Source organism: Dipteris shenzhenensis, chromosome 25 (assembly GCF_047967505.1).
Source record: "Dipteris shenzhenensis isolate YYH24624 ecotype China chromosome 25, Dip_SZ_1.0, whole genome shotgun sequence".
Classification (NCBI taxonomy): domain Eukaryota; kingdom Viridiplantae; phylum Streptophyta; class Polypodiopsida; order Gleicheniales; family Dipteridaceae; genus Dipteris; species Dipteris shenzhenensis.
In genome coordinates this window covers 19,567,349-19,639,437 of record NC_141620.1, presented here as the reverse complement: position 1 = coordinate 19,639,437, position 72,089 = coordinate 19,567,349, and the positions used below count along the sequence as shown (strand labels likewise).

At 38.8% G+C, this 72,089-nt stretch overlaps 1 protein-coding gene and 1 long non-coding RNA gene across 3 annotated transcripts; both read right to left on the bottom strand.

Annotated features, from left to right (window-relative positions):
- Nucleotides 1–16,654: 16,654 nt before the first annotated feature.
- Nucleotides 16,655–52,432, bottom strand: LOC147885563 (uncharacterized). Of its 2 annotated transcripts, XR_015543492.1 has the most exons (4): nucleotides 52,348–52,432; nucleotides 52,062–52,220; nucleotides 17,532–17,696; nucleotides 16,655–16,881 (listed from the first exon to the last, which is right to left on the bottom strand). It is a non-coding gene; the product is annotated as an uncharacterized LOC147885563 (long non-coding RNA). The 2 variants fall into 2 exon arrangements; XR_015543491.1 differs by lacking the exons at nucleotides 52,062–52,220; nucleotides 52,348–52,432 and adding an exon at nucleotides 17,830–17,959 and having other exon boundaries at nucleotides 16,664–16,881.
- LOC147885564 (uncharacterized) lies at nucleotides 34,776–35,860 on the bottom strand. The gene is made up of 3 exons (XM_087396976.1): nucleotides 35,671–35,860; nucleotides 35,493–35,558; nucleotides 34,776–34,960 (listed from the first exon to the last, which is right to left on the bottom strand). Exons 1-3 carry the CDS (start codon nucleotides 35,858–35,860, stop codon nucleotides 34,776–34,778), a joined length of 441 nt encoding a protein of 146 aa, XP_087253102.1.
- Nucleotides 52,433–72,089: the final 19,657 nt, after the last annotated feature.

Genomic DNA, 72,089 nt, shown 5'->3' with positions numbered 1-72,089 from the left:
TTATTCATCACGTTTTTTAATTTTATTTATAATTTCACAAAGATAATAAGGTATTTTATTTTATTTATAATTTCACAAGAAGAAGAAGGTATAACCTTCTTTAGTGTGCTTGTGAGCTAGCTACTCACAATGCCCACCAACCCTTTGTGAAGGAGCACATAGGCTAGGTGGATTACAAGGCCATAAGTTAATTTAATTGAAACCATGTGATCCATGACTATACTAGGCAAATAGGCAATAGACAAATTGTAGAACAACAATCCTCTGCCAATAATGTTGCATGTAGGGGCACTTTCTGCACACATTATCATGATATAATCCACTGTAAGTGAAGAGTTATGAATTGGAATAAATATTTAAGAAATCAAACCCATATCAATGAATTGAATAAAAATATGTGCACAATAAAGAAAGCCTTCCCACTCTAAAAAGATCATTAGTAACAACTAGCAAATATAGATACCTTTTAAAGAAACATAATTCTTGGTGATTACCTTAATGGACACTACTAAAGATTACATAAATTTTATAAGAAGAAAAATTATGAGATGAAATCACAAGTTACACACTTTTGTGTATACCTTTCAAATTAAAGCTTGATGCTTCATCTGACACCAATGATTGCTTACGATTTAGTGGACCAGTGCACACCAATAGAAGGCAAGTTTCACTACAACATTTGTTACTATTGGCACAAATAGCACCGATGGATTTGCATGTAGGAATGGATTCTGTAAGAATGCCACAAATATGTATCATAATCAATAAGGTTAGTGATGCCAAAAGCTTTTAGGTAATCAAATCATCATACCTGTGAATGTAGCAAGGTCGTTGGTCATTAATGGTTTCTTTGATGCTAAGGGCTGCTCATACTTAAGTGGAAGAGCACACACTAGTAAAAGGCAGCTCTCACTACAACATTCATGGTTGCTTGCACAAATGGCGCCAATGGTTTTGCATGCAAGGGCTGATTCTGTAACAATGACAATTGGGCTCAAGTGAGTAATACTTTTATTGGTGGAAATTATCATAATTCTCTAATGACGTCAAGGACTCATCATCCTTAATTGGAAGAGCACATAGGAAATTTAGGGATCAAATTTTACCATAGCCAATGCTAGTTCATTCTTGTAAATCATGCTTAAGAGGGATAGAACACAATAATAAAAGACAATTTTCACTATAGCATTTATGGCTAGATCACTTGTTGATGCAACCTTTGATACCAATGACTCCTCATGCTTAAGAGGAAGAGCACACACTAATAAGAGACAATTGTCGCTACAACATTCATGGCTAGCTGCACAAATAGCACCGATGGCTTTACATGTAGTGGCCACTTCTCCTTCTGCTTGAATGCCACAAAGATGAACGATGATCATTGTCACTATACATAGATGGCTATCATTGTACAATCATGACTATCACTACTCACGCAAAACAACATCGATGATGGAAATCTTTTAGCCATCAAATTTTACCTGCCAGTGCTAGTCCATTGTGTGTTCATGAAACCTTTGATGCCAATGACTCCTCACGCTTAAGAGGAAGAGCACACACTAATAAGAGACAGTTTTCACTGCAACATTCATGGCTAGATGCACATATAGCACCGATGGCTTTGCATGTAGCGGTTGATTTTTCTTCAATATCACAAACACACATGAAGATCATTAACACTATACATATATACTATCACTGTAAATAGATGGCTATTGCTCATAGAAACAACACCTATAGGGGAAAGTTTTATGGAATCTAACTTTACCTGTCAATGCTATTCCATTGTTTGTTGATGTAACCTTTGATACCAATGACGTCTCATGCTTAAGAAGAAGAGCACACACTAATAAGAGACAATTGTCACTACAACATTCATGGCTAGCTGCACAAATAGCACCGATGGCTTTACATGTAGTGGCCACTTTTGCTTTTACTTCTGCTTCAATGCCACAAACATGCATGAGGATCATTAGCACTATACATAGATGGCTAGCATTGTACAATCATGATTATCACTACTCACACAAAACATTGATGAAAGTTTTTTAGATATCAAATTTTACCTGTTAGTGCTAGTCCATCGCTTGTTCATGAAACCTTTGATGCCAATGACTCCTCACGCTTAAGAGGAAGAGCACACACTAATGAGAGACAGTTTTCACTACAACATTCATGGCTAGATGCACATATAGCACCGATGGCTTTGCATCTAGTGGTTGATTCTGCTTCAATATCACAAATACACATGAAGATCATTAATACTATACATATATACTATCACTGTAAATAGATGGCTATTGCTCATAGAAACAATACCTATATGGTAAAGTTTTATGGGATCTAACTTTACCTGTCAATGCTATTCCATTGCTTCTTGATGCAACCTTTGATACCAATGACTTCTCATGCTTAAGAGGAAGAGCACACACTAATAAGAGACAACTATCACTACAACATTCATGGCTAGCTGCACAGATAGCACGATGGCTTTACATGTAGTGGCCACTTCTGCTTCTGCTTCAATGGCACAAACATGCATGCAGATCATTAGCACTATACATAGGTGGCTAGCATTGTACAATCATGATTATCACTAACACAAAACAACATTGATGAAAGTTTTTTAGACATCAAATTTTACCTGTTAGTGCTAGTCCATTGCTTGTTGATGAAACCTTTGATGCCAATGACTCCTCACGCTTAAGAGGAAGAGCACACACCAATAAGAGACAGTTTTCACTACAACATTCATGGCTAGACGCACATATAGCACCGATGGCTTTGCATCTAGCGGTTGATTCTGCTTCAATATCACAAATACACATGAAGATCATTAATACTATACATATATACTATCACTGTAAATAGATGGCTATTGCTCATAGAAACAACACCTATATGGGATAGTTTTATGGGATCTAACTTCACCTGTCAATGCTATTCCATTGCTTGTTGATGCAACCTTTGATACCAATGACTTCTCATTCTTAAGAGGAAGAGCACACACTAATAAGAGACAATTGTCACTACAACATTCATGGCTAGCTGCACAAATAGCACCGATGGCTTTACATGTAGTGGCCACTTTTTCTTTTACTTCTGCTTCAATGCCACAAACATGCATGAGGATCATTAGCACTATACAGAGATGGCTAGCATTGTATTATCACTACTCACACAAAACAACATTGATGATGAAAGTTTTTTAGACATCAAATTTTACCTATTAGTGCTAGTTCATTGCTTGTTGATGAAACCTTTGATGCCAATGACTCCTCACGCTTAAGTGGAAGAGCACACACTAATAAGAGACAGTTTTCAGTGCAACATTCATGGCTAGATGCACATATAGCACCGATGGCTTTGCATGTAGCAATAGATTCTGCTTCAGATGCCACTGTCACATATGCATGGGGATAATTAGCACTACACAAAGGTCATCAATATCATAGCTAACTTAAACGCCATAGAAGAGGGATGTCTTTAAAGGATCAAATTTTAACTATGAGTGCTAGTCCATTTCTTGTTGAGGCAACGTTTGATGCCACTGATTGCTCGTGTTTAAGAGGAAGAGCACACACTAATAAGAGGCAATTTTCACGACAACATTCATCGGTAGCCGCACAAATAGCACCCATGAAAGGAAGCCGATGAAGGAGCTAAAGAACAGAGCGGAGTACCGATGGCCATGAGAACTTGACCTTTCAAATTGGACGGCTAAAGATACATGAGGATCATTAACACTCTAAAGAACAGAGCTAAATAGAGAACAGGAAGCCGATGAGGATCACTAACACTCTATGCAGATGACTACAACCGTAACCAAAAGTTGACGGAGCGAAGATACATGAGCATCCTTTGACACTCTACACAGATGACTATCGCTGTAAGCAAAGTTGACGGAATCCCTATGGCGCTAAGAATTTCACCTTTCAAAGGAAGTGCGGGGAGGAGGTGATCGCTGCTGGATTCCGTTAATATGGGGGCTGCCATTGCTGCATGCCAATCCACAAAGTTCAATATCAGCCGCAATAGATTTACAAGGAAAGCTTTCATTCGTAATACGCAAAAGAAGAGACTCGGTTGGATGAGCAGGGCTTTTCCGACCAGCAGTTGAGGCGCCATGCATGAACGGTAACCCTCCGCGAGAGGCAGAAGCGGGCGGGAGAGGCAAGCACATGCACAGCAGCAGCGCCCAAGCGAGGAAGGCGACGACGTCGAGGGTGGAAGGGCTGGTCTTCATGGTGCTGCAGGAGACCACGAAAAAGATTTTGAGATCCTGAAATGCCATAGCCATGCATCTGCTTAAATAGACAGATATGCTGACGAGCAACCCGTTGATCGATCACGTTGACCAACAAGAGCAACCCGTTTCCTTTCCTCTGAGCAACCCGTGATCCTCTCCTCTGAGCAAAGGTGACAGACGGGTGATACGTTCTCGAGTCGGTGCTGGATGCGTTTTGCCTCGATTCTAGCTGGGTCCTATCGCGGATGCATTTTGCCTTGTGTTGCCCGCGCAAAATGCACCCAAATACGGGTTGCTTGAGTTGGCGGTCTCCCTGGCGCTCATAGAGACCTCCCACTGCCCATTGTCATCATGAGTACTGCTTTCTAGGAATTGTCAAGGGGGCGCACTGTTAATCAACCTGGAAACTGTTAATCCTCGTCTCTCGCATTTCCTCTCCACCCAAAACCAGTCTAATTTTTACGCAGCGCCATGGTTTAAGCTTAGAGTCCTTTTCTTCTAGTTTTTTATCTCCTGAACATAACTACCCTTTTCACGAACATTTCTCTCGTGAACAAATGAGACAGATGGTCATACAGTGAGAGGCTAGTCTCTGGTTTGAAAATGAGGAAAGTGACACTACAGCTTAATGCGCGGCCGAAGAGCAAAAACTGGTGCTTATAAATGTGTACATATAGAAATAAATTAGTAAATCAAACAAAAAAATGTATATAAAGAAGAATGAAGTTAGAAACTTTGAATTGATAAGAAGTTGGTGTGTATTATAGATCCAAAACAAATAAACCACGTATTGGTCCCAAAGATAGATTGATAACTCATTGACATGGATTATCGACTCCACATTGAGAGTGATCCTCAATCTTTCATAAAGTAACAATATTCCCACCTTAGCATTCCATACCAACATTAATTGTTGTTTGTATTGTTAATTGAAATGTAGACAAAGTACTTGATAGAAATAGTGGCCGGTGTGATCAAATCACATTTGTCCTTGGAATGAAAATTCTTCTACACACATGGGTGCCGATGAGAATCATTACTTCAAGTTCTCTTCTATTAAAATTGTTGCATATCAATCTTATTCCATTTTGGAGCCCTTGATAAATTTTCTATAGCATTTACTTATGAGGTGGAAATGAATTCTCTGAATTTTATGGTGCAAATGAACTCACGTGGAAACTTTTCATCTAGTGTTGGCACCTTTTTTTGAACGATACTTTGAAGAGGATTTTTATAACTTTCTTCAAGTCCATTAGTCTTCATGGTTCACCCACTATTGCATGTTAAGCATTGGTATTTTTGATCCTTTTGAGTGCATATCCTTCAAAAAAAATCCAAAATAGCCAAAATGACTTTCTAATGGTGGCGTTTGGTATACACTAAAATCTGATCAACATTATCCAAGATATGTTTGAAATTGCTATGAATGGAGTATCAACTAATGCATTAGATTCCATGAACATTGATGGCAAAAAAAATTAGGCTGAAAAGGATGTGGCTAGGAGAAGAGGCTTCTGCTCATGATCGCTCGCTCAAGTGGTGCAAAGCCCTCTCTATGCTTTTTGAATTTGTTGCTGACTAATCGCATAAGAGTTCGCATGATGCAAGATCGAAGGAGTCTCTAGCCTCACGTGCGTTGGATGAGATCTGAGGTGATGTCTAATGTCCACCTCACTCTCTATTTCATGCTATATGATGACCTAGATCGATGAGGTGAGAACTAGTACTTGCCCAACACTTCCTACTTTAAATGCAAGAATAAGGCCCCTATTTCCTCTAGCCAATGTTCCTTCCCTTCTCATCTCCGTGCTAGCAAGGAATCATCTCTCACATGCAAGAACTACGCCATGAAAGACCTATCTTCACAGCAAGGTCACCCCAATTATGAAAGAATCCTCGAGACAATCTAGTATTTCTTCAAGGAACCAAATGGCAAGAAAGGACCACCATCTATGCTGAGTTCTTGCCATAGATTAGAACCTTGTTAGGAATTTTCAATGTAGGGGAATATTCTCCTAGGAAAGAATAGTATATGTTAGACTAGGTGGTACAATACATGGAAACAAGGTGAATGGTAATAAATCATTCATAATTCCTACTCGAGATCTAAAACAATAAAAATAGTGAAAAATAAGAGGAAGCGGATGTGCTACATGGAAAAGAGGGCAGAGATTGCAAGAGCTAATGAATTGAATCTATAAGAGAGAGTGAGAGGGAGGGAGGGAGAGAGATTGTTTGAGGGGGGGTTCCTACCACTTTTGAAAGTGTTACCAAAGGCCTAAGGCCACTGGTGACTATTGAGAGGAAGAGGAAGAGGAGAGAGATAGACGCAAGAGTTGTATTGACAGGAGGAGAAAGAGGAGAGAGACACACACAAGAGTTGCTCCTATTCTATTCATAGATCATAGGCACATATATAGTTGAGGACTAGGCTGAGATAGGGCAAGCTATATATAGCTCTAACACCCCCACTCAAACTAGGCTCTCTAACTACGGATGAAAAAAACCCTTGGGAAGTACAAGGGAAAAACCCAAGCCACTATATATATCTATGTGAAAATGTATATACAAAGGATGGCCATATGCCAATTTGAATGATACAGTGCAAATTGCATGTGGATAGTACAAGGGCATAAGACAAGCACTTGTCCATAGTACAGTGCAAAGTATGTGTGAAAAATAGAAAAATCTTCCTGGAAATCTCAACTTGTTTGACATAGTGATGATGCATAATCAAGGCTTGAGATCTTCAAGTTCAATGTTTGAGCTCTTCATCTGAATAGTAGAGCTTGTTATCTCTAAGTTCATTCTGGTAAAACCTCCTCAAACCTTTATAATCATGCCTTCATGTTTTGCACAATTCATCCACATAAAATGACCAATTTCATGAAGTGTATATGAACACAACAAATATTCAAGTGTCCGTTTCTATTGTACCAAGGATGAATGTATGAGAAAATTGCTTCGGTCATGAGTATGGAGGGGTGATTTGAGATGTCCACAAGGCTAGGGTTGAAATGTCTCTTGGGTAGTGTAAGAAAGCCATAGCAACACAATAGGAAGGCCCATAAAGTTTCTACAAGTCGAGAACCAATAATTCAAAAACACAACGAGCATTCCGCCATCCAGAAGTACTGAACAATTGAGCATCCCAAAAGCACCAAACAATTGGGCAGCCGAAAATAGCGAACAACCGGAAATACAAACAATTGGGCATCCCAGAAGTACCAAACAATTGGGTAGCCGGAAGTACCGAACAACTAAAAATACAATGAGCATAATCCAGGCACATATGACAAGAGGCAAGCTTGTGTGGATTAGACATAGGTTACATAATCATAGTGGGAATGAAATAAGGACCTCTTCGCATCCGAAAGTACCGAACAACTGGGAAGACGAGCATCCGAGATTACAAAGAACATCTAGAACTAACCAAGAAAATGGGCATCCGAGAACAGTGATCATGTCCAAACAAGTACTCAATAGTAATGAATATGTGCCATGTCCAAACGAGTACTTAATAAATAATCCATATGTGCCATGTCCAAACAAGTACTCAAGAAGTAATCCATATGTGTTCATTTGAAAGACGTTGAACCTTGCCACATGCAAATGGGTACACAATATGACCATGTCCAAATGAGTATTCAATAAGTAATCCATATGTGTCCATTGTGAAAGCTAGATAAATATGTGTCACATCCAAATGAGGACTTAGTAATAATCCATGTACCATGTCTAGATGAGTAAATATGTGTCACATCCAAACGGGGAGTCAGTATAATAATCCATGTACCACGTTCAGACGAGTACTCAAGTAGTTAGCCATATGCCACATCCAAATGAGTACTCAAGCAATCAGCCATATGTGTTCATAAATATTGTCACCTAAAAGATGTTGAACTTTGTCATGTTAAAACGAGTATGCAATAAGTAATCCATAGATGCCATGGAAAAATGAGTACTCAATAAGTCAGCCATAGATGTTCATCGTGAAAGACATATAAGTATACCTCACCACTTAAAGGGCGAAATAAAAGTATGCCTTGCTTGAACCAATAAGTAAATACATACCATAAATCATCAATAAGTTAATCAACAAAGAAGGAACAAATCGTTGGTCTAGCAAGACCTTGCATGCACTCGTAAATATAGATGAGTATGAAAAATGAAGTAGATGTACTCATCCTATAGGTATCGAATGTGCATTTAGTCTGTTGGAATGTATCTAGGCATCTGTGCAAACCTACATGTACTCAGAGAAACAACTGAGTGTGATGAAAGCGAACATATGAGCTCACCTTGGAAATAAACGAGTGCCTTGAAAACAACAACAAAACATGTGAGAAGTACCTTTGCATATGTGAAGTAGCGTACCCAAGAAGTAATGATAGCAAAGCTAAATAGAAAAGAAACATTGAAAGAAAACATGTTAGAATATTAACAACGTAAAACATTCGACAAGTCCTTTTCTTTCATAATATGGACCAACTTATGAAAGTGAAGCTTGAATATGAGCAAGTTAAGCAATATGTTAGCATATAAGAGAGAAAGAAACATTAGATTGACATTTTCTTTTGCATATCAAGTACACCTACCTGATATTTAGAATACTCCAGATCAAATACAATGGATGGCCTATAGGCATGCTTGAATAACAAAGATGAAAGAGAACCTGCTTTCAAAATCATAACATAATCGAAAGTAACTCTCACCTTCAAAATAACATAGAACATTTAGGAAATCAAAAGTAAATGATAAAATAATCGAAGAAAACAGTGTTTCATAAAAACAACCCTCACCGTGGCTGCCTTGTTGTCTTCTCCACCTCGGCTGCTCTCTGTCCCATTTTTTTAACCTCGAAGCTCTCTCGCAATTCCTGCATCACCTTTTTGGTTTTTGCATTCTCCCTTTTTAGCTCCTCCATCTTCTGGTCTTTTTCAATGTTCAATGATTGATCCATGTTGCAGAGCCATTTGTAAAGACCCGCCTTTTTGAATCTCTGATCTTCAAGGTCCTTTTGCATCTATTCTGGCTCCTTGTCCACCATGTCCCCATCATTTCTCACTTCTTTGAGCCTATCTCAAAGCTCCTTCATGCGCTTCTTTGCTTCTTCTCTTCTATGCCTTTCCATGTCAACCAATTTCATGGAGCTTGCTCTTGTGCCTGAAAGGCCCTTGCTTGTGCCTCCTATACCTTGGCTTTTGCACCTATCTTGAGAACTTTTCTCAAGTTGCATTGCCTTTGCTGCATCGGTGGCTTTCTCTTGTAGAAAAGTCACCTTCTAAGATATTTGCTTCTCATATTGCTAAATAATCCCTTCATCTCCATCTTCATCTCCTCCACTTTTTGCTCACTCTATGCAATAGCAGCATCAGAATCCCTCAGCAACTTCTACTCTAGTTTAGAAATCTCGTAGGGCGACTGACTACTTTTCATAACTATCAAAAGCCACGACAAGCTTGTGCAAACATCTATCATGATCTTCTTGTAGGGTATTGTAGCTTGCTCTTTAGACTTCCAACACTGTTTCATAAAAACAACCCTCACCATGGCCGCTGCAAATTTCTCCACCGCGGTGGCTGGAACTTGCTCCACCATGGTGGCTGCCCTCTGCATCCTTCCTAGTCTAGGGAGCTACCTCGTTGTCTTCCCCACCGTGGCTTCTCTCTGCCCCATCCTTCTTGGCCTCAAAGCTCTCTTGCAGTTCTTGCATCACCTTTCTAGTTTCTGCATTCTCCCTTTTCAGCTCCTCAATCATCTGGTTTCTTTCAATGTAAAGACCCTCCTTTTCGGCTATCTGATCTTCAAGGTCCTTTCGCATCTTTTCTAGCTCCTTGTCCCCATGTCCCCATAATTTCTCACTTCTTCAAGCCTATCTCAAAGCTCCTTCATGCACTTCTCTTCTTCTTCTCTTCTATGCCTTTCCATGTCAACCACTTTTGTGGCAGCCTCAACTTGCTCTTGTGCCTGCATGGCCCTCGCTTGTGCCTCCTCTACCTTGGCTTCTACACCTTCCCTGAGGCTTTTCTCAAGTTGTGCTACCTTTGCTGCATTGGTGGCTTTCTCTTGTAGAAAAGTCACTTTCTAAGACATCTGCTTCTCGTATTGCTCCAAAATCCCTTTGAGGGTGCATGCCATTAGGTGCATATTGCAACTCTAGTGGACTGAGATGACAATTGGGATTTGCCATCCATGCAATTCTTTAGGTTGGTTAACACGCTCTTGGAGATTGCCCTTGAGAAAGATACATCACATCCTTTCACTTGCTCTACTGCTGCTTGAACTTGCCAGAACTTGTAGGTTCCTCTCGTATCAAGAAAGAAGTGAATTGAATTCTTCAATACATCTTGGAGGTTTGATGGCAAGCTTGAAATCTTGACTCCACCATCTTTACTAATCTGAGCATATGGGCATACGTCTAGAATATCCTGTCTCTTTCACTCTTTCTCAAAAAAGTGTGCTTGCATATTGCCTCCACAAATTCCTAAATCCTTTTTAATCACTCTTTTATTGATGGTAATCTTATGACCTTGACAGACTAGTTGCCCCTCCTTCACATTCATGTCTTGCACCATCTTGATGAAGTTTTGGAGAGCATCCAAATTGGGATTTTGAATAGTGAGAGAGGAATTCCCATATGTCACAATTTTAGGATGTGGGGATCTGGCACTATGCTGCAAAGGGGTAGGAAAGATTGTGTGACGAGCTCCTGGACTGTGCAAGGTCCATTACGAGAGGGGATAGAAGTTGCAGGAAGAGTGCAAGGAAGAAAAAATTGGTCAAGAGGGATAGAAGATGAAACAGTGAAGGAAATGGAATAGTGGAGGCTTGAGATTACAAGGGAGAACGAAACATTCGAGAGGGATATAAGAGGAATCGGTTAAGGGAATGGAATAGCTAACCTCACTATCCAGGTGAGAGCCATCACGGTGGTTGGCCCGAATTTTGAATAATTCAAGGTGGCAGTACTGACTTGCATGGTAATGAATGATTAGAAGTGGTGGCATCTAAGATTCCCAACCATGTCTGTGATGGCGTCTAAGATCCACTGGGTTGTCAGCAAAAATGTATGCTATGTGTATCACCCACCCTAGAACCATGTTATTCTTGTGAGCCTAACAATGAGGCCACATATGGAATCATTACTTTACCAACAACTCATGCTATCGATGCACGGGAGGAATTATTTGCAAACTATGACTTTTAATTTAAAAAATTTTTCACCGATTTTCTCAAGAGGGATCATTTCCTACAATTCATCCATGTTATAAAGAGGAGACCAATGCTTGCAACAATGTTGTCATAGAAAACTATTCTAATGTGATATCAAAAGGCATGAATTGTGAGTGTATTTGAATTTATTTTAAACACCGATCACAATTATGTAGCCCAGCAAAGATTTTATTTGGCCACGCAGTGTAGTTTTCACTCACATGCAACAGTAAATCCAATACTTTTTTGCATTAACTTCACAAGATGTGCACAATTTCTCAATACATTGTGGAAAGATATTGATCATTGTATTGCTTTAGTTTATGTTTTGTATCTTCTATATGAGAAAAATCTATATTGGGGAATTTGGGAATTCTAAAGTGGGACTTGGGAGATTCCCAAATTCTGCAATACAATGTTTTTTTTGTTCTTGCATTGATTTAAGCATACTCTGGTCAATCATTGCTGATAGATTTGTGTTTGTTTTTTCTACATGTTACAATAATGCCATGAAAAGGTTCAAGAAAGAGGGTTCTAAAACTAGAGGGTGAAAGCATGTTTAGGTGGTACACTATTATGGTCTATTAGGACATCTAAATGTCCACTATTAAGGCATTTCCAATGGTATTCATAAAAATCTAAAGGCTCTTATACCACCAGTTAAACTACAAAGATCTTAAAAGCACATCATTTGTTTCAATTTTTGTCCAATTGTCACATAATAGCATGAATAATAGTGGTGTCCGAGACACCACTAATTGTACCACCTTAACATGCATAGACCCTAGACCTAATCTTAAGGAGCCAAATGTTCATCGTCATGCTGAGGAAAGGGGGAAGCAAGTTGTTGTTGGCTCAAGTCTCGCTCAAGTGTTCAACCTCCTAATATCCTGGTAAATGAGGAGAAAGAAATGTCTAAGGAATATTTAGACACAAGGGTTGGGCATTCAGGTGAAGCAAAAGAAGAGGATGAATTGCTGAGATGGACATGGAGATAATAAGTGGTGATTGGGAAGGCAAGACTTCTTGGGTTTGATGAATGTCCTAGGATCCCCCTTTGCATGTTGATTCCTTATGCTTCAATTAGGGGCTTGCATGAAAGAGTGCTTTCCAGAATGACGATTACTTGCCTGAGCTGGGGGCATTGATTGCATCCTTGTGCAAGTGTGATGGAGATGAGAGTCTTGTTACAAGTGCAATTGTGAATACATGGTCACAAGTATGGAAGGAGGTGGATAGTGAATTTGAGGAGGAGGTTGCAAGAAAATATAGCAAGTGGAATTTTATGTCTAAGAAGATGTTCTATGTATGCGAGAGAAATCAGAGGACAACTATGCATGGATGGAGCTAATTGTTGCTAAGGCTTATATGGAGACAAGGTCTAGACACATAAGAGTGATGTGCACATTGATAGATTGAGTCTAATTATTACGAAAAGAACCAATGCGCTGGTCTCTCTAAGCCAACCTTCAATTTTAATGATCTGCATGGGTGCGTGCCCAGTGATAAGTGGCAAAGTTGCACCAAAAGGCTGCACGATAATAAGTGATCAGGTGGCATAGGCCAGAGAATGCGCTGCATAAAGCAATGTAGAGATGCCATGTGTCGAGCTACATGGTGTTTTGATCAAATAGATTACGTCTCATTATTACGCCAGTGCACCTTCATGATTGGGAAAATTTTCAACGAAAGCACGGGTTCACACAAAATTCAAATATTCACCCAGAAGCGCATCGCATTATAGCCTCAAAATGGCTCTAAAAAGAGTTTCGCGATTGGCTACACCCAAGCTAACATTGAACCTCTTGCATTGATTTAAGTATACTCTGATGAATCATTGCTGATAGATTTGTGTTCATTTTTTCTATACATGTTGTAGTAATGCCACGAAAAGGTTCAAGCAAGAGGGTTCTAAAACTAGACCTAATCTTAAGGAGCCAGATGTTCATCCTCATGTTGAGGAAAGGGGGAAGCAGGTTATGGGCTCAAGTATCACTCAAGTGTTCAACTTCCTAATATCCTAGTAAATGAGGAGAAAGAAGTGTCTAAGGAACATTCAGACACAAGGGTTGGGCATTCAGGTGCAACAAAAGAAGATGAGGATGAATTTGTTGAGATGGACATGGAGATAATAAGTGGTGATTGGGAAGACAAGACTTCTTGGCTTTGATGAATGTCCCAGGATCCCCCTTTGCATGTTGATTCATTATGCTTGGATTAGGGGCTTGCATGAACAAACCAATAAATTGGAAGCCCATTCTTTTAGGGATGTAGAGTCAAGCATGAAGTGTGGGTAAAAGTCAGAGCACATGCAATATAATACATATGGGCTTCCAGAAATAATATGTAGTTTAAAAATGTTCTCTTCAATTCCCAGGAGGATTATGTGATCTGGTTTCCTAGGAATGGTAGCTCATTTAGTAGGCTATTTGGAAGGTATCTTTGTTTCTATGAGCTATAATCACGCCTACTAGTCAAACATCTTGCTCTCATATGACACTATAATAGGCTCAAAAGTAGTTGGAGTAGGGCATTTTGAATTTCAACCAAGTTGGTGATTAGTTACAAAAAAAGAGCGAAGATCATGACAAGATCTTTGGCTAGTGTAAGATTTCTCAAGAAAATCTATAGACTGAAGGGTAACAGTCCCTTAAGTTTCTTTCATGTCAAAGATGAAGGACTGTATTTACTAGGATTATGTTACTAAATATTTCTTGTATGCCTAGAGCACATATTCTTGTTTCACAAGTAATTTTGATTAATATATGAGAAAAGAAATTAATTTTTAAATTAGAAACGATCTTGCATAATGGATAATTTATGAATTAGAAAATTACCTTCTTATCAAAAAACTTTGAAAAATGATATATACTAGTTATAATTCATGGGATACTAGATCAACCAAAACAAGTAGCGGAGTATGTTTATGTGAAAAAGGAGTGGTAGATAACTTATAATTTTCTCATAGTTTTTAAAATATATACTTTATTAGTAGATAAAAAGTATTGTGTGTCTTAGTGAAGAACCATATGTTTCTAGATTCAATGTTTTTAGTATAGACTTCGAATTTCTTAAAGAAATTGTAAATGTGAAAATATTAAATACTACCATGCCAAAGATTATGAGCATATTACTTTATTAAGTTTTATTCTGCACAAAAATTAGCATTGTTAAAAGTAGTTCAAGAAGGAAGTAATTGACATTTTTATTTTTATTTTTTTATAATATAGTAATTTTTAACTTTTTAATAGCACATAGGTGAGGGAACTAGCTACAATTGTTTGGGTTCAAAATAGGTTTATATAAATCATAATAGGCCTTCCCGCAATCCATGCTAGAAAGGAAACATTGATGAAATCTTTGTAATTTTACAAGATTTCATTTGTTTAACTATTGTTTTTATGAATATTGGCTATTGCCTATGGCTGGATGACATTAAGTATAGTGATTAATTGGCTAGAACTTGAATATATTATTTTGTAATAAATCGACAAGATTGCATTATCTCTATGCCTAGGGCATCGAATCTTTTCTCAAAAGTAAATTTGATCAATCTATGAGAAACTCAATTCATTTTCAAATTGTAAATGATCTTGCATGATAGATAAATTATGTGAATAAAATAAGATCCTATCAGAAAACTCTAAAAAAAGGTAGAGAACAACATTCCATGGGATGCTAGATCAACCAAAATAGGTAGTGGACTATTGTTATGTGAGAAATTCTTTGAAGAGGAGTGGTAGAATAAAATTTATTATTTTCTCATAGTTTTCAAAATATGAACTGGATCACATCTAAATTCAACATTTGTAATACAATCTTCACATTTCTTGAAGTAATTGTAAATGTGCAAATATTAAATACTACCTTGTCAAAGATTGTGAACATATTACTTTCTTAAAGTTCATTTTGCATAAAAATTAGCATTAGTTGAAAGTAATCTTATATGTCCATAGATGTAGTATAGAAGGTTGTCCAGACAATCTTTGCTATTAAGTACGAATATAATAGTTCAAAGGATTAACATATGTATTTCATTTTGGAAGTTTTTTTAAAAGTATCTCATCAAACAAAGGAGTATGTAAATTGATTTCCATGCATGAATATTTGTTAAATTTTATAATCCAACTATCCATCCTAAATGTATGGAAGCCTTTAAAAAATTGATATCCATGCATTACATTTTTTAGTCAAAGTCTCCATCCTAAATTCCATGGAAACCGTATCTCTGGTTTTGATTCAAATGGATCCAGAATAACTTGCAATTAATCTCACTCCTTATAATAGAAACATGTGTGAAATTTCAAATCAAAAAATTGGTACTCATATAAAAACTACAAATGGTATGTCTAATGCCTCACATGATCTGATTTATTAAAGGCATTCTTATTTTGTGTTATTTAAAATTCATGAAAGAATATTTTTTGACATTATTCATCACGTTTTTTAATTTTATTTATAATTTCACAAAGATAATAAGGTATTTTATTTTATTTATAATTTCACAAGAAGAAGAAGGGATAACCTTCTTTAGTGTGCTTGTGAGCTAGCTACTCACAATGCCCACCAACCCTTTGTGAAGGAGCACATAGGCTAGGTGGATTACAAGGCCATAAGGTAATTTAATTGAAACCATGTGATCCATGACTATACTAGGCAAATAGGCAATAGACAAATTGTAGAACAACAATCCTCTGCCAATAATGTTGCATGTAGGGGCACTTTCTACACACATTATCATGATATAATCCATTGTAAGTGAAGAGTTATGAATTGGAATAAATATTTAAGAAATCAAACCCATATCAATGAATTGAATAAAAATATGTGCACAATAAAGAAAGCCTTCCCACTCTAAAAAGATCATTAGTAACAACTAGCAAATATAGATACCTTTTAAAGAAACATAATTCTTGGTGATTACCTTAATGGACACTACTAAAGATTACATAAATTTTATAAGAAGAAAAATTATGAGATGAAATCACAAGTTACACACTTTTGTGTATACCTTTCAAATTAAAGCTAGTCCATTAGTTGTTGATGCTTCATCTGACACCAATGATTGCTTACGATTTAGTGGACCAGTGCACACCAATAGAAGGCAAGTTTCACTACAACATTCGTTACTATTGGCACAAATAGCACCGATGGATTTGCATGTAGGAATGGATTCTGTAAGAATGCCACAAATATGTATCATAATCAATAAGGTTAGTGATGCCAAAAGCTTTTAGGTAATCAAATCATCATACCTGTGAATGTAGCAAGGTCGTTGGTCATTAATGGTTTCTTTGATGCTAAGGGCTGCTCATACTTAAGTGGAAGAGCACACACTAGTAAAAGGCAGCTCTCACTACAACATTCATGGTTGCTTGCACAAATGGCGCCAATGGCTTTGCATGCAAGGGCTGATTCTGTAACAATGACAATTGGGCTCAAGTGAGTAATACTTTTATTGGTGGAAATTATCATAATTCTCTAATGACGTCAAGGACTCATCATGCTTAATTGGAAGAGCACATAGGAAATTTAGGGATCAAATTTTACCATAGCCAATGCTAGTTCATTCTTGTTAATCATGCTTAAGAGGGATAGAACACAATAATAAAAGACAATTTTCACTATAGCATTCATGGCTAGCCATGCAAATAGCACCGATGGATTTTCATGTCATGGTCAAAGCTATTTCAATGCCATGAAGATTCATAATGATCATTAAAACACTATACATAGATGACTATCACTTCTCACAAAAAAAACACTGATGAGGAATGCTTTTACGGGATAAAATTTTACCTGTTAGTGCTAGTCCATTGCTTAATGATGCAATGGTTGATGCCAATGATTGATCATTCTTAAGAGGAAGAGCACACATTAATGACATTCAATTTTCACAACAACATTCATGGCTAGTCGCACAAATAGTACCAATGGATTTGCATGTAGCGGTTGAATATGTATGAAGATAATTAACAATATACATATATACTATCATTGTAAATAGATGGCTATTGCTCCTAGAAACATCACCTATATAGGAAAATTTTATGGGATCTACCTTTACCTGTCAATGCTAGTCCATCACTTGTTGATGCAACCTTTGATACCAATGACTTCTCATGCTTAAGAGGAAGAGCACACACTAATAAGAGACAATTGTCGCTACAACATTCATGGCTAGCTGCACAAATAGCACCGATGGCTTTACATGTAGTGGCCACTTCTCCTTCTGCTTGAATGCCACAAAGATGAACGATGATCATTGTCACTATACATAGATGGCTATCATTGTACAATCATGACTATCATTACTCACGCCAAACAACATTGATGATGGAAATCTTTTAGCCATCAAATTTTACCTGCCAGTGCTAGTCCATTGTGTGTTGATGAAACCTTTGATGCCAATGACTCCTCACGCTTAAGAGGAAGAGCACACACTAATAAGAGACAGTTTTCACTGCAACATTCATGGCTAGATGCACATATAGCACCGATGGCTTTGCATGTAGTGGTTGATTCTGCTTCAATATCACAAACACACATGAAGATCATTAACACTATACATATATACTATCACTGTAAATAGATGGCTATTGCTCATAGAAACAACACCTATACGGGAAAGTTTTATGGGATTTAACTTTACCTGTCAATGCTATTCCATTGTTTGTTGATGTAACCTTTGATACCAATGACGTCTCATGCTTAAGAGGAAGAGCGCACACTAATAAGAGACAATTGTCACTACAACATTCATGGCTAGCTGCACAAATAGCACCGATGGCTTTACATGTAGTGGCCACTTTTGCTTTTACTTCTGCTTCAATGCCACAAACATGCATGAGGATCATTAGCACTATACATAGATGGCTAGCATTATACAATCATGATTATCACTACTCACACAAAACAACATTGATGAAAGTTTTTTAGATATCAAATTTTACCTGTTAGTGCTAGTCCATCGCTTGTTGATGAAACCTTTGATGCCAATGACTCCTCACGCTTAAGAGGAAGAGCACACACTAATAAGAGACAGTTTTCACTACAACATTCATGGCTAGATGCACATATAGCACCAATGGCTTTGCATCTAGCGGTTGATTCTTCTTCAATATAACAAATACACATGAAGATCATTAATACTATACATATATACTATCACTGTAAATACATGGCTATTGCTCATAGAAACAACACCTATATGGTAAAGTTTTATGGGATCTAACTGTACCTGTCAATGCTATTCCATTGCTTCTTGATGCAACCTTTGATACCAATGACTTCTCATGCTTAAGAGGAAGAGCACACACTAATAAGAGACAACTATCACTACAACATTCATGGCTAGCTGCACAGATAGCACCGATGGCTTTACATGTAGTGGCCACTTCTGCTTCTGCTTCAATGGCACAAACATGCATGCGGATCATTAGCACTATACATAGGTGGCTAGCATTGTACAATCATGATTATCACTACTCACACAAAACAACATTGATGAAAGTTTTTTAGACATCAAATTTTACGTGTTAGTGCTAGTGCATTGCTTGTTGATGAAACCTTTGATGCCAATGACTCCTCACGCTTAAGAGGAAGAGCACACACCAATAAGAGACAGTTTTCACTACAACATTCATGGCTAGACGCACATATAGCACCGATGGCTTTGCATCTAGCGGTTGATTCTGCTTCAATATCACAAATACACATGAAGATCATTAATACTTTACATATATGCTATCACTGTAAATAGATGGCTATTGCTCATAGAAAGAACACCTATATGGGAAAGTTTTATGGGATCTAACTTTACTTGTCAATGCTATTCCATTGCTTGTTGATGCAACCTTTGACACCAATGACTTCTCATGCTTAAGAGGAAGAGCACACACTAATAAGAGACAATTGTCACTACAACATTCATGGCTAGCTACACAAATAGCACCGATTGCTTTACATGTAGTGGCCACTTCTGCTTCTGCTTCAATGCCACAACAATGCATGAGGATCATTAGCACTATACATAGATGGCTAGCATTGTACAATCATGATTATCACTACTCACACAAAACAACATTGATGATGAAAGTTTTTTAGACATCAAATTTTACCTGTTAGTGCTAGTCCATTGCTTGTTGATGAAACCTTTGATGCCAATGACTCCTCACGCTTAAGAGGAAGAGCACACACCAATAAGAGACAGTTTTCACTACAACATTCATGGCTAGACGCACATATAGCACCGATGGCTTTGCATCTAGCGGTTGATTCTGCTTCAATATCACAAATACACATGAAGATCATTAATACTATACATATATACTATCACTGTAAATAGATGGCTATTGCTCATAGAAACAACACCTATATGGGATAGTTTTATGGGATCTAACTTCACCTGTCAATGCTATTCCATTGCTTGTTGATGCAACCTTTGATACCAATGACTTCTCATTCTTAAGAGGAAGAGCAGACACTAATAAGAGACAATTGTCACTACAACATTCATGGCTAGCTGCACAAATAGCACCGATGGCTTTACATGTAGTGGCCACTTTTGCTTTTACTTCTGCTTCAATGCCACAAACATGCATGAGGATCATTAGCACTATACATAGATGGCTAGCATTGTACAATCATGATTATCACTACTCACACAAAACAACATTGATGATGATAGTTTTTTAGACATCAAATTTTACCTGTTAGTGCTAGTTCATTGCTTGTTGATGAAACCTTTGATGCCAATGACTCCTCACGCTTAAGTGGAAGAGCACACACTAATAAGAGACAGTTTTCAGTGCAACATTCATGGCTAGATGCACATATAGCACCGATGGCTTTGCATGTAGGAATAGATTCTGCTTCAGATGCCACTCTCACATATGCATGGGGATAATTAGCACTACACAAAGGTCATCAATATCATAGCTAACTTAAACGCCATAGAAGAGGGATGTCTTTAAAGGATCAAATTTTAACTATGAGTGCTAGTCCATTTCTTGTTGAGGCAACGTTTGATGCCAATGATTGCTCGTGTTTAAGAGGAAGAGCACACACTAATAAGAGGCAATTTTCACGACAGCATTCATCGGTAGCCGCACAAATAGCACCGATGAAAGGAAGCCGATGAAGGAGCTAAAGAAGAGAGCGGAGTACCGATGGCCATGAGAACTTCACCTTTCAAATTGGACGGCTAAAGATACATGAGGATCATTAACACTCTAAAGAACAGAGCTAAATAGAGAACAGGAAGCCGATGAGGATCACTAACACTCTATGCAGATGACTACAACCGTAACCAAAAGTTGACGGAGCGAAGATACATGAGCATCCTTTGACACTCTACACAGATGACTATCGCTGTAAGCAAAGTTGACGGAATCCCTATGGCGCTAAGAATTTCACCTTTCAAAGGAAGTGCGGGGAGGAGGTGATCGCTGCTGGATTCCGTTAATATGGGGGCTGCCATTGCTGCATGCCAATCCACAAAGTTCAATATCAGCCGCAATCGATTTACAAGGAAAGCTTTCATTCGTAATACGCAAAAGAAGAGACTCGGTTGGATGAGCAGGGCTTTTCCGACCAGCAGTTGAGGCGCCATTCATGAAGGGTAACCCTCCGCGAGAGGCAGAAGCGGACGGGAGAGGCAAGCACATGCACAGCAGCAGCGCCCAAGCGAGGAAGGCGACGACGTCGAGGGTGGAAGCGCTGGTCTTCATGGTGCTGCAGGAGACCACGAAGAAGATTTTGAGATCCTGAAATGCCATAGCTATGCATCTGCTTAAATAGACAGATATGCTGACGAGCAACCCGTTGATCGATCACGTTGACCAACAAGAGCAACCCGTTTCTTTTCCTCTGAGCAACCCGTGATCCTCTCCTCTGAGCAAAGGTGACAGACAGGGGTGATACGTTCTCGAGTCGGTGCTGGATGCGTTTTGCCTCGATTCTAGCTGGGTCCTATCGCCGATGCCTTTTGCCTCGTGTTGCCCGCGCAAAATGCACCCAAATACGGGTTGCTTGAGTTGGCGGTCTCCCTGGCGCTCATAGAGACCTCCCACTGCCCATTGTCATCATGAGTACTGCTTTCTAGGAATTGTCAAGGGGGCGCACTGTTAATCAACCTGGAAAGTGATGCGAGAGGAAACCGTGATCCTCGTCTCTCGCATTTCCTCTCCACCCAAAACCAGTCTAATTTTTACGCAGCGCCATGGTTTAAGCTTAGAGTCCTTTTCTTCTAGTTTTTTATCTCCTGAACATAACTACCCTTTTCACGAACATTTCTCTCGAGAACAAATGAGACAGATGGTCATACAGTGAGAGGCTAGTCTCTGGTTTGAAAATGAGGAAAGTGACACTACAGCTTAATGCGCGGCCGTAAAGCAAAATCTGGTGCTTATAAATGTGTACATATAGAAATAAATTAGTAAATCAAACAAAAAAATGTATATAAAGAAGAATGAAGTTAGAAACTTTGAATTGATAAGAAATTGGTGTGTATTATAGATCCAAAACAAATAAACCACATATTGGTCCCAAAGATAGATTGATAACTCATTGACATGGATTATCGACTCCACATTGAGAGTGATCCTCAATCTTTCATAAAGTAACAATATTCCCACCTTAGCATTCCATACCAACATTAATTGTTGTTTGTATTGTTAATTGAAATGTAGACAAAGTACTTGATATGCCATAGTGGCCGGTGTGATCAAATCACATTTGTCCTTGGAATGAAAATTCTTCTACACACATGGGTGCCGATCAGAATCATTACTTCAAGTTCTCTTCTATTAAAATTGTTGCATATCAATCTTATTCCATTGTGGAGCCCTTGATAAATTTTCTATAGCATTTACTTATGAGGTGGAAATGAATCTCTGAATTTTATGGTGCAAATGTACTCACGTGGAAACTTTTCCTCTAGTGTTGGCACCTTTTTTTGAACGATACTTTGAAGAGGATTTTTATAACTTTCTTCAAGTCCATTAGTCTTCATGGTTCACCCACTATTGCATGTTAAGCATTGGTATTTTTGATCCTTTAAAGTGCATATCCTTCAAAAAAAATCCAAAATAGCCAAAATGACTTTCCAATGGTGGCGTTTGGTATGCACTAAAATCTGATCAACGTTATCCAAGATATGTCTGAAATTGCTATGAATGGAGTATCAACTAATGCATTAGATTCCATGAACATTGATGGCAAAAAAAATTAGGCTGAAAAGGATGTGGCTAGGAGAAGAGGCTTCTGCTCATGATCGCTCGCTCAAGTGGTGCAAAACCCTCTCTATGCTTTTTGAATTTGTTGCTGACTAATCGCATAAGAGTTCGTATGATGCAAGATCGAAGGAGTCTCTAGCCTCACATGCGTTGGATGAGATCTGAGGTGATGTCTAATGTCCACCTCACTCTCTATTTCATGCTATATGATGACCTAGATCGATGAGGTGAGAACTAGTACTTGCCCAACACTTACTACTTTAAATGCAAGAATAAGGCCCCTATTTTCTCTAGCCAATGTTCCTTCCCTTCTCATCTCTGTGCCAGCAAAGCTGTGCAAGAGAAATCATCTCTCACATGCAAGAACTACGCCATGAAAGACCTATCTTCACAGCAAGGTCACCCCAATTATGAAAGAATCCTCGAGACAAGCTAGTATTTCTTCAAGGAGCCAAATGGCAAGAAAGGACCACCATCTATGCTGAGTTCTTGCCATAGATTAGAACCTTGTTAGGAATTTTCAATGTAGGGGAATATTTTCCTAGGAAAGAATAGTATATGTTAGACTAGGTGGTGCAATATATGGAAACAAGGTGAATGGTAATAAATCATTCATAATTCCTACTCGAGATCTAAAACAATAAAAATAGTGAAAAAGAAGAGGAAGTGGATGTGCAACATGGAAAAGAGGGCAGAGATTTTGCAAGAGCTAATGAATTGAATCTATAAGAGAGAGTGAGAGGAAGGGAGGGAGAGAGATTGTTTGAGGGGGGGTTCCTACCACTTTTGAAAGTGTTACCAAAGGCCTAAGGCCACTGGTGACTATTGAGAGGAAGAGGAAGAGGAGAGAGATAGACGCAAGAGTTGTATTGAGAGGAGGAGAAAGAGGAGAGAGACACACACAAGAGTTGCTCCTAAGAAAGTGATTCTATTCATAGATCATAGGCACATATATAGTTGAGGACTAGGCTGAGTTAGGGCAAGCTATATATAGCTCTAACACCCCCACTCAAACTAGGCTCTCTAACTACGGATGAAAAAAACCCTTGGGAAGTACAAGGGAAAAACCCAAGCCACTATATATATCTATGTGAAAATGTATATACAAAGGATGGCCATATGCCAATTTGAATGATACAGTGCAAATTGCATGTGGATAGTACAAGGGCATAAGACAAGCACTTGTCCATAGTACAGTGCAACTTAGTATAGGCATTTGTTTGGTGCATGATACAGTGCAAAGTATGTGTGAAAAATAGAAAAATCTTCAACCACTTTTGTGGCGGCCTCAACTTGCTCTTGTGCCTGCATGACCCTCGCTTGTGCCTCCTCTACCTTGGCTTCTACACCTTCCCTGAGGCTTTTCTCAAGTTGTGCTACCTTTGCTACATTGGTGGCTTTCTCTTGTAGAAAAGTCACTTTCTAAGACGTCTGCTTCTCGTATTGCTCCAAGATCCCTTTGAGGGTGCATGCCATCAGGTGCATTGCAACTCTAGTGGACTGAGATGACAATTGGGATTTGCCATCCATGCAATTCTTTAGGTTGGTTAACACGCTCTTGGAGATCGCCCTTTAGAAAGATACATCATATCCTTTCACTTGCTCTACTGCTGCTTGAACTTGCCAGAACTTGTAGGTTCCTCTCGTATCAAGAAAGAAGTGAATTGAATTCTCAATACATCTTGAAGGTCTGATGGCAAGCTTGAAATCTTGACTCCACCATCTTTACTAATCTGAGCATTGGGGCATACGTCTAGAATATCCTGTCTCTTTCACTCTTTCTCAAAAAAGTGTGCTTGCGTATTGCCTCCACAAATTCCTAAATCCTTTTTAATCACTCTTTTATTGATGGTAATCTTATGACCTTGATAGACTAGTTGCCCTCCTTCACATTCATGTCCTGCACCATCTTGATGAAGTTTTGGAGAGCATCCAAATTGGGATTTTGAATAGTGAGAGAGGAATTCCCATATGTCACAATTTTAGGATGTGGGGATCTGGCACTATGCTGCAAAGGGGTAAGAAAGATTGTGTGACGAGCTCCCGGACTGTGCAAGGTCCATTACGAGAGGGGATAGAAGTTGCAGGAAGAGTGCAAGGAAGAAAAAATTGGTCAAGAGGGATAGAAGATGAAACAGTGAAGGAAATGGAATAGTGGAGGCTTGAGATTACAAGGGAGAATGAAACATTCGAGAGGGATATAAGAGGAAATGGTTAAGGGAATGGAATAGCTGACCTCACTATCCAGGTGAGAGCCATCATGGTGGTTGGCCAAAATTTTGAATAATTCAAGGTGGCAGTACTGACTTGCATGGTAATGAATGATTAGAAGTGGTGGCATCTAAGATTCCCAGCCATGTCTATGATGGCATCTAAGATCCATTGGGTTGTCAGCGAAAATGTATGCTATGTGTATCACCCACCCTAGAACCATGTTATTCTTGTGAGCCTAACAATGAGGCCACATATGGAATCATTACTTTACCAACAACTCATGCTATCGATGCATGGGAGGAATTATTTGCAAACTATGACTTTTAATTTAAAAAATTTTTCACCGATTTTCTCAAGAGGGATCATTTCCTACAATTCATCCATGTTATAAAGAGGAGACCAATGCTTGCAACAATGTTGTCATAGAAAACTATTCTAATGTGATATCAAAAGGCATAAATTGTGAGTGTATTTGAATTTATTTTAAACAATGATCACAAGTATGTAGCCCAGCAAAGATTTTATTTGGTCACGCAGTGTAATTTTCACTCACATGCAATAGTAAATCCAATACTTTTCTGCATTAACTTCACAAGATGTGCACAATTTCTCAATACATTGTGGAAAGATATTGATCATTGTATTGCTTTAGTTTATGTTTTGTATCTTCTATATGAGAAAAATCTATATTGGGGAATTTGGGAATTCTAAAGTGGGACTTGGGAGATTCCCAAATTCTGCAATACAATGTTTTTTTTGTTCTTGCATTGATTTAAGCATACTCAGATCAATCATTGCTGATAGATTTGTGTTTGTTTTTTCTACATGTTACAATAATGCCATGAAAAGGTTCAAGAAAGAGGGTTCTAGAACTAGAGGGTGAAAGCATGTTTAGGTGGTACACTATTATGGTCTATTAGGACATCTAAATGTCCACTATTAAGGCATTTCCAATGGTATTCATAAAAATCTAAAGGCTCTTATACCACTAGTTAAACTACAAAGATCTTAAAAGCACATCATTTGTTTCAATTTTTGTCCAATTGTCACATAATAGCATGAATAATAGTGGTGTCCGAGACACCACTAATTGTACCACCTTAACATGCATAGACCCTAGACCTAATCTTAAGGAGCCAAATGTTCATCGTCATGCTGAGGAAAGGGGGAAGCAAGTTGTTGTTGGCTCAAGTCTCGCTCAAGTGTTCAACCTCCTAATATCCTGGTAAATGAGGAGAAAGAAATGTCTAAGGAATATTTAGAAAAAAGGGTTGGGCATTCAAGTGAAGCAAAAGAAGAGGATGAATTGCTGAGATGGACATGGAGATAATAAGTGGTGATTGGGAAGACAAGACTTCTTGGGTTTGATGAATGTCTTAGGATCCCCCTTTGCATGTTGATTCCTTATGCTTCAATTAGGGGCTTGCATGAAAGAGTGCTTTCTAGAATGACGATTACTTGCCTGAGCTGGGGGCATTGATTGCATCCTTGTGCAAGTGTGATGGAGATGAGAGTCTTGTTACAAGTGCAATTGTGAATACATGGTCACAAGTATGGAAGGAGGTGGATAGTGAATTTGAGGAGGAGGTTGCAAGAAAATATAGCAAGTGGAATTTTATGTCTAAGAAGATGTTCTATGTATGCGAGAGAAATCATAGGACAACTATGCATGGATGGAGCTAATTGTTGCTAAGGCTTATACGGAGACAAGGTATAGACACATAAGAGTGATGTGCACATTGATAGATTGCATCTAATTACTACGGAAAGAACCAATGCGGTGGTCTCTCTAAGCCAACCTTCAATTTTAATGATCTGCATGGCTGCATGCCCAGTGATAAGTGGCAAAGTTGCACCAAAAGGCTGCACGATAATAAGTGATCAGGTGGCGTAGGCCAGAGAATGCACTGCACAAAGCAATGTAGAGATGCCATGTGTCGAGCTACGTGGTGTTTTGATCAAATGGATTACGTCTCATTATTACGCCAGTGCACCTTCATGATTGGGAAAATTTTCAATGAAAGCACGGGTTCGCACAAAATTCAAATATTCACCCAAAAGTGCATCGCATTATAGCCTCAAAATGACCCTGAAAATAGTTTCGCGATTGGCTACACCCAAGCTAACATTGACCCTCTTGCATTGATTTAAGTATACTCTGATGAATCATTGTTGATAGATTTGTGTTCATTTTTTCTATACATGTTGTAGTAATGCCACGAAAAGGTTCAAGCAAGAAAGTTCTAAAACTAGACCTAATCTTAAGGAGCCAGATGTTCATCCTCATGTTGAGGAAAGGGGGAAGCAAGTTATGGGCTCAAGTATCGCTCAAGTGTTCAACTTCCTAATATCCTAGTAAATGAGGAGAAAGAAGTGTCTAAGGAACATTCAGACAGGAACATTCAGACACAAGGGTTGGGCATTCAGGTGCAACAAAAGAAGATGAGGATGAATTTGTTGAGATGGACATGGAGATAATAAGTGGTGATTGGGAAGACAAGACTTCTTGGCTTTGATGAATGTCCTAGGATCCCCCTTTGCATGTTGATTCGTTATGCTTGGATTAGGGGCTTGCATGAACAAACCAATAAATTGGAAGCCCATTCTTTTAGGGATGTAGAGTCAAGCATGAAGTGTGGGTAAAAGTCAGAGCACATGCAATATAATACATATGGGCTTCCAGAAATAATATGTAGTTTAAAAATGTTCTCTTCAATTCCCAGGAGGATTATGTGATCTGGTTTCCTAGGAATGGTAGCTCATTTAGTAGGCTATTTGGAAGGTATGTTTGTTTCTATGAGCTATAATCACACCTACTAGTCAAACATCTTGCTCTCATATGACACTATAATAGGCTCAAAAGTAGTTGGAGTAGGGCATTTTGAATTTCAACCAAGTTTGTTATTAGTTACAAAAAAAAAGGGAAGATCATGACAAGATCTTTGGCTAGTGTAAGATTTCTCAAGAAAATCTATAGACTGAAGGGTAACATTCCCTTAAGTTTCTTTCATGTCGAAGATGAAGGACTGTGACTTTTTGTGCTTTGAGGTTTAATTACAAGAGACACTTTTACATTGGTCACTTTTACACTGGACATAAATATATGCAAACATATTTTACCCCCCTTGAAAAAAAAACATTAATTATGCAATTCACTAGCAATATTCCTCTATGCACATGCCTCTCTATGTAGATATCAATTATAAATAATGAATTACAATGAGATTACAATAGGCCTTGCTATGACACATGTGGACCTCTTTGTTCATACTTAGATAAAATTAGGATCAAGTATAGCAAGCTTCTAGATATATACCTTTAAGAAGAAGTGCTTATCAAAGTAAAGGAAGCGATTGATTCTTATTTTTATTACTTTATAATATATTAATGCTTGCTAAGTTAAAAACATGCTTATAGAAATAGTGATAAGCCTTCCCTCACTCCATGCTACAAAGGAAGTATTATTGAAATCTTTGTAGTTTTGCAAGATTTCATTATTTTAGCTATTGTTTATGTATATATCACCTTTAGTTGGATGACATTAGGTAAAGTGATTAACTAGGTAGACTTTGAAAAATATTCTTTACTAGGATTATGTTACTAATTATTTCTTGTATGCCTAGAGCACATATTCTTGTTTCACAAGTAATTTTGATTAATATATGAGAAAAGAAATTAATCTTTAAATTAAAAACGATCTTGCATAATGGATAATTTATGAATTAGAAAATTACCTTCTTATCAAAAAACTTTGAAAAATGATATATACTAGTTATAATTCATGGGATACTAGATCAACCAAAACAAGTAGCGGAGTATGTTTATGTGGAAAAGGAGTGGTAGATAACTTATAATTTTCTCATAGTTTTTAAAATATATACTTTATTAGTAGATAAAAAGTTATTGTGTGTCTTAGTGAAGAACCATATGTTTCTAGATTCAATGTTTTTAGTATAGACTTCAAATTTCTTAAAGAAATTGTAAATGTGAAAATAGTAAATACTACCATGCCAAAGATTATGAGCATATTACTTTATTAAGTTTTATTCTGCACAAAAATTAGCATTGAAAGTAGTTCAAGAAGGAAGTAATTGACATTTTTATTTTCATTTTTTTATAATATAGTAATTTTTAACTTTTTAAGAGCACATAGGTGAGGGAACTAGCTACAATTGTTTGGGTTCAAAATAGGTTTATATAAATCATAATAGGCCTTCCCTCAATCCATGCTAGAAAGGAAACATTGATGAAATCTTTGTAATTTTACAAGATTTCATTTGTTTAACTATTGTTTTTATGAATATTGGCTATTGCCTATGGCTGGATGACATTAAGTAAAGTGATTAATTGGCTAGAACTTGAATATATTATTTTGAAATAAATCGACAAGATTGCATTATCTCTATGCCTAGGGCATCGAATCTTTTCTCAAAAGTAAATTTGATCAATCTATGAGAAACTCAATTCATTTTCAAATTGTAAATGATCTTGCATGATAGATAAATTATGTGAATAAAATAAGATCCTATCAGAAAACTCTAAAAAAAGGTAGAGAACAACATTCCATGGGATGCTAGATCAACCAAAATAGGTAGTGGACTATTGTTATGTGAGAAATTCTTTGAAGAGGAGTGGTAGAATAAAATTTATTATTTTCTCATAGTTTTCAAAATATGAACTGGATCACATCTAAATTCAACATTTGTAATACAATCTTCACATTTCTTGAAGTAATTGTAAATGTGCAAATATTAAATACTACCTTGTCAAAGATTGTGAACATATTACTTTCTTAAAGTTCATTTTGCATAAAAATTAGCATTAGTTGAAAGTAATGTTATATGTCCATAGATGTAGTATAGAAGGTTGTCCAGACGATCTTTGCTACTAAGTACGAATATAATAGTTCAAAGGATTAACATATGTATTTCATTTTGGAAGTTTTTTTAAAAGTATCTCATCAAACAAAGGAGTATGTAAATTGATTTCCATGCATGAATATTTGTTAAATTTTATAGTCCAACTATCCATCCTAAATGTATGGAAGCCTTTAAAAAATTGATATCCATGCATTAAGACTTGTTACATTTTTTAGTCAAAGTCTCCATCCTAAACTCCATGGAAACGGTATATCTGGTTTTGATTCAAATGGATCCAGAATAACTTGCAATTAATCTCACTCCTTATAATAGAAACATGTGTGAAATTTCAAATCAAAAAATTGGTACTCATATAAAAACTACAAATGGTATGTCTAATGCCTCACATGATCTGATTTATTAAAGGCATTCTTATTTTGTGTTATTTAAAATTCATGAAAGAATATTTTTTGACATTATTCATCACGTTTTTTAATTTTATTTATGATTTCACAAAGATAATAAGGTATTTTATTTTATTTATAATTTCACAAGAAGAAGAAGGTATAACCTTCTTTAGTGTGCTTGTGAGCTAGCTACTCACAAAGCCCACCAACCCTTTGTGAAGGAGCACATACGCTAGGTGGATTACAAGGCCATAAGGTAATTTAATTGAAACCATGTGATCCATGACTATACTAGGCAAATAGGCAATAGACAAATTGTAGAACAACAATCCTCTGCCAATAATGTTGCATGTAGGGGCACTTTCTGCACACATTATCATGATATAATCCACTGTAAGTGAAGAGTTATGAATTGGAATAAATATTTAAGAAATCAAACCCATATCAATGAATTGAATAAAAATATGTGCACAATAAAGAAAGCCTTCCCACTCTAAAAAGATCATTAGTAACAACTAGCAAATATAGATACCTCTTAAAGAAACATAATTCTTGGTGATTACCTTAATGGACACTACTAAAGATTACATAAATTTTATAAGAAGAAAAATTATGAGATGAAATCACAAGTTACACACTTTTGTGTATACCTTTCAAATTAAAGCTAGTCCATTAGTTGTTGATGCTTCATTTGACACCAATGATTGCTTATGATTTAGTGGACCAGTGCACACCAATAGAAGGCAAGTTTCACTACAACATTCGTTACTATTGGCACAAATAGCACCGATGGATTTGCATGTAGGAATGGATTCTGTAAGAATGCCACAAATATGTATCATAATCAATAAGGTTAGTGATGCCAAAAGCTTTTAGGTAATCAAATCATCATACCTGTGAATGTAGCAAGGTCGTTGGTCATTAATGGTTTCTTTGATGCTAAGGGCTACTCATACTTAAGTGGAAGAGCACACACTAGTAAAAGGCAGCTCTCACTACAACATTCATGGTTGCTTGCACAAATGGCGCCAATGGCTTTGCATGCAAGGGCTGATTCTGTAACAATGACAATTGGGCTCAAGTGAGTAATACTTTTATTGGTGGAAATTATCATAATTCTCTAATGACGTCAAGGACTCATCATGCTTAATTGGAAGAGCACATAGGAAATTTAGGGATCAAATTTTACCATAGCCAATGCTAGTTCATTCTTGTTAATCATGCTTAAGAGGGATAGAACACAATAATAAAAGACAATTTTCACTATAGCATTCATGGCTAGCCACGCAAATAGCACCGATGGATTTTCATGTCATGGTCAATTCTATTTCAATGCCATGAAGATTCATAATGATCATTAAAACACTATACATAGATGACTATCACTTCTCACAAAAAAAACACTGATGAGGAATGCTTTTACGGGATAAAATTTTACCAGTTAGTGCTAGTCCATTGCTTAATGATGCAATGGTTGATGCCAATGATTGATCATTCTTAAGAGGAAGAGCACACATTAATGACATTCAATTTTCACAACAACATTCATGGCTAGTCGCACAAATAGTACCAATGGATTTGCATGTAGCGGTTGAATATGTATGAAGATAATTAACAATATACATATATACTATCATTGTAAATAGATGGCTATTGCTCCTAGAAACATCACCTATATAGGAGAATTTTATGGGATCTACCTTTACCTGTCAATGCTAGTCCATCACTTGTTGATGCAACCTTTGATACCAATGACTTCTCATGCTTAAGAGGAAGAGCACACACTAATAAGAGACAATTGTCGCTACAACATTCATGGCTAGCTGCACAAATAGCACCGATGGCTTTACATGTAGTGGCCACTTCTCCTTATGCTTGAATGCCACAAAGATGAACGATGATCATTGTCACTATACATAGATGGCTATCATTGTACAATCATGACTATCACTACTCACGCAAAACAACATTGATGATGGAAATCTTTTAGCCATCAAATTTTACCTGCCAGTGCTAGTCCATTGTGTGTTGATGAAACCTTTGATGCCAATGACTCCTCACGCTTAAGAGGAAGAGCACACACTAATAAGAGACAGTTTTCACTGCAACATTCATGGCTAGATGCACATATAGCACCGATGGCTTTGCATGTAGCGGTTGATTCTGCTTCAATATCACAAACACACATGAAGATCATTAACACTATACATATATACTATCACTGTAAATAGATGGCTATTGCTCATAGAAACAACACCTATACTGGAAAGTTTTATGGGATCTAACTTTACCTGTCAATGCTATTCCATTGTTTGTTGATGTAACCTTTGATACCAATGACGTCTCATGCTTAAGAGGAAGAGCACACACTAATAAGAGACAATTGTCACTACAACATTCATGGCTAGCTGCACAAATGGCACCGATGGCTTTACATGTAGTGGCCACTTTTGCTTTTACTTCTGCTTCAATGCCACAAACATGCATGAGGATCATTAGCACTATACATAGATGGCTAGCATTATACAATCATGATTATCACTACTCACACAAAACAACATTGATGAAAGTTTTCTAGATATCAAATTTTACCTGTTAGTGCTAGTCCATCGCTTGTTGATGAAACCTTTGATGCCAATGACTCCTCACGCTTAAGAGGAAGAGCACACACTAATAAGAGACAGTTTTCACTACAACATTCATGGCTAGATGCACATATAGCATCGATGGCTTTGCATCTAGCGGTTGATTCTGCTTCAATATCACAAATACACATGAAGATCATTAATAGTATACATATATACTATCACTGTAAATAGATGGCTATTGCTCATAGAAACAACACCTATATGGTAAAGTTTTATGGGATCTAACTGTACCTGTCAATGCTATTCCATTGCTTCTTGATGCAACCTTTGATACCAATGACTTCTCATGCTTAAGAGGAAGAGCGCACACTAATAAGAGACAACTATCACTACAACATTCATGGCTAGCTGCACAGATAGCACCGATGGCTTTAAATGTAGTGGCCACTTCTGCTTCTGCTTCAATGGCACAAACATGCATGCGGATCATTAGCACTATACATAGGTGGCTAGCATTGTACAATCATGATTATCACTACTCACACAAAACAACATTGATGAAAGTTTTTTAGACATCAAATTTTATGTGTTAGTGCTAGTCCATTGCTTGTTGATGAAACCTTTGATGCCAATGACTCCTCACGCTTAAGAGGAAGAGCACACACCAATAAGAGACAGTTTTCACTACAACATTCATGGCTAGATGCACATATAGCACCGATGGCTTTGCATCTAGCGGTTGATTCTGCTTCAATATCATAAATACACATGAAGATCATTAATACTTTACATATATGCTATCACTGTAAATAGATGGCTATTGCTCATAGAAAGAACACCTATATAGGAAAGTTTTATGGGATCTAACTTTACTTGTTAATGCTATTCCATTGCTTGTCGATGCAACCTTTGACGCCAAAACTTCTCATGCTTAAGAGGAAGAACACACACTAATAAGAGACAATTGTCACTACAACATTCATGGCTAGCTACACAAATAGCACCGATGGCTTTACATGTAGTGGCCACTTGTGCTTCTGCTTCAATGCCACAACAATGCATGAGGATCATTAGCACTATACATAGATGGCTAGCATTGTACAATCATGATTATCACTACTCACACAAAACAACATTGATGATGAAAGTTTTTTCTCGGGGGGGTCACTATGTATAAACCCTCTATACCACGTGCGTTCAAGGCATATTTCTAAAATCCCTTATCTGTAAATTTTTCATTAATAAAATGTACCCCTTTTCTATACAAATTTGTAAATTTTTTCCAAAACTATTTAAAATAGTCCCTTATGTATATTTATTTCTGTAAATTTTAGAAATAAAAAATATCCTTCTGTTGAACTCACGTGATAGGGTTACATATGATGAGTGACCCCCCCGAGAGTTTTTTAGACATCAAATTTTACCTGTTAGTGCTAGTCCATTGCTTGTTGATGAAACCTTTGATGCCAATGACTCCTCACGCTTAAGAGGAAGAGCACACACCAATAAGAGACAGTTTTCACTACAACATTCATGGCTAGACGCACATATAGCACCGATGGCTTTGCATCTAGCGGTTGATTCTGCTTCAATATATCACAAATACACATGAAGATCATTAATACTATACATATATACTATCACTGTAAATAGATGGCTATTGCTCATAGAAACAACACCTATATGGGATAGTTTTATGGGATCTAACTTCACCTGTCAATGCTATTCCATTGCTTGTTGATGCAACCTTTGATACCAATGACTTCTCATTCTTAAGAGGAAGAGCACACACTAATAAGAGACAATTGTCACTACAACATTCATGGCTAGCTGCACAAATAGCACCGATGGCTTTACATGTAGTGGCCACTTTTGCTTTTACTTCTGCTTCAATGCCACAAACATGCATGAGGATCATTGGCACTATACATAGATGGCTAGCATTGTACAATCATGATTATCACTACTCACACAAAACAACATTGATGATGAAAGTTTTTTAGACATCAAATTTTACCTGTTAGTGCTAGTTCATTGCTTGTTGATGAAACCTTTGATGCCAATGACTCCTCACGCTTAAGTGGAAGAGCACACACTAATAAGAGACAGTTTTCAGTGCAACATTCATGGCTAGATGCACATATAGCACCGATGGCTTTGCATGTAGCAATAGATTCTGCTTCAGATGCCACTGTCACATATGCATGGGGATAATTAGCACTACACAAAGGTCATCAATATCATAGCTAACTTAAACGCCATAGAAGAGGGATGTCTTTAAAGGATCAAATTTTAACTATGAGTGCTAGTCCATTTCTTGTTGAGGCAACGTTTGATGCCAATGATTGCTCGTGTTTAAGAGGAAGAGCACACACTAATAAGAGGCAATTTTCACGACAACATTCATCGGTAGCCGCACAAATAGCACCGATGAAAGGAAGCCGATGAAGGAGCTAAAGAAGAGAGCGGAGTACCGATGGCCATGAGAACTTCACCTTTCAAATTGGACGGCTAAAGATATATGAGGATCATTAACACTCTAAAGAACAGAGCTAAATAGAGAACAGGAAGCCGATGAGGATCACTAACACTCTATGCAGATGACTACAACCGTAACCAAAAGTTGACGGAGCGAAGATACATGAGCATCCTTTGACACTCTACACAGATGACTATCGCTGTAAGCAAAGTTGACGGAATCCCTATGGCGCTAAGAATTTCACCTTTCAAAGGAAGTGCCGGGAGGAGGTGATCGCTGCTGGATTCCGTTAATATGGGGGCTGCCATTGCTGCATGCCAATCCACAAAGTTCAATATCAGCCGCAATAGATTTACAAGGAAAGCTTTCATTCGTAATACGCAAAAGAAGAGACTCGGTTGGATGAGCAGGGCTTTTCCGACCAGCAGTTGAGGCGCCATGCATGAAGGGTAACCCTCCGCGAGAGGCAGAAGCGGACGGGAGAGGCAAGCACATGCACAGCAGCAGCGCCCAAGCGAGGAAGGCGACGACGTCGAGGGTGGAAGCGCTAGTCTTCATGGTGCTGCAGGAGACCACGAAGAAGATTTTGAGATCCTGAAATTCCATAGCCATGCATCTGCTTAAATAGACAGATATGCTGACGAGCAACCCGTTGATCGATCATGTTGACCAACAAGAGCAACCCGTTTCCTTTCCTCTAAGCAACCCGTGATCCTCTCCTCTGAGCAAAGGTGACAGACAGGGGTGATACGTTCTCGAGTCGGTGCTGGATGCGTTTTGCCTCGATTCTAGCTGGGTCCTATCGCGGATGCCTTTTGCCTTGTGTTGCCCGCGCAAAATGCACCCAAATACGGGTTGCTTGAGTTGGCGGTCTCCCTGGCGCTCATAGAGACCACCCACTGCCCATTGTCATCATGAGTACTGCTTTCTAGGAATTGTCAAGGGGGCGCACTGTTAATCAACCTGGAAAGTGATGCGAGAGGAAACCGTGATCCTCGTCTCTCGCATTTCCTCTCCACCCAAAACCAGTCTAATTTTTACGCAGCGCCATGGTTTAAGCTTAGAGTCCTTTTCTTCTAGTTTTTTGTCTCCTGAACATAACTACCCTTTTCACGAACATTCCTCTCGTGAACAAATGAGACAGATGGTCATACAGTGAGAGGCTAGTCTCTGGTTTGAAAATGAGGAAAGTGACACTACAGCTTAATGCGCGGCCGAAGAGCAAAAACTGGTGCTTATAAATGTGTACATATAGAAATAAATTAGTAAATCAAACAAAAAAATGTATATAAAGAAGAACGAAGTTGGAAACTTTGAATTGATAAGAAGTTGGTGTGTATTATAGATCCAAAACAAATAAACCACGTATTGGTCCCAAAGATAGATTGATAACTCATTGACATGGATTATCACATTGAGAGTGATCCTCAATCTTTCATAAAGTAACAATATTCCCAGCTTAGCATTCCATACCAACATTAATTGTTGTTTGTATTGTTAATTGAAATGTAGACAAAGTACTTGATATGCCATAGTGGCCGGTGTGATCAAATCACATTTGTCCTTGGAATGAAAATTCTTCTACACACATGGGTGCCGATCACAATCATTACTTCAAGTTCTCTTCTATTAAAATTATTGCATATCAATCTTATTCCATTTTGGAGCCCTTGATAAATTTTCTATAGCATTTACTTATGAGGTGGAAATGAATCTCTAAATTTTATGGTGCAAATGAACTCACGTGGAAACTTTTCATCTAGTGTTGGCACCTTTTTTTGAACGATACTTTGAAGAGGATTTTTATAACTTTCTTCAAGTCCATTAGTCTTCATGGTTCACCCACTATTGCATGTTAAGCATTGGTATTTTTTATCCTTTAAAGTGCATATCCTACAAAAATGGGCAAATCTGCAAAACTGATGAAAGTGGTATTTGACCACACAGTCACTTCCTAGTGACGATTTTGCATCAACAGGCAATAAGGATGATTTTGTAACTCCCAATATCTCTGCGCATAGGCATACGATGCAATTTCTGTGGCAACTTTTCACTAACCTATAGAGTAGTGGTCGCACAATAAAAATAGGGCTTTTTTCTCAGTGCTTGTAGAGAACTTCTGCCTCCAAAACGGGCCCCGAAATGGCCTTGAATCAGAAAAATAAAGTCACTGAGGCCTTTGCCTTCTCCCAAGCATATATTGCTCTCTCGCCACATCGCGAAGGGCGTTTCAATCTGAGACAATGCACTCTTGCACTTTCCGGCTGTGCCACCTGCAGAGATTTGCTCCCAAACTCAAAAAAGGAAAGCAATACTGGTCCTCTTACCAGGACACTGTGAACTTGGTTTGCTTTCTTAAGCTCCTTACCATGAACCAGGCTCTGATACCATGTGAAGATAGTGGGAGAGAAGGAAGGAGTCTCACTTGTGGCTTTCTCACATACACAATGGGGGAATACACACAAAGGTGGAGGCTAAAAAATAGTTTTCCTCTTCTTAGTTGTGAAAGCCAAAAGAACTCTTGTACAAAGAAATAGAAGAACCCTATATGTGGGTCTCAAACCAAACTCAGCTAACTAAGGTGGCATTACTAACTGAGCTACGAACTAGAGTACATAAGGATAGCTATCATCTAGCTATTATTCATGGATGGTGTACCAACTGCATCTGCAGCTAACAAGTCAGTGACATAAATGCACAACGGTCACCCTGGCATATCACGATTGGAGCTCGATATCTCAACAGACATATGCTCATGCTTATGCTTATGCATGAGCATCAGAGAAGGAGACATATGCTCATGCTTATGCTTATGCATGAGCATAAGAGAAGGAGACATATGCTTATGCTTATGCTTATGCTTATGCATGAGCATGAAAGAGGGGAAAGAGGGGGGAAAAGAGGGAGGAAAAGAGGAAAAGAGATTCAAAGAGGGGAAAGAGAAAAAGAGGAGAAGGAGAAGGAGACATATGCTCATGCTTATGCATGAGCATATGTCTCCTTCTCTTACGCTCATGCATAAGCATAAGCATGAGCATATGTCTCCTTCTCTTATGCTTATGCTCATGCTTGTACATAAGAGGAGACATATGCTCATGCATAAGCATAAGCATAAGCATAAGAGAAGGAGACATATGCTCATGCTTATGCTTAGGATGAGCATAAGAGAAGGAGACATATGCTTATGCTTATGCATGAGCATAAGAGCATGAGCATGAAAGAGGGGAAAGAGGGGAAAAAAGGAGGAAAAGAGGAAAAGAGATTCAAAGAGGGGAAAGAGGAAAAGAGGAGAAGGAGAAGGAGAAGGAGACATATGCTGACTCCTTCTCTTATGCTCATGCATAAGCATAAGCATGACCATATGTCTCCTTCTCTTATGCTTCTTGAGACACTTTCCCATCATTGCAAGAATACATCACATGTTCCGATGCAAATCCATAGCGGAGTTGCTAACATGGCATGCATCTCATCAGTCTGCTGATGACACATTGAGAATTCCCATAGATTGTGTAGCTTGGAAGCACATAGACAATCAATGGATGGACTTTGTGAGGGAGCCACACAAGTTACAGCTTGGGCTCGCCATGGACGGTGTGAATCCTTTCCAATTATGCTCGACATCTTGGCCGACATGGCCCATAGTCGTGGTGAATTACAATATCCCACCATGGCTAATAATAAAAAAGGGACACCTCATGCTTGCACTACTTATACTAGGGAAGTACAAGGCAAAAAATATGGACATGTACATGGAATATTTAATAGAGGAGTTACAGATATTATGGAGAGGAGTGTGGGTCTTTGATATTTCCGGAGCTCCTAGACATACCAATGATATTTTGGTTAGGGGTATCTTGATGTGGACCATGCATGACTACCCAGGATATGGAGAGTGCACAGGTACATGGTTGTGTCTCTATAAGTATAATATAGCATTATGCTTTTATGACTCTCTTTCACATGCATGTCTTATACTAACACATTCATGCACGCGTGCAGGACTTGTTACAAGTGGGTACAATGCTTGTCCTCTTTGTGGATTGGGTTCGTAATCGCTTGCACAATACTCCAAACATATGAGGAAAAATGTTTATGAAGGTCATGCTCGATACCTTCCACTTGACCATCTCGCACGTCGAGGTCAGCTTGATCCAGCACCATCATATTTGAAGGCAAGTGACTGGATTCAAGCTTGGAGGGTGAATGGAGAGGAACGTCCTCCTAGTATGAAGAAGCTATTGATCTTTCATGAGCTTCCTTATTGGGGTTAGTTACAAATCAATCATCTCTTGGATCCCATGCATATCTTCAAGAATGCGGGGGCTACTATTTGGGCACACTTGGTTAGTTCCAAAGACTCGAGAGGAGTGCGAGAAGACTTGCATGCTATGAATAGGATGTCTGTGGCTCCAAGCACATGCTTCGAGAAAAGTTATCCTCTCGAAAGCAACATGGATCCTCTCTATGAGGGAGGAGGCAATGATCAAGGTGGACATTACCTCTTTTCAAACATTGACAGGGTACATGCTTTGCTTGAAAGGAGCATTTGCAAAGGACAATAACCTTAGTGGGCTCAAGTCCCATGATTGGCACAAGGTCTTATAGGTATTCTAATCTGTAGAATTAGTATATGGATAATCATGATGCGTTAGCGTAATTATTATTATGTTATATTGTGGACATGACTTCTTTGTTGCTTTGATAGTTCATCCTCCCAATTACAATAAAATGGTGCTTACAAGAAGATGTTAGAAATGCTATATTCAAGATCAGTGGTATTGTGAGGTATGCTTACTATCAAATTGCATTGATTGCATTTTCTTCAATTTAAGCTAAATAATCTATAGATTGATTATGAAAATATCTTACATGGGCATGTGAAATAGGTCGATATCTCAAAAACAGATCTCCACATCGAGCATCGAGAAGGCTAGGGTGGAATCCATCAAAGCTGTATGCTTGCTTGAGAAGCACTTTCCCTCTAGCATTATGACAACTCAAGTCCACTTGCTTGTGCACATAGTTGATGAGGTGGCTACCGTTCATAGTCGATGGATGTTTTTTCTTGAGCGGTTTATGAAAACTTTGAATGGATTTGTAAGACAAAGAGCAAGACTAGAAGCAAGCATGGTAGAGGAATGGCTTGTGCAAGAGTCATTAGTATATATCACAGAGTTTCTTGCATCCACGGATCTCGATATGCCGCAAGCTTGGAATAACAAGGATGATGATTGCATCATTGGCAAGGTTCCCCAAGGAAAAGGGATTTAAAGAAAGATGAGCAAAGAGCAAATGGAGAAATTCAATAAGTTTTGTATCCTCAATAGCCCTGAGATGTAGAAGTAGATTGAGAGATATGAAGTGGCCAAAGCAAAAAGAATAAATGCAAGGACGAGAGATTCAGAGTAATGTATAGGCAATTGCAACCGTATCCATGGGATCTGGCTCTTCTCCCCACTCACATGTCACTTGATTGGCTACAACTGGCTCTATGTAAAGCGAAATGCAATGGAGAGACAATAAATGAGCGCGACCGAGAGTTATCATCTGGTTGTATGATGCATGTAAGTTTCTTACCTCTTGAAATAGTTAAGTAATTATTTGTGGCAATATACTCTATAAAATAGATGCATCTTCATTGTTTTAATGATGCTCTTTTATAGCACAAAAAGTATAGTGCATTATAGTCATATTGTCGACATTTTTGCATGGAACGCATCGATTCAAAGAGAGTCACGTATGATTGTGGAGTCATGGCTAACTTCACACAAGATAGCCGAGCAAGTGCTTTGGATACCAATCTTCTCTGCTCACAGTAGGATTATTGTGGAACCATATGTGAAATCTATGAAGTTGATTTCAGACGATTTAGTATTTTCATTCTTGATGTAAAATGGTTTAGAACTATTTACAATGGTCCCCATGCGACAATGAGAAAAGATAGTGGTGGTTTCTTTGCAATAGACTCCACCAAACATTGGATCGATGAAAGTGATACTTTTGTTCTTCCTGAGCACTATGAGCACGTGCATACTAATGATTTAATTAATCGAAGCTTTCGTATTTAAAGATCCATTGATACATGTACTTAAGCATAATTTCATATATATAATTGATGATATTTGGCACCCATCTTCAATATAGGTGGTTTTTCATCCGGATCATTCTGATCCAAGATGGTGGTACGTGATCCAAGTTGCACCATGAAGTAAGCAAATTTTTAAAGATAGAGATGTGGATATGGAGATGCCACTACCAATGCCGGATCCAATTGATCCTAATGAATCTAGCGAAGAAGATGAAGATCACAATATGAGCCAAGAGGAAGATGCGCATAATGACATCACACGAGAGGAAGATGGAGATCATGATATTGAGGAAGAAGACAATGATCATCAAGAATCACCACACTTTATTGAAGAAGATGATCAAATACTTTTAGGTGAACATACGATGCTAGTCGAGTATGATGATGATATAGGAGATCAACTCAGTATAGAGTTAGAGATAGACTTGTTTGGCACGTTAGACTTGGCTCAAGATGAAACAGTTGATGTAAATGCTCTTCATTGATTTTTTTCGTCTCAAACTTGCACATGAATATATGAGCTTTAAATGCTTGATGTACATGCTCTCATACTTTTATTCTCTCAAAAGATCAAACATGTATGAAAATTTAAAAAAACCTGTCATTGAAAGAAACTAGCTTTTAAGGCCTATATGAGTAAAAAATCTCTCTGAAAACATCGCTATAAAATTGTATCTGAGTGTCACTATATAGCGACACTTACATTTTTAATAAATGTCACTATATAGTGACTTTAGAAATCGTCGGTATATAGCGACGTTTGCTTAAAGTCGCTATATAGTGACGCTTTACAGGATGCGCTTCCCATACCAATGATTAGCGCCCCATACGCACTAACGTCTGTACTTAAACGTCGCAATAGGATCCATGTGTAGTACTGCCCTCCTTATCATGTTTTAAGATTTCATGTAAATATAAGATCTTTTCTCAAGGTTTCGTGTCATAATGGTATCCAATATTAACCACAAACTCAAATAGCATTGACTTACTGATAATCCATCACCACGTGTAACACAAATGGTGGGTACTAGTTCGGGCTCCTCCTCATACATTTGCAACTGGTGCATGATAATAAGACGTTGATGTCGTACTTCTCACTTGCAATGAGTGCAATGACAATATAACCTCTCTGTAAGCCACTCTGTGCTCTTGAGCATTGGTGCATCATCTAACAAGCTTCCACTCATCCTTTTTATATTCTGCACACTTCCAAAAATATAACATGAGTTGTAAGGAAATCTATTAACAACCAAAAAATAGCCACCCATGAGCTTCTTTTCTCTCTTTTAATAATAAGTGCCCTGAACCGTCGCTATATAGTGATGCTTTGCCCTGTTTTGTTGTTGCTATATAGCAATGTTTTTGAATATAAATGTCGCTATATAGCGACATTGTGGGCTTAAATCTGAAACCCCATGCCGTGATGATTTCTTTAGAATTTCTATTGCGGGAAAAGAAAAAATCTCTCCTTCCACCTTATATTCGACGACCTCGCTTTCCTCTTGTCTATTCTCCACTCCTCACCACTACTCAACCCCTCTCCTAACACTTGTGCTCCCTCTCCACCCTTCTCCCTCTTTGCTTGTGTGAAAAGAAGTTCTTCAAGAAGGTGTCTCTTTAAGCAACGTATGTTCATTTTTTGTGAGATTTCGTTTTGTGAGTGTTGAAGCATGTTTCTCCTTGTATTGCTAAGGCTATGTACTAGTTTTTATGCTTAGTTTTCAAGGGTTAAAGAAAAAAAACCAGATTTTGTGAAAGAAAGAAGACTCACCTCTTCTAATCTTTTTGGTATTTCTCTTCCTCCTCTTTTTCCTTGTTTGTAGGCTTATGCTTGTCTCCTCAATCCAATCCCTTTGAGAAGTTGCGTCTCTAAACTCCTCCTTCCTCTAACTAGTTATTTGAAAAATGGTATGCTTTCTCTCTTTTGTAGGGCTAGTCCACAAAACATCGACCAGTGCTATTCCAGGTAAGAAAGTCCTTCCTCTTTTTTTCTTTTGTTATTTTTGTTATTTGCATTGGCCTGTAGCTAGCACCTTAAGCACTAGCTGTAGTGATGGGTGTAGGAACCCCTCTCTTCCCTTATTTCCTCTTCTTTCCCTCTCTTTCTCTCTTTCTTCTCTTCCTTTTCCCTATTCTTTATCCCCTGTTTCAATCTCTTTTTCCCCTCTTCCTCCTTTCCTTCTCTTCTTTATCCCCTCTTTCAATCTCTTTTTTCCCTCTTCCTCCTTTCCTTCTTTTCTTTTTCCCCTCTTTCAATCTCTTTTCCCCTTTTCCTTCTCTTATGTTTATGCTCTTTTTCCCTCTTCTTTTTTCCCTCTTTCATCCCCTCTTTCAATCTCTTTTCCTCTCTCTTTCCCCTCTCTCAATGTCTTTTCATAAGCATATGTATTTGCCTATGCTTAAGCTTTCTCTCTTTTTCTTTTATGCTCATATGCTCGTGCATAAGAATAAGCATATCCTTTTCTTCCTTTTCTCTTATGCTTATGCTCTTTTTTCCTCTTTCTTCTCTTATGCTTATGCTTATGCTTTCTCTTTTCATAAGCATATGTATTTGCCTATGCTTAAGCTTTCTCTCTTTTTCTTTTATGCTCATATGCTCATGCATAAGAATAAGCATATCCTTTGTTTCCTTTTCTCTTATGCATGAATGTCTCCTTCTCTTTCTCCTTCTCTTTTCCTCTTTTTGCCTCTCTTTCTCCCCCTCTTTCCCCTCTTTCAATTTCTTTTCATAAGCATATGCATTTGCCTATGCTTAAGCTTTCTCTCTTTTTCTTTTATGCTCATATGCTCTTGCATAAGAATAAGCATATCCTTTCCTTCCTTTTCTCTTATGCTTATGCTCTTTTTGCCTCTTCCTTCTCTTATGCTTACGCTTATGCATGAGCATTTGTCTCCTTCTCCTCTTTTCCTCTCTCTTTCTCCCCCTCTTTCCCCTCTTTCAATCTCTTTTCGTAAGCATATGTATTTGCCTACGCTTAAGCTTTCTCTCTTTTTCTTTTATGCTCATATGCTCTTGCATAAGAATAAGCATATCCTTTCCTTCCTTTTCTCTTATGCTGATGCTCATTTTTTCTCTTCCTTCTCTTATGCTTATGCTTATGCATGAGCATATGTCTCCTTCTCCTCTTCTCTTTCTCCTTCTCTTTCTCCTTCTCCTTTCCTTCTCTTCTTTTTTCCTCACTTTTTCTCTCCTTTTTCTCTTCTTTTCATAAGCATATTCCTATACCTATGCCTATGCATATCCTTCTCCTTTCTTTCTCTTCTTTTTTTCTCTCTTTTTCTCTTCTTTTCATAAGCATATGTCTATGCCTATGCCTATGCATATCCTTCTCCTTTCTTCCTCTTCTTTTTTCCTCTCTTTTTCTCTTCTTTTCATAAGCATATGCCTATGCCTATGTCTTTACCTATGCATGTCCTTATCCTTCTCCTTCTCCTTGTCCTTTGTTTCTCTTCCTTTTTCCTCTCTTTTTCTCTTCTTTTCATAAGCATATGCCTATGCCTATGCTTAGGCTTATGCATAAGCATAATCATATGCTTTCTTTATGTATTCTCTTATGCTTTGTCAATGTATTCTCATGTGCTTTCTCAATGTATTCTCTTGTTTTTTGTTTTTTGTTTCGTGTTTGTGTCTACATTAGACATGGGATCACATCACACGTCGGACAAGTACGGAAACCCTAGTAGGAGGAGACATCATGATCTCTATTCTCCAGAAAACTTTGATTCCCCTCAGGCGACACCTCATGGGGCTACCCTTGCCACTACCCCTAGCCCAAGTCCTCTCAGACGTAGCATTGTGACTACCCCTCAGGGAACTCCTTTGCTAGTAGCCCATGGCTTTGTTGGGAGTCCCAATGAGTTTGTAGCACAGATGACTGATGAGGAGGTAGCAAGATTCTTCTCTTTGCTATCCTAGAGGACCTAGACCTACTACCCAGCCATCCCCTCTTGCCCCTTTGACTAAGGGATCATCACCTGAGCATGCCCATCGTAAGGGAAGGAAGAGTAGGAGGGGTCCCTTATGTTGTGCTGACTCAAGAGATGTAGACGAGTGAGCACACTCACATCCCCACAGGTCTCCACTTAGTCCCAAGATCCAGTACCAGTCAAGTTCCTTGTCCTCTGCTACTCTAACTACTACTCCTTGCTCCGAAAGTGCTCACACAAACACCACTCGCTCTGGCTCTACCACTACCATGAGTCCTCCTTACCCAGTCGAGGACCTGTCCTCTCAAATCATGACTGCTGGAGAGATAATAGAACATAAAAAGGGCAAAGCAGTGATGGCCAGCATGAGGCGATTGATGAGCCATCACTTTAAGAGCCGCATTACTACTGATTGGTGGTATGAAGATGACCAAAAGAAGCAGGTGGTCATCGATGAATTAAAAGAAAAATACCAGGCTAACCCCCCAAATTGGGAGTTCAATGAGAATTACATGCGAGAGCACATCGGTTTGGTCCTAAAGCATTGTAGATCAACCTTGCGTAATTCCATCGCAAAGGGGAGGGCTAGGGTAGACAAAGCTGATTGGAAATTTTCCAAGAAGCAGAATAGGGACCATCCTGAAATGTTCGAGGGTCAGAGGAGGACTGTGATGAGATGGCTGGACAGTGTAGGTACTTCACACTTTGGTGTAGGGGATGGTTGGCATTCGAAGCAACCGTGGTAAGTCTACTTATTCTCATTTAATGTATTGTTTTATTTTTTTTACTACATATTACATGCACTTTATCTAACTCTCATAAATTGGGTCCATAGCAAGCTGTGATGGGTCGCCTTCCTACAGATGCAGAGACGCGATGCACATTTTGCATAGGAACACAGCCCTGGCTTATTGGGCAAGAGGAAATGGGAGCGATGGTCGATTGGGTTGAGGTGGCTACTCGTACAGTGTAAGTCTACTCCTACTTGTAATCTCCCTTATAAATTGTTTTATTCTTTAAGTTCCAATCTAATTTTCAATTAATATGGTTTCACTCTTAGAGTCAAAGCTCAAGCATCCCATCACAAGAGGCAAGCGATGATGAGGGCTAGGGATCAGGCGCAGCTCATGAGGGCTAAGGATCAAGCCAACAAGACAAGGACGAGGAGGATGACGATGATTCGAATGAGTACTAGTAGTAGTACTAGTAGTAGAAGTAGTTTGAATATATGTTGCCATGTATATCCTTTTGTATATCGACTCGTTTGAGTGATTTTATATCACCCTTTTCGAAAGGGTAATTTTGTAACAAACAATGTTGTATATCTTCGACATGTATATGCTTCTGTTGCTTGATCATTAGTGGGGCTAAATAGGGCTTGCTGTGGGCCTGTTTAGCCCCACTAGTGCTTTTTTTAAAGCTCTATTAATCGTCACTATATAGCAACGTTTACCAGTGTTGCTATATAGCGATCTTTTCATATGTAGTTGTGACATCTGCTATAGAAAATATTCAATAATTAACCAAAGTAATTAAGCAATTGTCATGGCCCAAGGTGACTGCATATCGCAGCTTCTCAAAGGAAACAAGATTTAAATCTTAAACTCTCTACTTGTGTTGAGGGACTTAAAATCAAGATTTTCTGCTCTCTTTCTCCTCCCTCTTTTTGCTAAATGTGTTGACTCATTTCTCTTTAGTCCATTTGATTCTTGTCTTTTTTTAATTTTTAGGGAATTGATGAGGCAATCATCATCATCTATTTCTTTTAATGCTATAGGGATGTCACAACTGGGTCTTTAGCATGCTGTGTGTCTCACATGAAACAGTGTCCAATGCTTCATCTTGTGCTCTGTGTCTCCCATGGGACTATTAATATCATGAAGAGGAATTCCCTCATCACCAAATGGATGGGTTTTTTCCTTGTGAGACTGGATGGTTCTAAAAATTGATCCTAAAAACGACAAATTTCTTATATCTTTAGGCATGCTTGGAGGCAAGCCTGACTCATCTAGCACGTTGGTTGTAATAAATGACTTGAACAAATTAGCACTATGCAATGCTAGAATTTAGCAATTAGCACTCTACAATGCCAACACTTACAATTGTTATGGTAGCACTTAGCAATGCTAGCACTTAGCACATAAGACTCCGCAATGCTAGCACTTAGCACTTAGCCCTTGATATAGCAATTTATCATGGCCATAGCGTCAATGGCAACATGCAACTTGCCATGGCTTGTAAGAGAAGCAGATAGAGGTTGCGAGTCAAGAAAGCCAAAAAGACAGATCAAGGCACAAGGAATAGAGTGCGGGTCGAGGAAAGCACTGGCATAGTATTGAATCGGCAATGAAAGAAACTTTTTGCAACATCTATGAAGGGAGAAACAAGAAGAACACAGAAGATTCCTTGCAGAGCAGCAGCAAGAAGCGGTTGTAGATGCACGGATTCGATTATTGCCATCGGCGCAAAGAACATGAGCTGTGGTGTGACAATTGGTGGGAGCATTCGAGATAGCAACACCAGGCAATTCAAGTGATTACTAGTCTTGAGTCTTCACAAGCTTTAGCCTGCACCCTAAAGTTCATATAGTAACAACCGTACCAACACCCTCGGGAGATGCATGCCCAAGAGGCGATGCTCTCTAACCTGAGAAATGGCCTATAGAAAGTGAAAGGGATGCACAGCTTAGATCACCTAGTTGCTGCAAACAGGGTGACATTAGCTATGCTGGTGTCCCCTAAAACAAAGGAGAAATGGCTTGGGCACACAATGTCGAAAATGTTGTTAATTAAAAGGACCAATGTGGCTCCAATGGTTGAACGTAGAGCAAAAGCAATGCACGATCATCCTGACTTGAGAAGTTTGTGGGCTTCAACAGAATGCAAGAAAAGGCTAGACAACCTAAGTGCAGAAGTCATTGCCACAATGATGACATTTTGGCACAAAAATACAAGAGTGATTGTACTAAACCAGCCCGGTGGTTGGAACATCATGCCACCGTGGCTGCTTCAGCTCAATCACCAGTTATGTGATTGTTCTAAACTAGTGTGCTTGAATAGGAATTAGTTATTGACGAGGCTGATGGTTGAAATTATTGTGTTTGTTAGTACTTAAATTCGATAAATTTAATTTGTTACTATTTGGGTCATATGCCACTGTTAAATTGTGAAATTCAGAAATGAAAAGCAATATATTATTATTTTCTAATGGTGAAATTCAGAAATGAAAAGAAATATACTTGTTATTGTTTAATATGTGAAGTTGAGACCAATAGGCTAAACAATCCTAGTGGTTGAAATCATGACAGTGTCCTAAACCATCCTAGTGGGGTTGAAATTTTGACTGCCCTTAACGTGTCCTAAACCAGCCCAATGATTGAAATTGTGATTGTCCTAGACTAGCGCGGTGGTTACAAGTTGTTTTGATTCATTATGTACTTTAATTAGACTATGTTTTGTATTCTTTTAGTAGTAGCAAAAAGGGGGCTCATTGTTCTGTTGTTCCCGCATGTTGAGTCAGCAGCCGGAGTTGTATCTCAAGTTTGTGGATCAGAATCCAAATATTTCAATTGGACAGAGGAGCTTTGAGCATTGTAAGCCCTGGTAGGTCAGGAATCTCAAAGACAGGAATGTTTGTTATTGCAAAACACATAGACTTGGACTTGGCTCAGCAAGCTATGAATGACTTGAGATCTGGTTGTGTTGGAGCATTGCTCCATGGGGATCGATGCCCATGCCTCCCGAATGAATGCACAGTCTGTAGGCTACCTAGATCCTCATCATGTGTTGCAAGGGAGGGCAAGTTTTGTTGCCTGAGGCCTCTATGGGAGCTAGTGGTTTGTTCAAAGGGATACCACGAGTGGCACAGGATCGAATCCATTTGTGGCACATGCAAGCATTGTAGTTTGAAGCTGAAGAAGAAGACATTCAATGCATGTCCAAATGAAATGAGGCAAGACAACCACGTTGCTCTAAAATGGAGGAGATTTGAAAATGTCGATGTTGAAGGATTCCATAAAAAGAGATGGCTACTATCATATAAGAGCAGCCAGCCAAGGGATCTTGTAGGTCATGTGGTTGAATCCATCCCAAAATATGTGCTTCACAATTTCACAGCCACCTAGAAGGATAAGTAGTTTAGGATGTGCCCTACCAATTTTCCCCGGGACACCTTTGTATCTATCATAGATTTTGCAAAAAATTATTCTTTTCAAGAAGGTCCTCAATGGTACAATAAGCAAATAACAATTCTTATGCACATCACGTATAGTCATTTCCTTGATTCTTCCATGCATGATGCCAATCTGCTTGATGACTCATAGGAGTCCAGGTCAATGCAACACAAGTCTTACCATTTGTACATTTCAGATGATAGGGAACATGACACCCTATTTAAATACCAATTAGCTTTGTTTAAACAACAAGCAAGCTCTGTTTAAACACCAATTAGCATGCCCTCGAGAAAAACTCAATGATGCCCATGATGCTGTAACATGGCTTATAGCCAACCTCTCCACAGGAATGCATTCAACATACAGTAAACAAAGCCTTAGAAATACTGTAGTAGGCAGAGTGTTCCATGAAGTGAAAGTGGATGAAGTGCAAAGGAGAAGATGGCACAATTGTGAGAAAATTAAAGGAGTTCATGGTTTGCATAGCATATGGGGCTTTTCAAAAAACCAACTAATAATTAGAACAATAAAACTTTCTTGTTTCTGTAGTGCGTGCATCATAGGGGATCATGATGATTGTGAGAACATTGCAACTGCAAAGACATGGGATCTAGCTCAAGTTTTTCCTCTACATTCACATGGAGTCACAAAAATTGTAGAGACAAATGACTCGCCATAGTTTGGGGAGAGTTTTGATGACCTCACTGACTATTTGGAAGATGGGGATAACTTTGCAGTTGTCGGAGATTCTGGGGAGAAATTCTTTGAAGAGGAGTGGTAGAATAAAATTTATTATTTTCTCATAGTTTTCAAAATATGAATTGGATCACATCTAAATTCAACATTTGTAATACAGTCTTCACATTTCTTGAAGTAATTGTAAATGTGCAAATATTAAATACTACCTTGTCAAAGATTGTGAACATATTACTTTCTTAAAGTTCATTTTGCATAAAAATTAGCATTAGTTGAAAGTAATCTTATATGTCCATAGATGTAGTATAGAAGGTTGTCCAGATGATCTTTGCTATTAAGTACTCATATCAATGAATTGAATAAAAATATATGCACAATAAAGAAAGCCTTCCCACTCTAAAAAGATCATTAGTAACAACTAGCAAATATAGATAACTTTTAAAGAAACATAATTCTTGGTGATTACCTTAATGGACACTACTAAAGATTACATAAATGTTATAAGAAGAAAAATTATGAGATGAAATCACAAGTTACACACTTTTGTGTATACCTTTCAAATTAAAGCTAGTCCATTAGTTGTTGATGCTTCATCTGACACCAATGATTGCTTATGATTTAGTGGACCAGTGCACACCAATAGAAGGCAAGTTTCACTACAACATTCGTTACTATTGGCACAAATAGCACCGATGGCTTTGCATATAGGAATGGATTTTGTAACAATGCCACAATATGTATCATAATCAATAAGGTTAGTGATGCCAAAAGCTTTAAGGTAATCGAATCATCATACCTGTGAATGTAGCAAGGTCGTTGGTCATTAATGGTTTCTTTGATGCTAAGGGCTGCTCATACTTAAGTGGAAGAGCACACACTAGTAAAAGGCAGCTCTCACTACAACATTCATGGTTGCTTGCACAAATGGTGCCAATGGCTTTGCATGCAAGGGCTGATTCTGTAACAATGACAATTGGGCTTAAGGGAGTAATACTTATATTGGTGGAAATTATCATAATTCTCTAGTGACGTCAAGGACTCATCATGCTTAATTGGAAGAGTACATAGGAAATTTAGGGATCAAATTTTACCATAGCCAATGCTAGTTCATTCTTGTTAATGCAACCTTTGATACCAATGACTCCTCATGCTTAAGAGGGATAGAACACAATAATAAAAGAAAATTTTCACTATAGCATTCATGGCTAGCCACACAAATAGCACCGATGGATTTTCATGTCATGGTCAATTCTATTTCAATGCCATGAAGATTCATAATGATCATTAAAACACTATACATAGATGACTATGACTTCTCACAAAAAAAACACTGATGAGGAATGCTTTTACGGGATAAAATTTTACCTGTTAGTGCTAGTCCATTGCTTAATGATGCAATGGTTGATGCCAATGATTGATCATTCTTAAGAGGAAGAGCACACATTAATGACATTCAATTTTCACAACAACATTCATGGCTAGTCGCACAAATAGTACCAATGGATTTGCATGTAGCGGTTGAATATGTATGCAGATAATTAACAATATACATATATACTATCATTGTAAATAGATGGCTATTGCTCCTAGAAACATCACCTATACAGGAAAATTTTATGGGATCTACCTTTACCTGTCAATGCTAGTCCATCACTTGTTGATGCAACCTTTGATACCAATGACTTCTCATGCTTAAGAGGAAGAGAACACACTAATAAGAGACAATTGTTGCTACAACATTCATGGCAAGCTGCACAAATAGCACCGATGGCTTTACATGTAGTGGTCACTTCTCCTTCTGCTTGAATGCCACAAAGACGAATGATGATCATTGTCACTATACATAGATGGCTATCATTGTACAATCATGACTATCACTACTCACGCAAAACAACATTGATGATGGAAATCTTTTAGCCATCAAATTTTACCTGCCAGTGCTAGTCCATTGTTTGTTGATGAAACCTTTGATGCCAATGACTCCTCACGCTTAAGAGGAAGAGCACACACTAATAAGAGATAGTTTTCACTGCAACATTCATGGCTAGATGCACATATAGCACCGATGGCTTTGCATGTAGCGGTTGATTCTGCTTCAATATCACAAAAACACATGAAGATCATTAAGACTATACATATATACTATCATTGTAAATAGATAGCTATTGCTCATAGAAACAACACCTATAGGGAAAGTTTTATGGGATCTAACTTTACCTGTCAATGCTATTCCATTGTTTGTTGATGTAACCTCTGACACCAATGACTTCTCATGCTTAAGAGGAAGAGCACACACTAATAAGAGACAATTGTCACTACAACAATTATGGCTAGCTGCACAAATAGCACCGATGGCTTTACATGTAGTGGCCACTTTTGCTTTTACTTCTGCTTCAATGCCACAAACATGCATGAGGATCATTAGCACTATACATAGATGGCTAGCATTGTACAATCATGATTATGACTACTCACACAAAACAACATTGATGATGAAAGTTTTTTAGACATCAAATTTTACCTGTTAGTGCTAGTCCATTGCTTGTTGATGAAACCTTTGATGCCAATGACTCCTCACGCTTAAGAGGAAGAGCACACACTAATAAGAGACAGTTTTCACTACAACATTCATGGCTAGATGCACATATAGCACCAATGGCTTTGCATCTAGCGGTTGATTCTGCTTCAATATCACAAATACACATGAAGATCATTAATACTGTACATATATACTATCACTGTAAATAGATGGCTATTGCTCATAGAAGCAACACCTATATGGTAAACTTTTATGGGATCTAACTGTACCTATCAATGCTATTCCATTGCTTCTTGATGCAACCTTTGATACCAATGACTTCTCATGCTTAAGAGGAAGAGCACACACTAATAAGAGACAACTGTCACTACAACATTCATGGCTAGCTGCACAGATAGCACCGATGGCTTTACATGTAGTGGCCACTTCTGCTTCTACTTCAATGCCACAAACATGCATGCGGATCATTAGCACTATACATAGGTGGATAGCATTATACAATCACGATTACGAATACTCACACAAAACAACATTGATGATGAAAGTTTTTTAGACATCAAATTTTATCTGTTAGTGCTAGTCCATTGCTTGTTGATGAAACCTTTGATGCCAATGACTCCTCACACTTAAGAGGAAGAGCACACACTAATAAGAGACAGTTTTCACTACAACATTCATGGCTAGATGCACATATAGCACTGATGGCTTTGCATCTAGCAGTTGATTCTGCTTCAATATCACAAATACACATGAAGATCATTAATACTATACATATATACTATCACTGTAAATAGATGGCTATTGCTCATAGAAACAATACCTATATGGGAAAGTTTTATGGGATCTAACTTCACCTGTCAATGCTATTCCATTGCTTGTTGATGCAACCTTTGATACCAATGACTTCTCATTCTTAAGAGGAAGAGCACACACTAATAAGAGACAATTGTCACTACAACAATCATGGCTAGCTGCACAAATAGCACCGATGGCTTTACATGTAGTGGCCAGTTTTGCTTTTACTTCTGCTTCAATGCCACAAACATGCATGAGGATCATTAGCACTATACATAGATGGCTAGCATTGTACAATCATGATTATCACTACTCACATAAAACAACATTGATGATGAAAGTTTTTTAGACATCAAATTTCACCTGTTAGTGCTAGTTCATTGCTTGTTGATGAAACCTTTGATGCCAAAGACTCCTCACGCTTAAGTGGAAGAGCACACACTAATAAGAGACAGTTTTCAGTGCAACATTCATGGCTAGATGCACATATAGCACCGATGCATCGCTTTGCATGTGGCAATAGATTCTGCTTCAAATGCCACCGTCACATATGCATGGGGATGATTAGCACTACACAAAGGTCATCAATATCATAGCTAACTTAAACGCCATAGAAGAGGGATGTCTTTAAAGGATCCAATTTTAATTATGAGTGCTAGTCCATTTCTTGTTGAGGCAACGTTTGATGCCAATGATTGCTCGTGTTTAAGAGGAATAGCACACACTAACAAGAGGCAATTTTCACGACAACATTCATCGGTAGCCGCTTAAATAGCACCGATGAAAGGAAGCCGATGAAGGAGCTAAAGAACAGAGCGGAGTACCGATGGGCATGAGAACTTCACCTTTCAAATTGGACGGCTAAAGATACATGAGGATCATTAACACTCTAAAGAACAGAGCTAAATAGAGAACAGGAAGCCGATGAGGATCACTAACACTCTATGCAGATGACTACAACCGTAACCAAAAGTTGACGGAGCGAAGATACATGAGCATCCTTTGACACTCTACACAGATGACTATCGCTGTAAGCAAAGTTGACGGAATCCCTATGGCGCTAAGAATTTCACCTTTCAAAGGAAGTGCCGGGAGGAGGTGATCGCTGCTGGATTCCGTGAATATGGGGGCTGCCATTGCTGCATGCCAATCCACAAAGTTCAATATCAGCCGCAATAGATTTACAAGGAAAGCTTTCATTCGTAATACGCAAAAGAAGAGACTCGGTTGGATGAGCAGGGCTTTTCCGACCAGCAGTTGAGGCGCCATGCATGAAGGGTAACCCTCCGCGAGAGGCAGAAGCGGACGGGAGAGGCAAGCACATGGACAGCAGCAGCGCCTAAGCGAGGAAGGCGACGACGTCCAGGGTGGAAGCGCTGGTCTTCATGGTGCTGCAGGAGACCACGAAGAAGATTTTGAGATCCTGAAATGCCATAGGCAGGCATCTGCTTAAATAGACAGATATGCTGACGAGCAACCCGTTGATCGATCACGTTGATCAACAAGAGCAACCCGTTTCCTTTCCTCTGAGCAACCCGTGATCCTCTCCTCTGAGCAAAGGTGACAGACAGGGGTGATACGTTCTCGAGTCGGTGCTGGATGCGTTTTGCCTCGATTCTAGCTAGGTCCTATCGCGGATGCCTTTTGCCTTGTGTTGCCCGCGCAAAATGCACCCAAATACGGGTTGCTTGAGTTGGCGGTCTCCCTGGCGCTCATAGAGACCTCCCACTGCCCATTGTCATCATGAGTACTGCTTTCTAGGAATTGTGAAGGGGGCGCACTGTTAATCAACCTGGAAAGTGATGCGAGAGGTAACCGTGATCCTCGTCTCTCGCATTTCCTCTCCACCCAAAACCAGTTTAATTTTTACGCAGCGCCATGGTTTAATCTTAGAGTCCTTTTCTTCTAGTCTTTTATCTCCTGAACATAACTACCCTTTTCACGAACATTTCTCTCGTGAACAAATGAGACAGATGGTCATACAGTGAGAGGCTAGTCTCTGGTTTGAAAATGAGGAAAGTGACACTACAGCTTAATGCGCGGCCGAAGAGCAAAAACTGGTGCTTATAAATGTGTACATATAGAAATAAATTAGTAAATCAAACAAAAAAATGTATATAAAGAAGAATGAAGTTAGAAACTTTGAATTGATAAGAAGTTGGTGTGTATTATAGATCCAAAACAAATAAACCACGTATTGGTCCCAAAGATATATTGATAACTCATTGACATGGATTATCGACTCCACATTGAGAGTGATCCTCAATCTTTCATAAAGTAACAATATTCCCAGCTTAGCATTCTATACCAACATTAATTGTTGTTTGTATTGTTAATTGAAATGTAGACAAAGTACTTGATATGCCATAGTGGCCGGTGTGATCAAATCACATTTGTCCTTGGAATGAAAACTCTTCTAGACACATGGGTGCCGATCAGAATCATTACTTCAAGTTCTCTTCTATTAAAATTGTTGCATATCAATCTTATTCCATTTTGGAGCCCTTGATAAATTTTCTATAGCATTTACTTATGAGGTGGAAATGAATCTCTGAATTTTATGGTGCAAATGAACTCACGTGGAAACTTTTCATCTAGTGTTGGCACCTTTTTTTGAACGATACTTTGAAGAGGATTTTTATAACTTTCTTCAAGTCCATTAGTCTTCATGGTTCACCCACTATTGCATGTTAAGCATTGGTATTTTTGATCCTTTAAAGTGCATATTCTTCAGAAAAAATCCAAAATAGCCAAAATGACTTTCCAATGGTGGCGTTTGGTATACACTAAAATCTGATCAACTTTATCCAAGATATGTCTGAAATTGCTATGAATGGTGTATCAACTAATGCATTAGATTCCATGAACATTGATGGAAAAAAAAATTAGGCTGAAAAGGATGTGGCTAGGAGAAGAGGCTTCTGCTCATGATCGCTCGCTCAAGTGGTGCAAAACCCTCTCTATGCTTTTTGAATTTGTTGTTGACTAATCGCATAAGAGTTCGCATGATGCAAGATCAAAGGAGTCTCTAGCCTCACATGCGTTGGATGAGATCTGAGGTGATGTCTAATGTCCACCTCACTCTCTATTTCATGCTATATGATGACCTAGATCGATGAGGTGAGAACTAGTACTTGCCCAACACTTCCTACTTTAAATGCAAGAATAAGGCCCCTATTTCCTCTAGCCAATGTTCCTTCCCTTCTCATCTCCATGCCAGCAAAGCTGTGCAAGAGAAATCATCTCTCACATGCAAGAACTACGCCATGAAAAAGCTATCTTCATAGCAAGGTCACCCCAATTATGAAAGAATCCTCGAGACAAGCTAGTATTTCTTCAAGGAACCAAATGGCAAGAAAGGGCCACCATCTATGCTGAGTTCTTGCCATAGATTAGAACCTTGTTAGGAATTTTCAATGTAGGGGAATATTCTCCTAGGAAAGAATAGTATATGTTAGAGTAGGTGGTGCAATATATGGAAACAAGGTGAATGGTAATAAATCATTCATAATTCCTACTCGAGATCTAAAACAATAAAAATAGTAAAAAAGAAGAGGAAGTGGATGTGTAACATGGAAAAGAGGGCAGAGATTGCAAGAGCTAATGAATTGAATCTATAAGAGAGAGTGAGAGGGAGGGAGGGAGAGAGATTGTTTCATAGATTACTATCTCAAAGACCCCTTCCCTTCATGCCACTTCCTCTTTCCTTTATTTGAATTTCTTGGTTGCAGGCTTGGCCCTTTTTGCTCCCAAAAGGGGCCTGGTTCCTCCCTTCAGGCTCTTTTTTCTTGCTGTCTGTGATTCGGTTATCCTTCTTCAATTTGAGCTCCTTGTCTTTAAGATCTTTTGCCCAAATGGCAAATTGAGCTGTAGCATCTACTTTCTCATTGTAGAAATAGATACTTGTAGCAAGCAGGCACATTTGATCTGTCCATGACCTTGGCAATGGCAAATGGCATTCTCTACATAGCGGTTTCGTATGCACCCACACTCCAAAGAAAAAAATGTGCATAGGGCGGTAGCATGCAAGCCATTGGATACAGTAGTCATCTATGATGGGGGTATGGTAGACCATGCATTTTGGACCCTATTGCATAGTAGGATAGGCATTCCATTTAACTATTGTGGCAGTCAACACCATAGTCTTGCTCTGTACATGATGAAGTTGCTTCTTGATTCCTTCCTACCTTATCTTAAGTTTACAGATGTTCTCCTTCATCTCCTCCACTTTTTGCTCACTCTGTGCAAGAGCTACATCAAAATCCCTCAGCATTTGTTGAGCTTTCATAAATTCCTAAAAAACTTCTTCATCGGTAGTTTCCAAGACTTCCACTCTAGTTTGGAAGTCTTGTAGTGTGACGGACTACTTTTCATAACTGTCGAAAGCCACATAAATCTTGTGCAAACATCTATCATGATCTTCTTGTAGGGTATTGTAGCTTGCGCTTTGGACTTCTAACAGTGTTTCATAAAAACAACCCTCACCATGGCTGCCTTGTTGTCTTCTCCACCTCGGCTTCTCTCTGTCCCATTTTTCTAACCTAGAAGCTCTCTCGCAATTCCTGCATCACCTTTTTGGTTTCTGCATTCTCCCTTTTTAGCTCCTCCATCTTCTAGTCTTTTTCAATGTTCAATGATTTATGCATGTTGCAGAGCCATTTGTAAAGACCCTCCTTTTTGGATCTCTGATCTTCAAGATCCTTTTGCATCTATTCTAGCTCCTTGTCCACCATGTCCCCATCATTTCTCACTTCTTTGAGCCTATCTCAGAGCTCCATCATGTGCTTCTTTGCTTCTTCTCTTCTATGCCTTTCCATGTCAACCAATTTCATGGAGCTTGCTCTTGTGCCTGAAAGGCCCTCGCTTGTGCCTCCTATACCTTGGCTTTTGCACCTATCTTGAGACTTTTCTCAAGTTGCATTGCCTTTGTTGCATCGGTGGCTTTCTCTTGTAGAAAAGTCACCTTCTAAGACATTTGCTTCTCGTATTTCTCAAAAATCCCTTCATCTCCTTCATCTTCATCTCCTCCACTTTTTGCTCACTCTGTGCAATAGTAGCATCAGAATCCCTCAGCAACTTCTACTCTAGTTTAGAAATCTCGTAGGGTGATTGACTACTTTTCATAACTATCAAAAGCCACGGCAAGCTTGTGCAAACATCTATCATGATCTTCTTGTAGGGTATTGTAGCTTGGTCTTTAGACTTCCAACACTGTTTCATAAAAACAACCCTCACCATGGCTGCTGCAAATTTCTCCACCGCGGTGGCTGGAACTTGCTCCACCATGGTGGCTACTCTCTGCATCCTTCCTAGTCTAGGGAGCTGCCTCGTTGTCTTCCCCACCGTGGCTTCTCTCTACCCCATCCTTCTTGGCCTCAAAGGTCTCCTGTAGTTCTAACATCACCTTTCTGGTTTCTGCATTCTCCCTTTTCAGCTCCTCAATCATCTGGTTTTTTTATATGTAAAGACCCTCCTTTTCGGCTCTCTGATCTTCAAGGTCCTTTTGCATCTTTTCTAGCTCCTTGTCCCCATGTCCCCATAATTTCTCACTTCTTCAAACCTATCTCAAAGATCCTTCATGCACTTCTCTTCTTCTCCTCTTCTATGCCTTTCCATGTCAACCACTTTTGTGGTGGCCTCAACTTGCTCTTGTGCCTACATGGCCCTCGCTTGTGCCTCCTCTACCTTGGCTTATACACCTTCCCTAAGGCTTTTATGAAGTTGTGCTACCTTTGCTGCATTGGTGGCTTTCTCTTGTAGAAAAGTCACTTTCTAAGACATCTGCTTCTCATATTGCTCCAAAATCCCTTTGAGGGTGCATGCCATCAGGTGCATTGCAACTCTAGTGGACTAAGATGACAATTGGGATTTGCCATCCATGCAATTCTTTAGGTTGGTTAACACGCTCTTGGAGATCACCCTTGAGAAAGATACATCACATCCTTTCACTTGCTCTACTGCTGCTTGAACTTGCCAGAACTTGTAGGTTCCTCTCATATCAGGAAAGAAGTGAATTGACTTCTTCAATACATCTTGGAGGTCTGATGGCAAGCTTGAAATCTTGACTCCACCATCTTTACTAATCTGAGCATTGGGGCATACGTCTAGAATATCCTGTCTCTTTCACTCTTTCTCAAAAAAGTGTGCTTGCATCTTGCCTCCACAAATTCCTAAATCCTTTTTAATCACTCTTTTATTGATGGTAATCTTGTGACCTTGATAGACTAGTTGCCCCTCCACATTCATGTCCTGCACCATCTTGATGAAGTTTTGGAGAACATCAACCAAATTGGGATTTTGAATAGTGAGAGAGGAATTCCCATATGTCACAATTTTAGGATGAGGGGCTCTAGCACTATGCTGCAAAGGGGTAGGAAAGATTGTGTGACGAGCTCCCGGACTATGCAAGGTCCATTACGAGAGGGGATAGAAGTTGCAGGAAGAGTGCAAGGAAGAAAAAATTGGTCAAGAGGGATAGAAGATGAAACAGTGAAGGAAATGGAATAGTGGAGGCTTGAGATTACAAGGGAGAACGAAACATTCGAGAGGGATATAAGAGGAAACGGTTAAGGGAATGGAATAGCTGACCTCACTATCCAGGTGAGAGCCATCACTGTGGTTGGCCCAAATTTTGAATAATTCAAGGTGGCAGTACTGACTTGCATGGTAATGAATGATTAGAAGTGGTGGCATCTAAGATTCCCAGCCATGTCTGTGATGGCGTCTAAGATCCACTGGGTTGTCAGCGAAAATGTATGCTAGGTGTACTCACCCACCCTAGAACCATGTTATTCTTGTGAGCCTAACAATGAGGCCACATATGGAATCATTACTTTACCAACAACTCATGCTATCGATGCAAGGGAGGAATTATTTGCAAACTATGACTTTTAATTGAAAAAATTTGTCACCGATTTTCTCAAGAGGGATCATTTCCTACAATTCATCCATGTTATAAAGAGGAGACCAATGCTTGCAACAATGTTGTCATAGAAAACTATTCTAATGTGATATCAAAAGGCATGAATTGTGAGTGTATTTGAATTTATTTTAAATACCCATCACAATTATGTAGCCCAGCAAAGATTTTATTTGGCCATGCAGTGTAGTTTTCACTCACATGCAACAAGAAGTCCAATACTTTTCTGCATTAACTTCACAAGATGTGCACAATTTCTCAATACATTGTGGAAAGATATTGATCGTTGTATTGCTTTAGTTTATGTTTTGTATCCTCTATATGAGAAAAATCTATATTGGGGAATTTGGGAATTCTAAAGTGGGACTTGGGAGATTCCCAAATTCTGCAATACAGTGTTTTTTTTGTTCTTGCATTGATTTAAGCATACTCTGATCAATCATTGCTGATAGATTTGTGTTTGTTTTGTCTACATGTTACAATAATGCCATGAAAAGGTTCAAGAAAGAGGGTTCTAAAACTAGAGGGTGAAAGCATGTTTAGGTGGTACACTATTATGGTCTATTAGGACATTACTATTAAGGCATTTTTAATGGTATTCATAAAAATCTAAACGCTCTTACACCACTAGTTAGACTACAAAGATCTTAAAAGCACATCATTTGTTTCCATTTTTGTTCAATTGTCACATAATAGCATGAATAATAGTGGTGTTCGAGACACCACTAATTGTACCACCTTAACATGCATAGACCCTAGACCTAATCTTAAGGAGCCAAATGTTCATCGTCATGCTGAGGAAAGGGGGAAGCAAGTTGTTGTTGGCTCAAGTCTCGCTCAAGTGTTCAACCTCCTAATATCCTGGTAAATGAGGAGAAAGAAATGTCTAAGGAATATTTAGACACAAGGGTTGGGCATTCAGGTGAAGCAAAAGAAGAGGATGAATTGCTGAGATGGACATGGAGATAATAAGTGGTGATTGGGCAAACAAGACTTCTTGGGTTTGATGAATGTCCTAGGATCCCCCTTTGCATGTTGATTCCTTATGCTTCAACTAGGGGCTTGCATGAAAGAGTGCTTTCCAGTATGACGATTACTTGCCTGAGCTGGGGGCATTGATTGCATCCTTGTGCAAGTGTGATGGAGATGAGAGTCTTGTTACAAGTGCAATTGTGAATACATGGTCACAAGTATGGAAGGAGGTGGATAGTGAATTTGAGGAGGAGGTTGCAAGAAATAGCAAGTGGAATTTTATGTCTAAGAAGATGTTCTATGTATGCGAGAGAAATCATAGGACAACTATGCATGGATGGAGCTAATTGTTGCTAAGGCTTATATGGAGACAAGGTCTAGACAAATAAGAGTGATGTGCACATTGATAGATTGCGTCTAATTATTATGGCAAGAACCAATGCAGTGGTCTCTCTAAGCCAACCTTCAATTTTAATGATCTGCATGGGTGCGTGCCCAGTGATAGGTGGCAAAGTTGCACCAAAAGGTTGCACGATAATAAGTGATCAGGTGGCGTAGGCCAGAGAATGCACTGAACAAAGCAATGTAGAGATGCCATGTGTCGAGCTACGTGGTGTTTTGATCAAATAGATTACGTCTCATTATTACACCAGTGCACCTTCATGATTGGAAAAATTTTCAATGAGAGCACGGGTTCACACAAAATTCAAATATTCACCGAGAAGCGCATCGCATTGTAGCCTCAAAATGGCCCTAAAAATAGTTTCGCGATTGGCTACACCCAAGCTAACATTGACCCTCTTGCATTGATTTAAGTATACTCTGATGAATCATTGCTGATAGATTTGTGTTCATTTTTTCTATACATGTTGCAGTAATGCCACGAAAAGGTTCAAGCAAGAGGGTTCTAAAACTAGACCTAATCTTAAGGAGCCAGATGTTCATCCTCATGTTGAGGAAAGGGGGAACCAAGTTATGGGCTCAAGTATCGCTCAAGTGTTCAACTTCCTGATATCCTAGTAAATGAGGAGAAAGAAGTGTCTAAGGAACATTCAAACACAAGGGTTGGGCATTCAGGTGCAACAAAAGAAGATGAGGATGAATTTGTTGAGATGGACATGGAGATAATAAGTGGTGATTGGGAAGACAAGACTTCTTGGCTTTGATGAATGTCCTAGGATCCCCCTTTGCATGTTGATTCCTTATGCTTGGATTAAACGTATACATTCAAATGAAGAGAGTATTTACTCAACTCTAGGATAAAAAATACCAGATAAGATTTCAACTCTTTTATGTGGTTAATCTTGCACAAGATTGCTTGGATGAACAAAGAGGAGAGGCAATCAATTAAGGATATGGAAAGGGAAAGGGATGCCCTAGTCATAAAGAAGACACCTTCCATTTTTTTGCTCCATATCCTAATGCCATAATGGTTTGAAACTAGACAATACAAATGCACTTAGGAGAGCCAATAAATTGGAAGCCCATTCTTTTAGGGATGTAGAATCAAGCATGAAGTGTGGGTAAAAGTCAGAGCACATGCAATATAATACATATGGGCTTCCAGAAATAATATGTAGTTTAAAAATGTTCTCTTTAATTCCCAGGAGGATTATGTGATCTGGTTTCCTAGGAATGGTAGCTCATTTAGTAGGCTATTTGGAAGGTATCTTTGTTTCTATGAGCTATAATCACGCCTACTAGTCAAACATCTTGCTCTCATATGACACTATAATAGGCTCAAAAGTAGTTGGAGTAGGGCATTTTGAATTTCAACCAAGTTTGTGATTAGTTACAAAAAAAGAGGGAAGATCATGACAAGATCTTTGGCTAGTGTAAGATTTCTCAAGAAAATCTATAGACTGAAGGGTAACAGTCCCTTAAGTTGCTTTCATGTCGAAGATGAAGGACTGTGACTTTTTGTGCTTTGAGGTTTAATTACAAAAGACACTTTTACGCTGGTCACTTTTACACTAGACATAAATATATGCAAACATATTTTACCCCCCCCCGGGAAAAAAAAACATTAATTATGCAATTCACTAGCAATATTCCTCTATACACATGCCTCTCTATGTAGATATCAATTATAAATAATGAATTACAATGAGATTACAATAGGCCTTGCTATGACACATGTGGACCTCTTTGTTCATACTTAAATAAAATTAGAATCAAGTATAGCAAGCTTCTAGATATATACCTTTAAGAAGAAGTGCTTATCAAAGTAAAGGAAGCGATTGATTCTTATTTTTATTACTTTATAATATATTACACTACTACACACGGATCCTATTGCGATGTTTATGTACCGATGTTTAGCACCCGCTTAGCGCTAATCGTTGGTATAAAAAGCGGGTATCGTAAATCGTCGCTATATAGCGACTTTTGCTGAAAGTTGCTATATAGCGACTTTTACAGAAAAAGTCTCTATATAGCGACACTGAGACAAAATACTATAGCGACGTTTTTACAAAGAGTTTTTTTTTTTTTTAAAGGCCTTAAAAGTTAGTGTTTTCCAATGACAAATTTTTTTAAATTTTCATACATGTTTGAACTCATAGAGAATAAAAAAATGAGAGCATGTACATCAAGCCTTTGAAGCTCATATATTCATGTCCAAATTTGAGATGAGAAAAATCAAATAAGAGCATTTACATCATCTGTTTCATCTTGAGCCAAGTCTAAGGCGCCAAGCAAGTCTATCTCCAACTCTATACCGAGTTGATGTCCTATATCATCATCGTACTCTAGCATTGTACATTCACCTAAAGGTATTTGATCATCTTCTTCAATAAAGCTTAAGTGTGGTGATTGATCTTGATGATTGTTGTCTTCTTCATCAATATCATGATCTCCATCCTCCTCCCATGCGATGTCATTATGTGCAGCTTCCTCTTGGCTCATATGGTGATCTACATCTTCTTCGCTAGATTCATCAATTGGATCCGGCATTGGTAGTGGCATCTCCATATCCACATCTTGATCTTCAAAAATTTGCTTCGTGGTGCAACTTGGATCACGTACCCCCATCTTGGATCAGAATGATCTGGATGAAAAACCACCTATATTGAAGATGGGTGCCAAATATCGTCAATTATATATATATCAATGGACTTTAAAAATGAAAGCTTCGACTAATTAAATCATTAGTATGCACCTGCTCACAGTGCTCGGGAAGAACAAAAGTATCACTTTCATTGGTCCAATGTTTGGTGGAGTCTATTGCAAAGAGACCGCTACTATCTTTTCTCACTATTGCATGGGGACCGTTGTAAGTAGTTCTAAACCATTTTACATCAAGAATGAAAATAGTAAATCGTCTGAAATCAATTTCATAGATGTCGCATATGGTTCCACAATAATCCAACTGTGAGGATAGAAGATTGGTATCCAAAGCACTTGCTCGGCTATCTTGTGTGAAGTTAGCCATGACTCCACAATCATACGTGACTCTCTTTGAATCAATGCGTTCCACGTGAAAATGTCGTCCATATGACCATAATGCACTGTACTTTTTGTACTATAAAAGTGCATCATTAAAACAATGAAGATGCACCTATTTTATAGCATATATTGCCATAAATAATTACTTAATTACGTCAAGAGATAAGAAACTTACATGCACCATATATCCAGATGATAACTCTCGCTCATGCTCGCTTATTGTCTCTCCATCACGTTCAGCTTTACGTAGAGCTAGTTGTAGCCAATCAAGTGACATGTGAGTAGGGAGAAGAGCCAGATCTTGTGGATATGGTTGTGATCGCATGTACATTACTCTGAATCTCATCCTTGCATTTATTCTTTTTGCTTTGGCCACTTCATATCTCTCAATCCACTTCTGCATCTCAGGGCTATTGAGGATACAAAACTTATGGAATTTCTCCATTTGCTCTTCGCTCATCTTTCTTTCAATCCCTTTTCCTTGGGGAACCTCGCCAACGATGCAATCATCATCCTTGTTGTGCCAAGCTTGCGGCATATTAGGATCCGTGGATGTAAGAAACTCTGTGATATATACTAATGACTCTTGCACAATCCATCCCTCTACCATGCTTGCTTCTGGTCTTGCTCTTTGTCTTACAAACCCCTTTAAAGTTTCATAAACCGCTCGAGAAAAAACATCCATCGACTATGAACGGTACCTGCTATAGCCACCTCATCAACTATGTGCACAAGCAAGTGGACTTGAGTTGTCATAATGCTCGAGGGAAAGTGCTTCTCAAGCAAGCATATGGCTTCAATGGATTCCACCCTAGCCTTCTCGATGCTCGATATAGAGATCTCTTTTTGAGATATCCAACTATTTCACATGTCCATGCATGTGTAAGATATTTGAGATATCCACCTATTTCACATGTCCATGCATGTGTAAGATATTTGAGATATCCACCTATTTCACATGTCCATGAAGAAAATACATAATGCGATTTGATAGTAAGCATACCTCACAATACCACAGATCGTGAATATAGCATTTCTAACATCTTCTTGTAAGCACCCTTTTATTGTGATTGGGAGGATGAACTATCAAAGCAACAATGAAGTCATGTCAACAATATAACATAATAATAATTATGCTAACGCATCACTATTATCGGTACACTAATTCTACTTAGAATACCTGTAAGACCTTGTGCCAATCATGGGACTTGAGGCCACTAAGCTTATTGTCCTTTGAAAATGCTCCTTTCAAGTAACGCATGTACCATGTCGGTGTTTGAAAAGAGGCAATGTCTGCCTTGACTGCTGCCTCCTCCCTCGTAGAGAGGATCCACGTTGCTTTCGGGAGGACAACTTTTCCCGAAGCATGCACTTGGGGCCACAAACGAGGCATCCTATTCATAGCACGCAAGTCTTCTCGCACTCCTCTCGAGTCCTTGGAACTAACCAAGTGTGCCCAAATAGTAGCCCCACATCCTTGAAGATATGCATGGGATCCAAGAGATGATTGATTTGTAACTGACCCCAATAAGGAAGCTCGTGAAAGATCGATAGCCTCTTCATACCAGGAGGAGGTTCCTCTCCATTTTCCCTCCAAGCTTAAATCCAATCACTTGCCTTCAAATATGATGGTGGTGGATCAAACTGACCTCCACGTGCGAGATGGTTGAGCGGAAGGTATCAAGCATGACCTTCATAAACATTTTTCCTCATATGTTTGGAGTAGCATGCAAGCGATTTTAGAGCCGGTCCACAAACAAGACAAGCATGGTACCCACTTGTAACAAGTCCTGCACGCGTGCATGAATCTGTTAGTACAAGACATGCGTGCAAAAGAGAGTAAAAAAAGAATAATCCCTCATTGTACATGTAAAGACACAACCACGGACCTGCGCACTATCCATATCCTGGGTAGTCATGCATGGTCCACATCAAGATACCCCTGACCAAAATATCATTGGTATGTCTAGGAGCTCTGGAAATATCAAAGACCTGCACTCCTCTCCATAATATCTGTAACTCCTCTATCAAAGGTGCCATGTACACATCCATGTTTTTTGCCTTGTACTTTCCTGGCACAAGTAGTGCAAGCATGAGGTGTCCCTTTTTTATTGTTAGCCATGGTGGGATATTGTAATTCACCACGACTATGGGCCATGTCGACCAAGATGTCGAGTGTAACCCGAAAGGATTCACGTCGTCCATGGCTAGCCCAAGATGTAAGTTGCGTGGCTCCCTCGCAAAGTCCGGCCACTAATTATCTATGTGCTTCCAAGCTGCACAATCTGCGGGAATCCTCAATGTGTCATCAGTGGACCGATGAGATGCATGCCATGTCATCAACTCCGCTATGGATTTGCATCGAAACATGTGTTGTATTCTTGCAATGATGGGAAAGTGTCTCAAGACCTTTACCGGTATCCGCTCACCCTCCAAGTCATCTCTATATCGTTGTTCCCCACACTTTGGACAACTAGCCAAATCTCCATGCTCACGACAAAAGAGAATACAATCATTACGGCAAGCATGGATGGAATCATAATCCATACCCACCGTTGTTAGCATCTTTTTCACCTCATCTCTTGATGCGGGCATGGTATTTGGTGCAGGCAACATCTTCTGGAGCAACCTATGACAAAGACAGTATCCAAATGATGATTCTCAAAACAAACAATATACAAATAATGAGTCAAATTAATGCAAGGGCTAACCTCATTAAGGCCGAGACACTTGTATCCGACCACCCATATTGTACTTGTAGATTCAAGATTGAGAGACAAGCACGTAGTTTAGACATCCTAGCACCCTCGTACAATTGTGTTGATTGCAACTCTCACATTTTGACCTTAGACTCTGACATCATGTGTACGTGGGATGTAATGCCCCTAAAAATGGAATCCATCATGTCGACCATACCCTCATCATCATCCGAGAGACTATAGTCTTGCTGAAAGTGAGAAGGTATATGTGTACCCTCGTCACCCTTCTCATCCTATTTTAAGATTTCATGTAAATATAAGATCTTCTATTTCTTGGTATACAATAAGATTGCGAACATAAATAGCTTTGACTTATCGATGAGCCATCAACATGTGCAACACCAACGGGGGGTACTGGTTCCGGTTCTTCCCCATACATCTGCAAGTGGCGCATGATAATATGACATTGATGTCGTACTTCTCGCTTGCAATGAGTGCAATGAGAGTATAACCTTTCCATAAGCCACTTCGTGCTCCCAGGCATTGGCGCATCATCGGACGAGCTTCCACTCGTCCCTTCCATCTACACTTATAAAATCACAACATAAGCATGAGGAGGACATATTGACAATTATAAAAAAGCATGTTTGAGCTTCTCTTGATGCCACATCAAAAAAATGACAGTTAGCGTCGCTATATAGCGACGCTTTCCTCTGTTTCGTTGCTATAGAGCAACATTTTTAATAAAAACATTGCTATATAGCGACGGATTAGCGTCGCTATATAGGGACGCTGTGGGTTAAAACCCGAAACGCTGAAACGCATGGCGTTTTGCTCATTCCATTCCCTAATCTCTCAAGTAAGCAACCCAAAATCTCCTCCCACCTATTTTTGATGACCTCCCACCTATTCCAAGCAACCTCCCACTCTATTTTCCACTCCTCACCCTTCTCCTACCTCTTGTACTCCCTCTCTATCCTTTTCCCTCTTTGGTTTCTTGAAAGAAAGTTCTTCAAGAGGTGAGTTTGTTTCAACAATGTAGGTTGTTTGTTTGTTAGCTTTAGTTTTGTGAGTGTTTCTTCTTGTATTGCTAAACCTGTAAACTAGTTTTCATGCTTGTTTTGAAAGGATTGAAACAAAAAACGACATTTCAAGAAAGAAAGAAAACTCACCTCTTTTTTCTGTATTTCTCTTCCTTCTCTTTCTCCTTTTCTCCTCAATCTCCTCCTTTCCTTGTCTCCTCAATCTCCTCCCTTCAAGAAGTTGCTTTTGTAATCTCCTCCTTCCACTAACATCTTGTTTGAAAAAATGGGTTGTTTTCTCTCTTTTGTAGGGCCAGTCCACTACACCGAGCGGGACATACTATTTCAGGTAAGTGCTTCCTCTTTTTTCCATTTATTATTTTTGTTATTTGCATTGGCCTGCAGCTAGCGCCTTAAGCGCTAGCTGCAATGATGGGCGTAGGAACCCTCTCTTCCCCTCCCACTCTTTCCTTCTTCCCCCTTCTCTTATTCTCTTTTTTCCCCCTTCTCTTTTTTCCCTCTTCTCTTATTCTCTCTTTCCCCCTTCTCTATTTCCCCCTCATCTCTTTTCCCTTCTCTCTTTCCTTTCCCTCTTATTCTCTTATGCTTATGCTTCTCTCATTCCCCCTTCTCTCTTTCCCCCTTCTCTATTTCCCCCTTCTCTCATTCGCATAAGCTCATGCTCATGAGCATGAGCATGAGCTTATGCGAATGAGAGAAGGGGGAAATAGAGAAGGGGGAAAGAGAGAAGGGGGAATGAGAGAAGCATAAGCATAAGAGAATATTATGCTTCTGCTAATGCTTATGCTTATGCTTCTCTCATTCCCCCTTCTCTCTTTCCCCCTTCTCTATTTCCCCCTTCTCTCATTCGCATAAGCTCATGCTCATTCTCGAGCATAAGCATGAGCTTATGCTTATGCTAATTCTTAAGCATAAGCAAAGGCATAAGCTCATGCTTATGCTCATGCATGAGCATGAGCTTAGGCTTAAGTTTCCCCCTTCTTTATTTCTCTATTTCAACATAAGCTTATGCATAAGCATGAGCTTATGCGAAAATAGAGAATGAGAGAAGCTTATGCTTCTCTCATTCTCTATTTCCGCATAAGCTCATTCTCTATTTATATATGCATCAGCTTATGCAGAAATAGAGAATGAGAGAAGCATAAGCTCCTTCTCTATTTTCGCATAAGCTCCTTCTCTACTTCCGCATGAGCATAAGCATGAGCTTATGCTTATGCATAAGCATAAGCTCATGCTTATGCTCATGCATGCGCATGAGCTTATGCTTAAGTTTCCGCATAAGCTCATGCTTATGCATGAGCTTATGTAGAAATAGAGAATGAAAGAAGCTTATGCGAAAACTCATTCTCTATTTCTGCATAAGCTCCTTCTCTACTTCCGCATGAGCATAAGCATGAGCTTATGCTTATGCTTATGCTCATGCAGAAGTAGAAAAGGAGCTTATGCTTAAGTTTCCGCATAAGCTAATGCTTATGCATGAGCTTATGCGGAAATAGAGAATGAGAGAAGCTTATGCGAAAACTCATTCTCTATTTCCACATAAGCTCCTTCTCTAGTTCTTCATGAGCATGAGCATGAGCTTATGCTTATGCTTATGCTTATGCATAAGCATAAGCATAAGCTCATGCTTATGCTTAAGTTTCCGCATAAGCTCATGCTTATGCATGAGCTTATGCGGAAATAGAGAATGAGAGAAGCTTATGCGGAAACTCATTCTCTATTTCCGCATAAGCTCCTTCTCTACTTCGGAATGAGCATAAGCATGAGCTTATGCTCATGCATGCGCATGAGCTTATGCTTAAGTTTCCGCATAAGCTCATGCTTATGCATGAGCTTATGCGGAAATAGAGAATGAGAGAAGCTTATGCGGAAACTCATTCTCTATTTCCACATAAGCTCCTTCTCTAGTTCCGCATGAGCATAAGCATGAGCTTATGCTTATGCTCATGCATGCACATGAGCTTATGCTTAAGTTTCCGCATAAGCTCATGCTTATGCATGAGCTTATGTGGAAATAGAGAATGAGAGAAGCTTATGCGAAAACTCATTCTCTATTTCTGCATAAGCTCCTTCTCTACTTCCGCATGAGCATAAGCATGAGCATGAGATTATGCTTAAGTTTCTGCATGAGCTTATGCTTATGCATGAGCTTATGTGAAAATAGAGAATGAGAGAAGCTTATGCGGATCTCATTCTCTATTTCCGCATAAGCTCATTCTCTATTTCCCACTCTATTCCCCTCTTCTCTTATTTCCCCCTCATCTCTTTCCCCCTCATTTCTTTCCCCCTTCTCTCATTCTCTATTTCCGCATAAGCTCATTCTCTATTTCCCACTCTATTTCCCTCTTCTCTTATTTCCCCTCATCTCTTTCCCCCTCATCTCTTTCCCCTTCTCTCATTCGTATAAACTTTCCCTCTTCTTTATTTCTCTATTTCCCACTCTATTTCCCTCTTCTATCATTTCCCCCCCATCTCTTTCCCCCTTCTCTCATTTGCATAAGCTTTCCCCCTTCTTTATTTCTCTATTTCGGCATAAGCTTTCTCTTATGCATGAGCTTGTGTGGAAATAGAGAATGAGAGAAGCTTCTCTCATTCTCTATTTCCGCATAAGCTCATTCTCTATTTCTGCATAAGCTTATGCTTATGCATGAGCTTATGCAGAAATAGAGAATGAGAGAAGCATAAGCATGAGCTCATGCTTATGCATGAGCTTATGCGGAAATAGAGAATGAGAGAAGCTTATGAGGAAACTCATTCTCTATCTCCGCATAAGCTCCTTCTCTATTTCCGCATGAGCATGAGCTTATGTTTGAGTTTCCGCATAAGCTCATGCTTATGCATGAGCTTATGCGGAAATAGAGAATGAGAGAAGCTTATGCGGAAACTCATTCTATTTCTGCATAAGCTCTTTCTCTATTTCCGCATGAGCATAAGCATGAGCTTATGCGGAAACTCATTCTCTATTTCCGCATAAGCTCCTTCTCTATTTCCGCATGAGCATGAGCTTATGCTTAAGTTTCCGCATATGCATGAGCTTATGTGGAAATAGAGAATGAGAGAAGCTTATGTGGAAACTCATTCTATTTCCGCATAAGCTCCTTCTCTTATGCTCATGCATGGGCATGAGCTTATGCTTAAGTTTCCGCATAAGCTTATGCTTATGCATGAGCTTATGCGCTAATAGAGAATGAGAGAAGCTTATGCAGATCTCATTCTCTATTTCCGCATAAGCTCATGTGGAAATAGAGAATGAGAGAAGCTTATGCAGATCTCATTCTTTATCTCTCTATTTCCGCACAAGCTTTCTCTTATGCATGAGCTTATGCTTAAGTTTCCGCATAAGCCTCTCCCCCTTATCATTCCCCCTCATCTCTTTCCCCCTTCTCTCATTCGCATAAGCTTTCCCCCTTCTTTATTTCTCTATTTCTTAGCATTGTTGAAAGTAGTTCAAGAAGGAAGTAATTGACATTTTTATTTTTATTTTTTTATAATATAGTAATTTTTAACTTTTTAAGAGCACATAGGTGAGGGAACTAGCTACAATT

Bases quoted from the DNA above. Each gene is read 5' to 3' on its own strand.
- LOC147885564 (XM_087396976.1), bottom strand. From the start codon at position 35,860: ATGGCTATGGAATTTCAGGATCTCAAAATCTTCTTCGTGGTCTCCTGC. The intron at 35,559-35,670 runs GTCGGAAAAGCC...ATTGGCATGCAG, and splicing joins GCATGGCGCCTCAACTGCTG to CAATGGCAGCCCCCATATTA. The intron at 34,961-35,492 runs GTGAAATTCTTA...CATATGTGACAG, and splicing joins CCCGGCACTTCCTTTGAAAG to TGGCATCTGAAGCAGAATCT.